The sequence below is a fragment of the Musa acuminata genome, chromosome BXJ2-11 (genome assembly GCF_036884655.1).
Source record: "Musa acuminata AAA Group cultivar baxijiao chromosome BXJ2-11, Cavendish_Baxijiao_AAA, whole genome shotgun sequence".
NCBI lineage: Eukaryota > Viridiplantae > Streptophyta > Magnoliopsida > Zingiberales > Musaceae > Musa > Musa acuminata.
The window spans coordinates 11039296-11110751 of record NC_088348.1 but is presented as its reverse complement, the minus strand read 5'-3'; the positions used below and the strand labels follow the sequence as shown (position 1 = coordinate 11110751).

Sequence of the window (71456 nt, the reverse complement as noted above, 5' to 3'; positions counted from 1 at the left end):
AAGGTTGGTATTACACATGATTTTTTTTTTTTTGGTGAAGAATTGTAGATTCACAAATTCACCTTCTCATGTTGAATAAAAGATGTTCCAATATGTTGAATCTGGACACCATGATGTTTAGGTAAAAGTCTTATTTTGAATGAGATTTGATTTGAGTCAAATTCTAGTCAGTTCAGGTTGCTTGAAAAATTTTTGCCAGGTAAGAAACAACCAGAAGTTTATTGTGCAACCTGGAAATGGAGGGAGTAATTGGAATAAAAGCTGTTCCATTATGTTGAATCTGGAACATGATGTTCAGGTAAAAGTAGGATTTGATTTGTGTCAAATTCTAGTCACTTGGGTTTGGTGGGAAATTTTTGTTAGTGAAGAAACAAGGAGCAGTCTGTTGATCACCCTGGCGAAGGAGGGAATAAAAGATGTTCCAACATGTTGAATCTGAATACCATGATGTTTAGGTAAATGTCTTATTTGAGTGGGAATTGTTTCGAGTCAAATCCTGGTCAGTTCTCAGAAAATTTTGATAGGTAAGAAACAAGCAGCAGTTTGCTGTGCACACTGGAAAAGGAGGGAGGAATTGGGATAAAAGATGTTCCAATATTGCTGAATCTGGACACTGGCCTTTAGGAAAAGGTCTTAATTGATTAGGATTTGCTAATCGGTTCGTTGAAGTAGTTGAAAAGTTTGATTTGATTTGTCTTTGTGTTTCTTGACATAAAGAGTCCTATTCACAGGACCTCCTGTCCACCAATGTAATTTTCTTTTCTGGCCAAGGGTTCCTCCTTATCCCTCAATCCTTGTTGCTCAACTTTTCTTCTCTTTTTCCTTTCTGCTTCAGCAGCCAGTCATCCCTTTTTGTTTTGTTTTTTTTTTGCCTGTGATCTGTCATGTATTCAATCTGAGTAGCCAGCAGAGACCGGACTCTCGCTGGAATCTTCTGCGGTGATCAAACAAGTGCAGCAGTCCCAATCTGAAGCAAGGCATGTCTCTGTCTACCATCTGTTATTACTGTCCTAAGATCAATATCTGACATCTTTTAGTAGGATTGTGAACTTCCCTGGCACCCTCCTATTCATGTCAATCTGAAGAATTTGGCTGCTATCGTGAGGTCGAAACCAACTTATCAGCCTTCAACCATCAAGTCCCTCTATTTTCATCTAGAACTAAATTGGCAGTCTTTGTTTGATTGTCTGTGTTTAGGAATGATTGTGTACAGTAAGTTGTGGTGGCCAATATGGATTAAGTAGGGCTCAAAGGGTTCTAAATATGTACAGGATGAGGTTATTCAAAAAGAAAAGAAAAAGGAATCTTAGGAGATTAATTGTACCAATTTCCTCGCTTGACAGGAGTAGGTTTTTAGCTAATGAATGATATGTAGGATGATGGATCTTAAAAATTAGACTAACCATTGTTGGCAGGAAGATTTAGAGGAACACACTTTTGCAAAGAACCAGTGTTATTTTGTGAAGCATTTCCAACGAAACTGAGGTAACTGCAGAAAGATTCAAATCAACAGGAATAAGAAAGTCAGAGAACCAAGCTCTTATAATCATGTCTTTCTGTGGCTCACGCTTGAATTGGCTATCTTGTACAGAATCATTGAATGGGATTTGTTGGACTAGATTGGACGACTTCAGATTGCCAAAATAATTCTACTTGACCTTCAAAGAAGAAGGCTGTGCATTTTTTTTTCTGCCAAACAGATGCTAACCCAGTCTACATGTAGAAGAGGAAATTATTTGTGTATCATTGGAGTGTTCGACTAGATATAAGTTTTATCTAACACATTCTTCACACGATATATCACCTGATTTGACATGTGTCTGCTGACTTGATTCCATCATTAGCTCTTCTTCTTATATCATTGCCATGACCATTGCCATCTCCGCTTCAATCATGTGTGAAAAAGTATGTTTTTTTAAGTGAGATTTTTATATAAGATATTTAGATTTTTATGTGCACTTTTCAATGCATATTATTTAAGTGTAAATAGGTTTGTTAATTCTGTAAAATTTAAGTCATTTTTTCAAAAACTAATTATATATTATCTCAAGTGATCAAACTTTGTTAGCATTCTTAGGTTTAAAAAAATTATATTGAAATCTTTATAGTTATGAAAAATGAAATATATAGTTTCATTTATCTTAATTTATTCGATTTTACTTACGAAAGCATAAAAACGATGAGTAGAAAGATAATTTTAATGCTCTACATTTGTGTCGACATCGACGTAGATGCAGAGTGACGAAAGGGCTGCTTGACATCTACATCGGTATTGACACAAACGTAAAGTGTCGACATCTATGTCATATTCTTCCTCCACTCCATTTGTCTTCTTTTCTCATCCACAACAACCGCCTAAAGTGTCGTTGTCCGTCACCATCGAAAATATAACTAGGACGTTGACATTTAAGATAAAATCGATAGTGTCGTTGGTCTGCCACCACCTATAGTATCGTTGTTTTAAGATAAATATATAAATAAAATCGATGACATTTAAGATAAGTATATTTATATAAATATTATAATATAAATTAAATGTTCATCGTCTAGGCTGACCATTACTAGACGAACCATTTAACAACACTGTGAGAATATGATCGTTCCCCTTTTATTTAGATTTCAAAAAATTAATTAGCTTAACATAGGCGGCTTCTAAAGGGGTATAATGACACGAACATCCGTCGGATTCTATTTGGGACGGACTGCGGGACTCGCCAAACAACCATCGTTATCACCAATCATTAAGGCAGGTAGATTAGTGGGAACACTCTGAGTATCAAGCTTTTGCATTTTAATCGCCAAAGACCCGTGTACCTGACTGTTGATTAGATTACCTGTGGGCACCCACGTGCGATCGACCAAATAGCTGCCGTACCTCTCCAATAACAGGGCCGGTATTCGTGTTGGTGCGGTTTTGAGACTCCGATAATATTTATGCAAAGATATTTATATGATCTGTTTCATGGATTGGCTCTTCCCCCTCCCTCCCCTCAACCCGAGCATAATTGGGCGTCGCTGCCGCTGATGGCGTCCTCTGCCCTCTCTCCTTCTCCTCCGTTCTCCTCCCTTCATCACCGTCAACAGCGTCATCTTCGTACTTCCGCAAGCCCTTCATCCCTCCCCGCCGCCCTCTTTCCCCTCTTCGGCTTCCCCAATGCCGACCCTCACCGCCGCCGCACTTCCGTTCTCATCCTCTCCTCCTCCTCCAGTATGAATAATCTTCTTCCTTCACCACTCTCTACACGAATTACTCAACCGACTAACCCGGGCCTATTTGTTGGAATGTTTCGTGGCGTGGCGCAGATGCTAGGCCGGTCTACGGGCGTGAGTTGGAGCGGAAGCAAGAAATACTGGAGACCCACGGCCTCGACCCGTCGGACTGCATCTCCCTATCTGCCCACAAGGTTCGATTTATTCTTCCTCTTTTCTCATTAACTGTATCTACTCCCCTGTGTAATTCTTCAATCTTTGTTGTATTTGGTTGAATCATCAATGCACGCCGTAGCTGAGGAGGAGGAGGAGGGATGAAGAAAACAGGGCTGGGAAGGGGAAGCGCATGCCCCTGCCACTTGACGAGCCGAAGCCGCCGCCGCGGACTACCCATAGGCTGCTTCAGGTACTCCCCGCGGGAAGTTCTTACTGTGTTTTACATTGTGCACATGGGTACAAACTAGCTTTGAAGTGGCAGCTGTTTTCCCTAGCTTCAGGCTACTTTGTGCACCATTATCGAGAGATTTCATGCTTTTCGACAATAGTAGTCCCTACGCCAAGGATCAGTCCACAATATAATCTCAGCTATCTTGTCGCATGATTCTAACTTTTAAGGCTAATAACGAAGTTAGGGAAATAGTGGAAATACCTTCAGCTAATGTGCTACCCCATATTGATGATTGTCATATCTCCCAGACATTGATAAGCGAACATGAATGCTGTTAATATAGTTTCCTTTTTTCTGGAAAAAAAAGGTGAACATGAATGCTTCCGTGCTGGTCTTTTTGTGCAAAGGGGAAAGCAGCTCATGTTTGAGTGCATAACTTTTTTCTTGATGTTTCCATCCCCATATTTAATATAAATACATTTGCATTTTTTATAGAAGGCATTATACCTTTTTTTATTTATTTTCCCTTTTAGGTCATTCATCCTCCCAAATCTATTGAGATGTTCATCTTTCCTCTTGGAACATCTTCTTGATACTTGGATCCTTTAATGAGTCTCGTGGGGCGATGCACCTGCCTTTCTGGGGTGCATATATATATATATATATATATATATATATATATATATATGATGGTCTTCTTTCCTTGCTTTTTTCTATATTTCCAAAATTTCTGCAAATTATGGTGATTTTCCTTTTTTGGGAAATTAGTTATTTTGTGCGCTTCTAGTCTGTGAAAATGGAGGAAAACATGGGTTCATGATTCTAAAAGATAAAAGTGAGGGAAAATGGACCAATAAAAAATTCCTGTACACATTTGATTATAATAAAAGCATTATTAATTAAATGGGTTAAGGTCTAATTTACTATTGTTCTACTTATTTACTGGAACTAGGATACCCGGATTGTCATAATTGGTTTTGTGCAGCATCACGTAAGCAATGTTGTGATAAAACTACTTTTGAGGAGAACTTTTGTGAACTTTTTTACTGTTTAGGTGATTGTTTGCACACATCATTTTCAACTAAATGATTGATGCCATCCAAGTGTAGATTAGGATTCATTTAAGTTGGTTTGAGTTTTGAAATGTTTTAAAACTCTGTATAGGTCCAGGTTTATTAATCAGTTGGTCTAAGTAATAGCTAGGTAGTTCAGATCCAATCTTAACAGAGTGGCAATCCAGATCTCAACTCTGACCTAGATCCTGAAAATCTTGGCAAAAGTAGTATATAGCAATCACAAGACCATTGTATAACAACTACTGAATATACATGCCATTTTAACATAGCTGTGTTCCTTGCAAAGTGTAGCAACACTTAACCAATTAGATGGCTGGTTTAGGTATCAACCTCTACCATAGGGCTTGAGCAAATAGGGAACCATAAAGAGGTTTCCTGTTAAAATGATTAAAATGCATAAATTAATCATACTTGATAAGTAGAAGGAAAAATTCAGTTTGTGCATTCGTGAGAGCAACTTTTATTAACTGTATATCATTACAAAATCACATGCCTAAAAGAAAAAATCTTGACCAGGTAGAACCATTTTTTAATTAGTTCTTTAGGAACATCATGGTCTTGTGTCATTCATTCCCAGTTGTTAACTTTGAAGTTTGAATCATGGCCACATCAAGCATCTTACAGGATGAGGCCCTGGGATGACTCTATGGGTTTAATTTACTTGTAATTTGAAACTTCCAACTTGGGTACAACATTCGTTCAGTAATCCTTCCAGAAATTTGCCTCCTCACTTGTTTCTCATATTTGTATGATTTAGTTTATGACTACAGTTCCCTTTTCTGCAACTGCTATGTTTCAGGTAACTTCATAATTATTTATCATGAACCATATCCTTTTGATGCTTCTTCATTTTTGGAGATTGAGAAAATACAGGATGGTTTATTTGTTCGATTTCAAGTTTATTTCTCAGATTGTCATGGCTTTGTTAATTAAGAAATGGATTTTGTTTTTTTTTTTTTGCCTAGGTGTTAGGAGGAAAAGCTCGCAGGAAGAAGTTGCTTTCGCCTAAAGGTATGGATGTCCGACCTATGATGGAAGTTGTCAGAGGAGCAGCCTTTGATATTTTACTGGTATGGATGAGATCTGCAGAACTTAGTTGGTGTTATTTAAAATTGCAATTTATTTGTACTTGAAAATGTCACAATTATAATCTTCAGCATCCTTAGCATACCATAATATATATATATATATATATATATATATATATATATATATCTCCAATAATGAGATTGGTTTCAATAGTTTCTATGGCTTTTAGGTGGCTGGTGGCTGTCCTGCTTCGCTAAGGCCAGGACGCTGGTTGGACTTGTATAGTGGAACTGGATCTGTTGGAATTGAAGCTATAAGCCGTGGATGTTCAGAGGTGTTTTCTAAGTTAGAAACTTTATTTGTATATTAGTTTCAAGTATTTCTGTCCGTCTCATTTCATACCTGCTTCAGCTTCTGAGTTTCACAACTGATCTTGCTGGCAACCCTTATGATCTGGTAGACAAAATAGTCGGTTTCTGTTTGTTTGGATTTACCAAGTTGGTTATCCTTGATTGGTGGCTCATTGTTTAATGAAAATTAATATCTTGCCAATATAAGCCGTCTCCTTGTTCTATTCTTCTTCATCGTTTTATGTGTTATTTATTGTAAACCGCCAATTTGCTTCTTTTCCCAGGTACACTTCGTTGAGATGGATCCTTGGGTTGTCTCTGAAGTGCTGCAACCCAATTTAGAATGGACAGGATTTTCTAATGTTTCAGTTATACATACAATTCGTGTTGAAAGATTCTTGGAGCAAGCTGAACAATCTTCAGGTACTCATGTTGCTTTACCTGCCATTAGTTCATTGCAATCCTTGTCAACCTTAACTAGGACCATAAATTTGTCCAAAGGACTGGCTTTACTGATAACTATTCCTTTTTCTTATAATCGGCAATAACTGTGGTCATAATTTTGTTTGCATCTCTAGATTATTGGTAGCTTGCTCACTTATTAATTAAATATTAGAGTCAAACTAAGTGCTCCATGCATGCTTAGTGGCTTGTGGCTGCCACAGAATGGAGTTGGTACATTTTTTCAAACGCATATGTGCTACTAACAAAAAGCACCAAATAATGTTCACTGTAACACTTGTGAACGTTTTCACATTTTTCTATGATTAAAGCACTTTGTTGTGCCCATCGAGGCATGACGTGCACTTCATGGGCATGCATCCATGGCCTATGTCTGTATATTGTTGACAAAGTAAGATGTGATTAGTAGGCGGTATACTCATGAACCATTTTGTTCCGTTGAGTGTTTTGAGTCTACTGATTATACTGTTCTGAAGAGAAATTATCCATTTTTTTAAGAAGTAATATCTTTTACCCTCTATTTTTGGGAATGTTAGAAATCATTTCTGGGTTCCTAAGTTGTATGATCATGTTTTATATTTTGGTAAATCATGGAAGTCTTTGATGTTTTTATAGAAGCTCAGTTGCTGGTTTTATTGAGTCAAATAGGGTACTAAGTTATTTTGCCTTAAGGGTCATCAAGTGGTGTTTAACACTGCTTATATGTTTATATTTGTTGATAGGATTTTGAAGATTAGAAGTTTATTGTACCTGGCATGCTTTATTTGTATCAGTGTGAGGTTAAATTTTAGTCCTCTCATATTTAGTATCCTTCCATTGAAGTAAAATAATGCCTACAATAGTTAATTGGAAAGTATATATTTTATTTGCAAATTCTTTACAATTTGGTTTAAAGTGGAATAAAATCCCAAGAAGCTAACATATTAGTTAATCATTTGCTCTCACATGAAGGGCATGCCTTTGCCAATCCCTTCTTGTCCTTGGTAAAGTTGTATTGGGTATAGAGTATCATAGAATTAAACACCAAATCACTGAGTACAGTGGGTGGTTGACTAATGGATTTGAGGTTCTTGTGATAGAGACCATGCTTGACTTTCGTATGTACTTGCGTCAGGATTGGTGTGCTTCAAGGAGGCTTTGGATGCATTATCTTTATACATAATGAGTTCATGACAGTCAATAATTAAAATTAGAGGAATTGGTCAACCTTGCCTACAATATAGGAAAGTTAAGCTATACTAGTGTTGATTTATGGGTTAATAATATAGATATACTTATTACAAGTTCTATTGCTAATGCATAATATTCGAGATAGTGATGTTTTATGTTAATTTTGGCATGGATTTTAATATTGATTCACAAAATAGTTCTGTATTTAGGCAACAAAAGGGTATCCAATTTTACCTTCACATTGAATGAAGATATAAGATCTGCGATATTTCTTATTTTCCTTTTTATAGTTATGGGTGCTTTAATATTTTTGATATAGTACACTATTATTTGTTCTTTTATTTTTCTAAAAAATGTAACTCTCAAAAATTTAGATTGTTTGGATGTATGATAGATTGCATCACAGTTAGCCCTTTTTATTTTCTTACAATTTAATCAAGCTAAGACACAAAGTGGACTTGGATGCACACAATTGAAATATTATTTAGATTATGAAACTCATGGTTCGGTTTACCGATCCGTGCTGATGTACTGATCGGTCATCAGTACAGTACATACCGATATACCGACACACAATACAATGAGGTATGTCGATAGACTGATATGTACCACCTATATCGGTCCCTTGTCAAACTGGTATATATCGGGCGGTACACCGTGGTATGACGAACCTTGATGAAACTTATGATATATATATATATATATATATATATATATATATATATATATATATATATAATTTAAAAAATTTTATTAATAAGTTGCACTTCTTGAAAAAGTAGACTGACATTAAAAATATTAGGTGGAGTTTCAAACGTTGATGCCCATACAATAATAACAACAACAAAGTCATAAATTCCTAACTATTTGATATCAGTTGCATGGATTTTTTTGTATCGTTGAGTTATGTGAAAGTCATATCCTTAGCTAAGAGTATCTAAATCTTCAATTATATTTTTTTTGTAATTTCTTTTCAGGTCACCCTCTACCTCTCCTCGTATTAATCATTTCACCACTCATTAATAGCACTTTAAAAAATTTTGTGAATGTCTCAAGTACATTAAGTTTGGGCCTTTCTTACAAAATTTGTTTGCCACCTCTAACCAAATGTTGGCTTGCCAAAGCAAAACAGAATTGGCAGAGATTCAGAATACATCTTCCATGAGAAGCTTTTTCTTTTTCAAATGCACTGTTGTTAGGCAAGGATTTTCATACCATGGTGTAGGGGTGTGCCTATATCTTCTTGGCACTGTATAGGGTAGCACATATCAAAGGTCAACATTGGCATCTTTGTTGTAGATTGACATGATGCATGTTGGTATTGTTTCTGCATGGTATTTTTCAACCTGTCTTGTAGGTTGAGTGATGACCATTTTTACATTCTATAAATGATCTTCCTATCAGAGTATTTCCAATTCAAGAATTAACCTTTACAAAGATGAAAGGGAGAGAGTGAGAGACGAGAATAAACCACTAAGGTATGATAATTATGCTGTAATTGTAGCAAAACGATTACCAAGACTTGCAGTATGGTACACAATCCCATCTAAAGACACGTTTATCCCTTCTTTTCCTTCTCTCCCTCCTCTCCTCTTCCTCTTTTGCTTTTCCCTCCTCTTTTTCTCCTTCTACTTCCCCTTCTCTGTATTATGGTACATACTAGTCTACCATGTTTCAGTACATCATTATTAACGAATCCATGTAAATCTGGTCATCCACCAGTGTGGATCTATACTCAAGATGTAAAACCCTCCTTAGGAGGGTGATTCTTAGGAGACAAGAGTATAACTAAAATAATAGACAAATAGAAAATCTAGCTGCCAGTGGAGGTGGGACCCTTAGGAGGGTGATTCGGTGTCTAATGGCTTCATAACATTGTGCCGATATGCATCCATCGACACAACATTGTTAGGTAAACAAGAACTTCTTTCCTTCACCCACTTAAGAAGAGTGGAAGACCCAAAAGTGGTAAAGGATCCAATTGGGTCAGCCACTTATCAATATAAGAGTATAGATATAAAATAAAATTGTTCTGGATGTATCCATTATGTATTTGGTTGGGATTTCATGTAAATACTTATCACAATCTAATATGGATGGACTAGGTGGCACATTCCCAACTTTCAAAGATGTTGTACATCTTGTTGAAATTGTACTAGCATGACATTTTGTTGTCTATGTTGTCTCTTTTGGAAAGCTGCATCAGGTTGTAAATTGATTATTGGGATATGAGTCCACATGTTTGTCTACTAAGCATCTCAAATTGAATGTATTAACAATAAGTTGAGCCTAGATTGCTTGGTACTCCTTGTAGAGGAGAGATCTGTTTTTTAAAATAATCCCATGGTCAAAGCTAAAAAACAAAGATCTCACAAATGGACAAATTAAAATTTCATTTGTAGAAAACTTTTATCTGAAGAAATGATGCTTCATGTTGAGGGATACCTTTCCTACAACCCTTCTGCCGGATGTACTTTTAGCTATTATATTGCTCTTTTGACTATTATCTATTTCCTTGAGACACTAAGATGTTATATTTATGAAATTTTTGCAATTTTCTCGCTGGAGATGTTTTCTAGTTCAAGTTGATACCCATCATAGGATGCCAATATGATACATTTAGGATGAGTGCTTATTTTAGCGAAACTTGGACATATTTTAGTGTGCTTATGCATACAGTGATTGGTTGGTGTGTTGGTTCCACTGTTATGTAAGAATATATGGTATCATTTTCAGTGATTGAAAAAGGCGCTCGGGCGCTCGGGCGAGGCGAGGCGAGGCCCGAGCGCCTCACTAATCTCCCAGGTGGCGCGCTTCAAACAGGTGCCACTTGGGCGCTTCGGGTGAGCGCCTGGGTAAACCAAGGCGACCGAACCAGGATTTTAGGTCTGGTTCGGTCCTGGTTCGGTTGCTAGTTAGTTCAATCGAACCAACTAAACCGATATAACCTTTACCCAACCCTAACCCTTACCCAACCCTAACCCGCTGCCACTGCCACCGCCACCGCCGCTCCCGATCCCGATCCTGATCCCGATCCCGATCCCAATCTCGCTGCTCGCCACTGTCGCTGCTCGCAAACGTTGTCGTTGTCGCCGCTCGCCACTGTCGCTGGTCGCAAACGCTGCCTCTGTCGCTGCTCGCGCCTCCTGCTACTCGTCGCTCCTGCTCCTGCTCCCGCTGCCGCTACTTGCCGCTGTCGCTGCTCGCCGCTCCCGCTCCCTTTCCCGCTGCCGCTGCTGCTTGCCGCTGTCGCCACTCGCCGCTGCTTCATCGTTTCTTCGTCAGCAGGCTTATATTGTTAATATTAAGTTTATTTGAATTTTGAAATGATTAATTTTCAACACTGTTAATAAAATTTTATTGTTTTGAATTTTGAAACTTTTTGTTAATGTGACATTGTGATTTTGTATCTTAGATTTTTTTAATTTAATAGCATATTTTTATTTAAAATTTTAAATAATTATATTTATTAATTATATTATATATTTTTATATTTTAGCGCCTCGCTTCGTTCGGGCGAGCGCTTAGCGCCTTGGGCATTTTTGGACCTTGGCGCCTTTTGGCGCCTCGCGCTTTTTAAATCACTGATCATTTTCACTTTTGGTGGCCATACCATATTAGAATTTGTAAATTGATTTTAGTTATTGAATGACTAATATTGCCTATAATAACAACATATTTAAACTGTATCCAAAAAAATAATTTATGGCCTTGTTTCAATATTAATTCTTATCTAGCTGAGTCATTCTTTATGTTTTCAAGTTGCTAGCTCTTCAGTCTAAAGACTTGCCATAGCTGATAAATTTGAAAATTTTCTTCTGTTGCAGATAAGAACATATCATTTGACTATATAAGTGTCACACCACCCTACATGGCCGTCGATTATACCGTGCTCATGGATCATCTTGGAAAATCACCTTTGGTTGGAGAAGACTGTTTCATCGTGAGTCATGCTTTGGCATAATTTTTTTCTTTTTTCTTAATGCTGCTCTGGTCAGATTTAACTGTAATACTTGTCTTTTTTTGCTAGCTGGTGGAGTATCCCCTTAAGACTTTGTTGGCTGACTCTTGTGGTCATCTCATAAAAGTACTTTCTATCAACTTTTTATTTTTGTATTCTTATCTTAATATCTTTAATAGTATGATAATTTTTTATTTCGTTATGTTGGCACTTGTCAGACAGTAAAATACTTTTGTTTTAGGTTGATAAGGGATTAAATTAGAACAATAGTTTGTTACAAAAAATTTGTTTTTTTTAAATGTTTTAATATTAGGGATATAATACCCTGCTTTAGTCTCACATTAGAATTGATTATGGGTTTATAAGGGTTTGATGGGTAGAATGTTGTAAGTTAGATTTAGGCATTTTGGACTGGTGGTTCAGGTTTAATAAGTTAAAGTTATCTTATTGGAAGTAGTCATGATAAATGGTATTAGAAGTAATCTAGTATTGAGGAGGGTGAAGGACTCGACTAAGAAAGGACTACTTGTGGACGGGACTAAAGGGCACGCCATAGTGTGAAGCCATCACTAGGCTAGGCCTCACATGCATTAAGGTTTATGACCTATTTTGGTTCCTAATCAAATCTTCAAGCGAGAAATATTTCAATATTTTGATTTAGTTTGACATTGGAAGTGGCTATAGATTTTGATTAACTTATAAGGGTCTAATGAATATAGTACTATTAACTTGGGCTTAAGTTATTCCATTGGGATGGATCATGACTTGGGACATTTTGTTTATTTGTTCTAGTTCTTTGGTGAAAGGAACTCATAGTGTGGACTATAACATTTTGTTTGTCATCATACAAGATGTTTTTTTCGTGTGGATTATCATAGCTTGTCCCTTGCTGTATATTAGTCTATAATAATAAATCTATGCTTGTTAAACTTATCCCTCTTGTTTATTAATGTCATGCTTATGTTTATTTTACTACCCTGATTATTAAATTATGTCACAAATCGCTGTTGCTGTCATAGGACCAAGGCTCAAATGTGCAAGTCACACTATTTTGTGTGTTAAAGCTTTTCTCTATGATTCCTGTCACCCATTCTTTTACCGGCATTTAATATTCGATTTCTTTGTTTTATTTTGTGTTACCACTGAATAAACTAGTTCTTGTACATTTTTTTGGCACAATCTGTACACAAAATGATTATGGTTCTATAACTTATTAGTGTTTAATTCAACTAGAATGTACTGGCAATGATATTCTTTTCATGATTTATCTTTTCCATATGGCATTATGGTAATTTTTCATGTAGATGTAGGCCTATACGGATACTTGATGTCCTGGATACCTATGAATATTAGGCCTTAAGGTTATCAGCACAGGTGGTGTGTGAACTAGAATGTGCCTGTTGGAACGGAATTGTTTTGCAGCATTTCCTGTGGCACTTCTGCTCTGGCAAGACATTTTTTGTCATTAAGAATACTTTCTTCAAATATACAAAGGTTAATCAACAAATTTACTACAGGGAGAGTGGGCAGAATAATATATTAAAATAAATGGTGTCACTGAATTGTTGGTCCATATTTTTTATGATGATCTTTAGCGAATAGATGCAAATTGAACCAAAATTGTTTGCAAGTTTCTTTGAGTGCACTGAGGCCTCTGTTTGTATTACCTCTTTTTCTTGAAGAGGTTCTAGGTTCAAGTGTCTGTGGAGATGATGACATGGTACTCGCCTAGGTATTTCCCTAGGTGGAGGCCCTCCCCTCTATCATTTGCAAGAAAAAAAAAAAAGAGGGGGGGCGGGGGGCGGTCACGGTCAGAGTTAAGGAATTAATTATATCATCTATTAATTGTATGAAGCAGATATTTTTGCTTATGATTCTGAACTCAATTGTTTAATTTATCAGTTCCTCATTTTCTTCTCTACCTAACACCTCATATCCCAGACACCATTTCAGCATAAAGATAGATGAAATGTAATATACTATAGATGGACATATTGTATAAACCAAGGACCGTTGTGCCGTGTTGATTGGTGGTATCCGTCCCTTGGTGGACTGGCATTGACTGGTTAGTACTGTGAGATGGTATGCTGGTATGTATCAGTTTTCGGAAAACAGGCTGGAAAATGGTCAGAAAATAGGAAAAAATCATTTGTAAAGATTTTTTCTATTTAGATAAGAATAAAGTGTATCTAAGCCATAAATGAATAGTTTGGATCTAAGGAGTAAAAATTGAATTTATCTTTTTGGATCTGTTGGGAGGAAGTTTCTTCCATTGATCTTGAGCCATTTAAGAACTTTTAGTCGCAAGTAAGAGTTCACAAATGACAGTGAGAAAGAGCGAGAATGAGAGAGTGAGTGAAGGAGGAGAGGGAGAGGGATTTAAAGCCTCAATAAAGGCCCCAACGGTCAATTTCTATTTTTCCTCATTCAGGTAGCATGTTGAATTTTCCTGTATATCATTGTTTCTATTTATTCTGTTGCACAAACACTTTAGGCCTTCAAATAAAATGTTTGACAAGCCTATCAGTTAAGCAGTAATACTCACCCATTAAGTATCTTACTGCAGATAGCTGATAGGAGATTTGGCAGGACGAATCTGGTAATATATGGCCCATCTTGGGCTGAAAAGAAGAGGAAAAGCAGGAAGGATTTACTGACATTGGAGTAAACTTATGCTCAGAAGTAGTTCAAAGGACGAATTTTGATCTGGATCCTGTAATAACTAGAAAGATGATTTTATCTGCTGTAGCAATTGCAAAAGCCATGTTTTTGAATTGAGATGGAAGCATTACAGTTCTCCAACAGATTCAGGTAGCTCCCACTGGTAGTTGTTTTTTCTTCTTGTAGAATGGTCCTTAATATATCTTATCAATTGTCATTATTTTTGTTCACCGTTTATTTCACATTGAAGGATGTCTTTCACATATTTTCATACTCTTGGAAACTAAACTTTTATCAACCTTGATTACTGTGGCTTGTATGACTCAATTTTCAGGACTGCGGTTCTGTTTGGTTACTTTGGTATTGGCTTTAGTATCCAAGTTCGAGATCATCAGATTGGTTACTGTATAGTCCTTATCAGATCATGCAATAGGATTTCTTTATTTTTGAAACAAAGTGGATTGGCCAAGACCAATTCTTAAACTAAGCTGAAATTTGGACAGAACTGGCCAGAATTCACTGAAACTTGTTGGGATTGGTCGGAACGGGAACCAGTTGTGAATTGACTGATTCTCATCAATGGTTGTCCAATATGGTTGGCATCAGAAAATTCAGACGAATTTCCTGTCAAGTCTTTGCAGATTCTTAAAGTTCTAATTGATCCTAAAGAGTCCAGACAATCATCCAGGGGCAGTCCTTCGAAGTTCAAACCATGTATGTGTTCTAGTTTTGCATGTTTTTGGTGATTGGTTCATCTGAAACACAGGCATCAAAGAATACACAAAAATACATAGAGCCTTCTGAAGAGATTTTCTCATTGGATGATGTCATGGTTTGGTTTTATGAATGAACTCTGCAATCAATTTTGATTTACAGGTGTCGATACAGTTTATGGTCAAACAGTGAAACAAAATCAACATAATATGATCATTCCATAAGGATTTCAGATTAGATGTTTCTTCTGGTATCTTCAGGGAGATAAGTTTCTAGCCATTTTCATCTGCATTTATTTCTGAAATTATATTTATATGTGTAATAAGTTTTCTTTTCTGATATGGTTGATGACATGAATGGGTTCTATGCATCCAGGCAATTATTAATTTGTTGTGTCAACTTCAACATTTCTAAGGTCTAATATCACATTTTTTGCTGACTGGACAGACAAACGACTCCTCTTTCTTAAGAATGTCCTGAAGTAGCTGAAATGTTTTTGCAAAGGGGGTGCTGAAGAAGGTGATGCTGTATTGCCATTGTGTTAATGCAAATGATCCTGAGAAGGCAACAATGTCACTGCAACACTCCAATTGCTGTACCAGCAGGCAGATCCATCATCTTAATTGATATGCCTAAAATCAGATTATATTATATTTATAAACACGAGTTTCTCTTGGTATATTGAGATGGATGCTTGAACTTGGATTGTTTATGAAGGATATATGTTGCTAAGAGCCTTAAGAAGGGGCATTCATCTTTGCGGTACCCTTGGGTAAATAATTTTTGAGTAAGAATCCGCTGCAATTAGAACCAGTACATTCAAATGAATTATTCTACTTTCTCTGTTATTATTTGAATTAGTGAACTTCTTAAAGAACTCAATTTTTTGTGATATTTATTAAATAGGAATTTCCAATTCTTCAGAATTATTTGTAGAAATATTTAAATACATGTATCCATATCAAAATGTATAGCTTGTAATTGATAGTTATGATGATGATTATTATTATTATTGTTATTATTGTTATTATTATATTGACTGATGGATTTATGTTAGTATTCAAGGGTCTAATAGGTTAATGAAATCTGACAAGTATTTAAATTCTTGATCTCCATATTATAATATTTATTGTTAAAATCGGATCTTTTTTTAAAGTTTTTTAATAATGTTTATTGAGTCTGTTTAGTCCAGTTGTTTATTGAGTCGGTTTGATTTAGTTAGAGTCAAGTAGAGATTTATTTAATATTTATTTATTATTAGAGTTCAAGTCCTGATGAACTTTGGGTGGAACTCTATAAACAGGGATGTAATTACTTCTTTTCAATAATTTATGAAAAATATTATTCTGTCTTTTGATAAAACCTAAGAGGCCGATCCCCTCGAAGTGATCAAGGAGGGTCGATCCCCTTGAAGTGATCAAGGAGGGTCGATCCTTTCGAAACGATCAAGGAGGTCGATCCCCTTGAAGTGATCATCCCCTTTCTCTTCTTCTTTTTTACAATAAGACTTTAGGGTCTTATTATTTAGTATCAGAGCTACGATAAGATTTTAAGATCTTATCAAATCCTTATCTTCAACTTATGTCCATCCCTGAAAATACCTCATCAATGTTGGACAACCATTATAAAATATAAGTGTGTTTTTATTTTTTGGGTTAAAGTACTATTGCCATCTCTTGGATCCATAAAAAAAAAATATATTTTTTTTTCATGCTCAATTAAGTAATGTATTTATAGCTACTGTTAATAGTAGCTAATAAGAATTTATTATATATAATTATATGTATATATATATTTATTAAATTTAGGTTAATTATTTTGGATTAGTGATTCATAATAAATAGGTTAATGAGTAAATGATTCTATTGAGGATAAATGATCTAGTATTAGATATGATGATAGAGGTCAAAGAGATTAAATAAGGTGTACAAAAATTTAATGGATATATTATCATCCAAATAGAGTTATGTATTTTGGGCTAGTAATTCAAACCCAAGTTAATGACTAAATTATGCTATAGAGATTGATTGTGATAATTCATATCAGAATTAACCTAATATTAAATTAAGTTATTTTATTAATGATTAAATTTAGTCATGTTGGGAAGTGGAAGAATAACTAAGTCTATAAAGGTTTCTTATTAAGAATTTGACTTTAACTATTTTAAATTAGTAATTATATCAAATAAATGGTATTAAGATCGAACTAATCATATGCGGTAAGAGGGGGTGATGAAGCTGTTTATATATATATATATATATATATATATATATATATATAGAACTTGTCAAGCTTCTTATAAAACTGCGGCAAAACAGTGTCTTGAATCAGAGCAGAAAGCGGCCTCTCATAACCCTAACCTTCGTTTGGCCTTCGCTGGAGGAGCGCCCTGTGAGCCATGGATAGATACCAGAAGGTCGAGAGGCCGCGGCCGGAATCGGTCATCAACGAGAACGAGATCCGAATCACTAGTCAGGGCGTCGTACGGAACTACGTCAGCTATGCGACGAGCCTTCTCCAGGTGTGGATTCCTCTTTCTCGGAGATGCTTTCGTTGTTCAATCTAGTCGATTTCACATAGCTACTCAGTCGATTCTGTAACTGTCGATCGAAGATTAATGGCTAGTTGGCATTGCTGTGTCGTATAAATGACCTCATTTTATTTCTTCTCGTGTTCTACCTATGGGGGTGCTTCTTGTATTTGGTCTGACGGCGTGTGGCCCTTAGATCAGAGTCATCCTAGTTTCTGATGTTTACCGAAGAAAGCTCGAATCTTAAGAATGATCTCGTAATGTCACGAACTTGAAGTTGTTTTAACCATGTAAGTGATGACGAGAATATATATATATACATAAGTGATTCACTTTAGAAACGAAAGGTTAATGCACACGGTCGTAGTCAACCATTCGTTGCGGAATAAGTAGTGCTTTCTTCATGTGATTCTGTTAACTTGCAGAATATCTATTCTTTTACTTTTAGGTCTTAAATATTTAGTCTTAGGTCTTAAATATTTAGTCTTACATCGAAAGTGGACAAAAACTAAGATTAACCTATAAATGTTTGGAGAGTATATTATTGGTAATTTGGGTTTAAGCATTTTGGTTCAGTGGTTTAGGCTTTCAATGAAATTAGGCTGGTTATCCTATTAAGTTAAGATGTGATATTAAATTTGTATGTTATGAGTGGATCCCAATTCCCATGAATAGGTTGAACAAACATGCGATAGTTTCTTTTTGAAATGGAATGCAAGTTTTATGCTACAAAGTTGCCTACATTGACTGGATTCTAGCCGAAAGAAATTGCTTGCTTTCTCCCCTTTCATCATTGACTTCCATATTTGGAGCCTTTTATTATTTACCTTTTTGAACTTGTAATACTCCTTCAACTAATGTTTTGTCTGTCAGATGACATGTGTAACATCATTCTCAAAAAAAAAAAAAAAACCACAGTGCCATCATTTATTTAATGAGAACTAGTAAATGTATAAGATATCTAATCTAGTAGTGTCTAACAAGTATCTAACTTCCTACAACACATCTCATGCCAAATGGTGTCGTGACATGGTGCATGCTTAAGCACATGTCTTTTTTATGTTTTGCTGACACATGCATGATGGTGGGATAAACATCTTCTAGACCTATTGATGAAATGTTGAAAAAAAAAATCCTCTCTCTTTATATGTGATCATTTGTGTAGCTTGATGGATGAATGAAATACAAATTATTTTGTTGCAAGAGGCTGTATTTGTTGAAATAAAATCATTATATTGTGGGGGATATGATTAATAAATTATTCCTTTACTAATTGGTTTATAGGTTTTCTTCCCCCATCCCCACCCAAACATCTGGTAATTAGAATCAATCAAATTTAAACAAACATAATATCATAAAACTAAGGGTGCTAAATGCATGCATTCTCAATGCCAATTTTGTGTCAGCTTGAGAACCTTGCTCCATGAGAGGGTGGGCCTTGGTCTCACGGTACGATTGCTTCTTTATGATTTACATGAATAAAAATTCGGGTCACGAAAACAACTTTTTTCTCACAAGGGTAAGACTGCACAATTGATGGTCCCCACACTCTGTTTTGGCTGTAGGTTTGAACAATGCACCACCCTTTCTATGTGAATGCCAATATGTGCTAGTAGGCATAGGTCTTAACTCATTCTTTGTGTGACATCTAAGTCCATCATTATATCTTGGTATCCCATGAGTTTCAATCATGTGTGTATATGTAATTCTTTGTTTATTTGCAATATAAGCATCATTATTATCCATGGCATGAATGATCTCTGGATCTTAATACAAATTTTGAGAGGGTTATGTGAAAAAATGCAGTATATTATGAATAAATATCAATTTAACATTGTTCCCTCAAGCTGGTGTGGATACAGTCAATAAATGTAGTGACTTGAAATTTAAAAGGCTACCCAACAATTAGGAATGCGTACCTTTAAGGTTGCACTTTAAGCTTATGAGTGGTACTGAATTTTCTTCAGAAATGTCAAAGAAAATATAGGAGGCAGAATGACAATTTCTCTATTTAAGTTGTGAAGATTTGTTAAACCTTTAGTTGATTAGTCTTGCTGCCATGCAGCAGAGAAATGCTTTCGTGGAGAATCTTTATAATGAGGGTACTAAGTAACAGCAATGGAACTTACAATTAAGATTGCAACTACTTTGTTATTTTTAGTAGTGTTATTTAACTTCAGTAAGGTTGGTATTACACATGATTTTTTTTTTTTTGGTGAAGAATTGTAGATTCACAAATTCACCTTCTCATGTTGAATAAAAGATGTTCCAATATGTTGAATCTGGACACCATGATGTTTAGGTAAAAGTCTTATTTTGAATGAGATTTGATTTGAGTCAAATTCTAGTCAGTTCAGGTTGCTTGAAAAATTTTTGCCAGGTAAGAAACAACCAGAAGTTTATTGTGCAACCTGGAAATGGAGGGAGTAATTGGAATAAAAGCTGTTCCATTATGTTGAATCTGGAACATGATGTTCAGGTAAAAGTAGGATTTGATTTGTGTCAAATTCTAGTCACTTGGGTTTGGTGGGAAATTTTTGTTAGTGAAGAAACAAGGAGCAGTCTGTTGATCACCCTGGCGAAGGAGGGAATAAAAGATGTTCCAACATGTTGAATCTGAATACCATGATGTTTAGGTAAATGTCTTATTTGAGTGGGAATTGTTTCGAGTCAAATCCTGGTCAGTTCTCAGAAAATTTTGATAGGTAAGAAACAAGCAGCAGTTTGCTGTGCACACTGGAAAAGGAGGGAGGAATTGGGATAAAAGATGTTCCAATATTGCTGAATCTGGACACTGGCCTTTAGGAAAAGGTCTTAATTGATTAGGATTTGCTAATCGGTTCGTTGAAGTAGTTGAAAAGTTTGATTTGATTTGTCTTTGTGTTTCTTGACATAAAGAGTCCTATTCACAGGACCTCCTGTCCACCAATGTAATTTTCTTTTCTGGCCAAGGGTTCCTCCTTATCCCTCAATCCTTGTTGCTCAACTTTTCTTCTCTTTTTCCTTTCTGCTTCAGCAGCCAGTCATCCCTTTTTGTTTTGTTTTTTTTTTGCCTGTGATCTGTCATGTATTCAATCTGAGTAGCCAGCAGAGACCGGACTCTCGCTGGAATCTTCTGCGGTGATCAAACAAGTGCAGCAGTCCCAATCTGAAGCAAGGCATGTCTCTGTCTACCATCTGTTATTACTGTCCTAAGATCAATATCTGACATCTTTTAGTAGGATTGTGAACTTCCCTGGCACCCTCCTATTCATGTCAATCTGAAGAATTTGGCTGCTATCGTGAGGTCGAAACCAACTTATCAGCCTTCAACCATCAAGTCCCTCTATTTTCATCTAGAACTAAATTGGCAGTCTTTGTTTGATTGTCTGTGTTTAGGAATGATTGTGTACAGTAAGTTGTGGTGGCCAATATGGATTAAGTAGGGCTCAAAGGGTTCTAAATATGTACAGGATGAGGTTATTCAAAAAGAAAAGAAAAAGGAATCTTAGGAGATTAATTGTACCAATTTCCTCGCTTGACAGGAGTAGGTTTTTAGCTAATGAATGATATGTAGGATGATGGATCTTAAAAATTAGACTAACCATTGTTGGCAGGAAGATTTAGAGGAACACACTTTTGCAAAGAACCAGTGTTATTTTGTGAAGCATTTCCAACGAAACTGAGGTAACTGCAGAAAGATTCAAATCAACAGGAATAAGAAAGTCAGAGAACCAAGCTCTTATAATCATGTCTTTCTGTGGCTCACGCTTGAATTGGCTATCTTGTACAGAATCATTGAATGGGATTTGTTGGACTAGATTGGACGACTTCAGATTGCCAAAATAATTCTACTTGACCTTCAAAGAAGAAGGCTGTGCATTTTTTTTTCTGCCAAACAGATGCTAACCCAGTCTACATGTAGAAGAGGAAATTATTTGTGTATCATTGGAGTGTTCGACTAGATATAAGTTTTATCTAACACATTCTTCACACGATATATCACCTGATTTGACATGTGTCTGCTGACTTGATTCCATCATTAGCTCTTCTTCTTATATCATTGCCATGACCATTGCCATCTCCGCTTCAATCATGTGTGAAAAAGTATGTTTTTTTAAGTGAGATTTTTATATAAGATATTTAGATTTTTATGTGCACTTTTCAATGCATATTATTTAAGTGTAAATAGGTTTGTTAATTCTGTAAAATTTAAGTCATTTTTTCAAAAACTAATTATATATTATCTCAAGTGATCAAACTTTGTTAGCATTCTTAGGTTTAAAAAAATTATATTGAAATCTTTATAGTTATGAAAAATGAAATATATAGTTTCATTTATCTTAATTTATTCGATTTTACTTACGAAAGCATAAAAACGATGAGTAGAAAGATAATTTTAATGCTCTACATTTGTGTCGACATCGACGTAGATGCAGAGTGACGAAAGGGCTGCTTGACATCTACATCGGTATTGACACAAACGTAAAGTGTCGACATCTATGTCATATTCTTCCTCCACTCCATTTGTCTTCTTTTCTCATCCACAACAACCGCCTAAAGTGTCGTTGTCCGTCACCATCGAAAATATAACTAGGACGTTGACATTTAAGATAAAATCGATAGTGTCGTTGGTCTGCCACCACCTATAGTATCGTTGTTTTAAGATAAATATATAAATAAAATCGATGACATTTAAGATAAGTATATTTATATAAATATTATAATATAAATTAAATGTTCATCGTCTAGGCTGACCATTACTAGACGAACCATTTAACAACACTGTGAGAATATGATCGTTCCCCTTTTATTTAGATTTCAAAAAATTAATTAGCTTAACATAGGCGGCTTCTAAAGGGGTATAATGACACGAACATCCGTCGGATTCTATTTGGGACGGACTGCGGGACTCGCCAAACAACCATCGTTATCACCAATCATTAAGGCAGGTAGATTAGTGGGAACACTCTGAGTATCAAGCTTTTGCATTTTAATCGCCAAAGACCCGTGTACCTGACTGTTGATTAGATTACCTGTGGGCACCCACGTGCGATCGACCAAATAGCTGCCGTACCTCTCCAATAACAGGGCCGGTATTCGTGTTGGTGCGGTTTTGAGACTCCGATAATATTTATGCAAAGATATTTATATGATCTGTTTCATGGATTGGCTCTTCCCCCTCCCTCCCCTCAACCCGAGCATAATTGGGCGTCGCTGCCGCTGATGGCGTCCTCTGCCCTCTCTCCTTCTCCTCCGTTCTCCTCCCTTCATCACCGTCAACAGCGTCATCTTCGTACTTCCGCAAGCCCTTCATCCCTCCCCGCCGCCCTCTTTCCCCTCTTCGGCTTCCCCAATGCCGACCCTCACCGCCGCCGCACTTCCGTTCTCATCCTCTCCTCCTCCTCCAGTATGAATAATCTTCTTCCTTCACCACTCTCTACACGAATTACTCAACCGACTAACCCGGGCCTATTTGTTGGAATGTTTCGTGGCGTGGCGCAGATGCTAGGCCGGTCTACGGGCGTGAGTTGGAGCGGAAGCAAGAAATACTGGAGACCCACGGCCTCGACCCGTCGGACTGCATCTCCCTATCTGCCCACAAGGTTCGATTTATTCTTCCTCTTTTCTCATTAACTGTATCTACTCCCCTGTGTAATTCTTCAATCTTTGTTGTATTTGGTTGAATCATCAATGCACGCCGTAGCTGAGGAGGAGGAGGAGGGATGAAGAAAACAGGGCTGGGAAGGGGAAGCGCATGCCCCTGCCACTTGACGAGCCGAAGCCGCCGCCGCGGACTACCCATAGGCTGCTTCAGGTACTCCCCGCGGGAAGTTCTTACTGTGTTTTACATTGTGCACATGGGTACAAACTAGCTTTGAAGTGGCAGCTGTTTTCCCTAGCTTCAGGCTACTTTGTGCACCATTATCGAGAGATTTCATGCTTTTCGACAATAGTAGTCCCTACGCCAAGGATCAGTCCACAATATAATCTCAGCTATCTTGTCGCATGATTCTAACTTTTAAGGCTAATAACGAAGTTAGGGAAATAGTGGAAATACCTTCAGCTAATGTGCTACCCCATATTGATGATTGTCATATCTCCCAGACATTGATAAGCGAACATGAATGCTGTTAATATAGTTTCCTTTTTTCTGGAAAAAAAAGGTGAACATGAATGCTTCCGTGCTGGTCTTTTTGTGCAAAGGGGAAAGCAGCTCATGTTTGAGTGCATAACTTTTTTCTTGATGTTTCCATCCCCATATTTAATATAAATACATTTGCATTTTTTATAGAAGGCATTATACCTTTTTTTATTTATTTTCCCTTTTAGGTCATTCATCCTCCCAAATCTATTGAGATGTTCATCTTTCCTCTTGGAACATCTTCTTGATACTTGGATCCTTTAATGAGTCTCGTGGGGCGATGCACCTGCCTTTCTGGGGTGCATATATATATATATATATATATATATATATATATGATGGTCTTCTTTCCTTGCTTTTTTCTATATTTCCAAAATTTCTGCAAATTATGGTGATTTTCCTTTTTTGGGAAATTAGTTATTTTGTGCGCTTCTAGTCTGTGAAAATGGAGGAAAACATGGGTTCATGATTCTAAAAGATAAAAGTGAGGGAAAATGGACCAATAAAAAATTCCTGTACACATTTGATTATAATAAAAGCATTATTAATTAAATGGGTTAAGGTCTAATTTACTATTGTTCTACTTATTTACTGGAACTAGGATACCCGGATTGTCATAATTGGTTTTGTGCAGCATCACGTAAGCAATGTTGTGATAAAACTACTTTTGAGGAGAACTTTTGTGAACTTTTTTACTGTTTAGGTGATTGTTTGCACACATCATTTTCAACTAAATGATTGATGCCATCCAAGTGTAGATTAGGATTCATTTAAGTTGGTTTGAGTTTTGAAATGTTTTAAAACTCTGTATAGGTCCAGGTTTATTAATCAGTTGGTCTAAGTAATAGCTAGGTAGTTCAGATCCAATCTTAACAGAGTGGCAATCCAGATCTCAACTCTGACCTAGATCCTGAAAATCTTGGCAAAAGTAGTATATAGCAATCACAAGACCATTGTATAACAACTACTGAATATACATGCCATTTTAACATAGCTGTGTTCCTTGCAAAGTGTAGCAACACTTAACCAATTAGATGGCTGGTTTAGGTATCAACCTCTACCATAGGGCTTGAGCAAATAGGGAACCATAAAGAGGTTTCCTGTTAAAATGATTAAAATGCATAAATTAATCATACTTGATAAGTAGAAGGAAAAATTCAGTTTGTGCATTCGTGAGAGCAACTTTTATTAACTGTATATCATTACAAAATCACATGCCTAAAAGAAAAAATCTTGACCAGGTAGAACCATTTTTTAATTAGTTCTTTAGGAACATCATGGTCTTGTGTCATTCATTCCCAGTTGTTAACTTTGAAGTTTGAATCATGGCCACATCAAGCATCTTACAGGATGAGGCCCTGGGATGACTCTATGGGTTTAATTTACTTGTAATTTGAAACTTCCAACTTGGGTACAACATTCGTTCAGTAATCCTTCCAGAAATTTGCCTCCTCACTTGTTTCTCATATTTGTATGATTTAGTTTATGACTACAGTTCCCTTTTCTGCAACTGCTATGTTTCAGGTAACTTCATAATTATTTATCATGAACCATATCCTTTTGATGCTTCTTCATTTTTGGAGATTGAGAAAATACAGGATGGTTTATTTGTTCAATTTCAAGTTTATTTCTCAGATTGTCATGGCTTTGTTAATTAAGAAATGGATTTTGTTTTTTTTTTTTTGCCTAGGTGTTAGGAGGAAAAGCTCGCAGGAAGAAGTTGCTTTCGCCTAAAGGTATGGATGTCCGACCTATGATGGAAGTTGTCAGAGGAGCAGCCTTTGATATTTTACTGGTATGGATGAGATCTGCAGAACTTAGTTGGTGTTATTTAAAATTGCAATTTATTTGTACTTGAAAATGTCACAATTATAATCTTCAGCATCCTTAGCATACCATAATATATATATATATATATATATATATATATATATATATCTCCAATAATGAGATTGGTTTCAATAGTTTCTATGGCTTTTAGGTGGCTGGTGGCTGTCCTGCTTCGCTAAGGCCAGGACGCTGGTTGGACTTGTATAGTGGAACTGGATCTGTTGGAATTGAAGCTATAAGCCGTGGATGTTCAGAGGTGTTTTCTAAGTTAGAAACTTTATTTGTATATTAGTTTCAAGTATTTCTGTCCGTCTCATTTCATACCTGCTTCAGCTTCTGAGTTTCACAACTGATCTTGCTGGCAACCCTTATGATCTGGTAGACAAAATAGTCGGTTTCTGTTTGTTTGGATTTACCAAGTTGGTTATCCTTGATTGGTGGCTCATTGTTTAATGAAAATTAATATCTTGCCAATATAAGCCGTCTCCTTGTTCTATTCTTCTTCATCGTTTTATGTGTTATTTATTGTAAACCGCCAATTTGCTTCTTTTCCCAGGTACACTTCGTTGAGATGGATCCTTGGGTTGTCTCTGAAGTGCTGCAACCCAATTTAGAATGGACAGGATTTTCTAATGTTTCAGTTATACATACAATTCGTGTTGAAAGATTCTTGGAGCAAGCTGAACAATCTTCAGGTACTCATGTTGCTTTACCTGCCATTAGTTCATTGCAATCCTTGTCAACCTTAACTAGGACCATAAATTTGTCCAAAGGACTGGCTTTACTGATAACTATTCCTTTTTCTTATAATCGGCAATAACTGTGGTCATAATTTTGTTTGCATCTCTAGATTATTGGTAGCTTGCTCACTTATTAATTAAATATTAGAGTCAAACTAAGTGCTCCATGCATGCTTAGTGGCTTGTGGCTGCCACAGAATGGAGTTGGTACATTTTTTCAAACGCATATGTGCTACTAACAAAAAGCACCAAATAATGTTCACTGTAACACTTGTGAACGTTTTCACATTTTTCTATGATTAAAGCACTTTGTTGTGCCCATCGAGGCATGACGTGCACTTCATGGGCATGCATCCATGGCCTATGTCTGTATATTGTTGACAAAGTAAGATGTGATTAGTAGGCGGTATACTCATGAACCATTTTGTTCCGTTGAGTGTTTTGAGTCTACTGATTATACTGTTCTGAAGAGAAATTATCCATTTTTTTAAGAAGTAATATCTTTTACCCTCTATTTTTGGGAATGTTAGAAATCATTTCTGGGTTCCTAAGTTGTATGATCATGTTTTATATTTTGGTAAATCATGGAAGTCTTTGATGTTTTTATAGAAGCTCAGTTGCTGGTTTTATTGAGTCAAATAGGGTACTAAGTTATTTTGCCTTAAGGGTCATCAAGTGGTGTTTAACACTGCTTATATGTTTATATTTGTTGATAGGATTTTGAAGATTAGAAGTTTATTGTACCTGGCATGCTTTATTTGTATCAGTGTGAGGTTAAATTTTAGTCCTCTCATATTTAGTATCCTTCCATTGAAGTAAAATAATGCCTACAATAGTTAATTGGAAAGTATATATTTTATTTGCAAATTCTTTACAATTTGGTTTAAAGTGGAATAAAATCCCAAGAAGCTAACATATTAGTTAATCATTTGCTCTCACATGAAGGGCATGCCTTTGCCAATCCCTTCTTGTCCTTGGTAAAGTTGTATTGGGTATAGAGTATCATAGAATTAAACACCAAATCACTGAGTACAGTGGGTGGTTGACTAATGGATTTGAGGTTCTTGTGATAGAGACCATGCTTGACTTTCGTATGTACTTGCGTCAGGATTGGTGTGCTTCAAGGAGGCTTTGGATGCATTATCTTTATACATAATGAGTTCATGACAGTCAATAATTAAAATTAGAGGAATTGGTCAACCTTGCCTACAATATAGGAAAGTTAAGCTATACTAGTGTTGATTTATGGGTTAATAATATAGATATACTTATTACAAGTTCTATTGCTAATGCATAATATTCGAGATAGTGATGTTTTATGTTAATTTTGGCATGGATTTTAATATTGATTCACAAAATAGTTCTGTATTTAGGCAACAAAAGGGTATCCAATTTTACCTTCACATTGAATGAAGATATAAGATCTGCGATATTTCTTATTTTCCTTTTTATAGTTATGGGTGCTTTAATATTTTTGATATAGTACACTATTATTTGTTCTTTTATTTTTCTAAAAAATGTAACTCTCAAAAATTTAGATTGTTTGGATGTATGATAGATTGCATCACAGTTAGCCCTTTTTATTTTCTTACAATTTAATCAAGCTAAGACACAAAGTGGACTTGGATGCACACAATTGAAATATTATTTAGATTATGAAACTCATGGTTCGGTTTACCGATCCGTGCTGATGTACTGATCGGTCATCAGTACAGTACATACCGATATACCGACACACAATACAATGAGGTATGTCGATAGACTGATATGTACCACCTATATCGGTCCCTTGTCAAACTGGTATATATCGGGCGGTACACCGTGGTATGACGAACCTTGATGAAACTTATGATATATATATATATATATATATATATATATATATATATATATATAATTTAAAAAATTTTATTAATAAGTTGCACTTCTTGAAAAAGTAGACTGACATTAAAAATATTAGGTGGAGTTTCAAACGTTGATGCCCATACAATAATAACAACAACAAAGTCATAAATTCCTAACTATTTGATATCAGTTGCATGGATTTTTTTGTATCGTTGAGTTATGTGAAAGTCATATCCTTAGCTAAGAGTATCTAAATCTTCAATTATATTTTTTTTGTAATTTCTTTTCAGGTCACCCTCTACCTCTCCTCGTATTAATCATTTCACCACTCATTAATAGCACTTTAAAAAATTTTGTGAATGTCTCAAGTACATTAAGTTTGGGCCTTTCTTACAAAATTTGTTTGCCACCTCTAACCAAATGTTGGCTTGCCAAAGCAAAACAGAATTGGCAGAGATTCAGAATACATCTTCCATGAGAAGCTTTTTCTTTTTCAAATGCACTGTTGTTAGGCAAGGATTTTCATACCATGGTGTAGGGGTGTGCCTATATCTTCTTGGCACTGTATAGGGTAGCACATATCAAAGGTCAACATTGGCATCTTTGTTGTAGATTGACATGATGCATGTTGGTATTGTTTCTGCATGGTATTTTTCAACCTGTCTTGTAGGTTGAGTGATGACCATTTTTACATTCTATAAATGATCTTCCTATCAGAGTATTTCCAATTCAAGAATTAACCTTTACAAAGATGAAAGGGAGAGAGTGAGAGACGAGAATAAACCACTAAGGTATGATAATTATGCTGTAATTGTAGCAAAACGATTACCAAGACTTGCAGTATGGTACACAATCCCATCTAAAGACACGTTTATCCCTTCTTTTCCTTCTCTCCCTCCTCTCCTCTTCCTCTTTTGCTTTTCCCTCCTCTTTTTCTCCTTCTACTTCCCCTTCTCTGTATTATGGTACATACTAGTCTACCATGTTTCAGTACATCATTATTAACGAATCCATGTAAATCTGGTCATCCACCAGTGTGGATCTATACTCAAGATGTAAAACCCTCCTTAGGAGGGTGATTCTTAGGAGACAAGAGTATAACTAAAATAATAGACAAATAGAAAATCTAGCTGCCAGTGGAGGTGGGACCCTTAGGAGGGTGATTCGGTGTCTAATGGCTTCATAACATTGTGCCGATATGCATCCATCGACACAACATTGTTAGGTAAACAAGAACTTCTTTCCTTCACCCACTTAAGAAGAGTGGAAGACCCAAAAGTGGTAAAGGATCCAATTGGGTCAGCCACTTATCAATATAAGAGTATAGATATAAAATAAAATTGTTCTGGATGTATCCATTATGTATTTGGTTGGGATTTCATGTAAATACTTATCACAATCTAATATGGATGGACTAGGTGGCACATTCCCAACTTTCAAAGATGTTGTACATCTTGTTGAAATTGTACTAGCATGACATTTTGTTGTCTATGTTGTCTCTTTTGGAAAGCTGCATCAGGTTGTAAATTGATTATTGGGATATGAGTCCACATGTTTGTCTACTAAGCATCTCAAATTGAATGTATTAACAATAAGTTGAGCCTAGATTGCTTGGTACTCCTTGTAGAGGAGAGATCTGTTTTTTAAAATAATCCCATGGTCAAAGCTAAAAAACAAAGATCTCACAAATGGACAAATTAAAATTTCATTTGTAGAAAACTTTTATCTGAAGAAATGATGCTTCATGTTGAGGGATACCTTTCCTACAACCCTTCTGCCGGATGTACTTTTAGCTATTATATTGCTCTTTTGACTATTATCTATTTCCTTGAGACACTAAGATGTTATATTTATGAAATTTTTGCAATTTTCTCGCTGGAGATGTTTTCTAGTTCAAGTTGATACCCATCATAGGATGCCAATATGATACATTTAGGATGAGTGCTTATTTTAGCGAAACTTGGACATATTTTAGTGTGCTTATGCATACAGTGATTGGTTGGTGTGTTGGTTCCACTGTTATGTAAGATTATATGGTATCATTTTCAGTGATTGAAAAAGGCGCTCGGGCGAGGCGAGGCGAGGCCCGAGCGCCTCGCTAATCTCCCAGGTGGCGCGCTTCAAACAGGTGCCACTTGGGCGCTTCGGGTGAGCGCCTGGGTAAACCAAGGCGACCGAACCAGGATTTTAGGTCTGGTTCGGTCCTGGTTCGGTTGCTAGTTAGTTCAATCGAACCAACTAAACCGATATAACCTTTACCCAACCCTAACCCTTACCCAACCCTAACCCGCTGCCACTGCCACCGCCACCGCCGCTCCCGATCCCGATCCTGATCCCGATCCCGATCCCAATCTCGCTGCTCGCCACTGTCGCTGCTCGCAAACGTTGTCGTTGTCGCCGCTCGCCACTGTCGCTGGTCGCAAACGCTGCCTCTGTCGCTGCTCGCGCCTCCTGCTACTCGTCGCTCCTGCTCCTGCTCCCGCTGCCGCTACTTGCCGCTGTCGCTGCTCGCCGCTCCCGCTCCCTTTCCCGCTGCCGCTGCTGCTTGCCGCTGTCGCCACTCGCCGCTGCTTCATCGTTTCTTCGTCAGCAGGCTTATATTGTTAATATTAAGTTTATTTGAATTTTGAAATGATTAATTTTCAACACTGTTAATAAAATTTTATTGTTTTGAATTTTGAAACTTTTTGTTAATGTGACATTGTGATTTTGTATCTTAGATTTTTTTAATTTAATAGCATATTTTTATTTAAAATTTTAAATAATTATATTTATTAATTATATTATATATTTTTATATTTTAGCGCCTCGCTTCGTTCGGGCGAGCGCTTAGCGCCTTGGGCATTTTTGGACCTTGGCGCCTTTTGGCGCCTCGCGCTTTTTAAATCACTGATCATTTTCACTTTTGGTGGCCATACCATATTAGAATTTGTAAATTGATTTTAGTTATTGAATGACTAATATTGCCTATAATAACAACATATTTAAACTGTATCCAAAAAAATAATTTATGGCCTTGTTTCAATATTAATTCTTATCTAGCTGAGTCATTCTTTATGTTTTCAAGTTGCTAGCTCTTCAGTCTAAAGACTTGCCATAGCTGATAAATTTGAAAATTTTCTTCTGTTGCAGATAAGAACATATCATTTGACTATATAAGTGTCACACCACCCTACATGGCCGTCGATTATACCGTGCTCATGGATCATCTTGGAAAATCACCTTTGGTTGGAGAAGACTGTTTCATCGTGAGTCATGCTTTGGCATAATTTTTTTCTTTTTTCTTAATGCTGCTCTGGTCAGATTTAACTGTAATACTTGTCTTTTTTTGCTAGCTGGTGGAGTATCCCCTTAAGACTTTGTTGGCTGACTCTTGTGGTCATCTCATAAAAGTACTTTCTATCAACTTTTTATTTTTGTATTCTTATCTTAATATCTTTAATAGTATGATAATTTTTTATTTCGTTATGTTGGCACTTGTCAGACAGTAAAATACTTTTGTTTTAGGTTGATAAGGGATTAAATTAGAACAATAGTTTGTTACAAAAAATTTGTTTTTTTTAAATGTTTTAATATTAGGGATATAATACCCTGCTTTAGTCTCACATTAGAATTGATTATGGGTTTATAAGGGTTTGATGGGTAGAATGTTGTAAGTTAGATTTAGGCATTTTGGACTGGTGGTTCAGGTTTAATAAGTTAAAGTTATCTTATTGGAAGTAGTCATGATAAATGGTATTAGAAGTAATCTAGTATTGAGGAGGGTGAAGGACTCGACTAAGAAAGGACTACTTGTGGACGGGACTAAAGGGCACGCCATAGTGTGAAGCCATCACTAGGCTAGGCCTCACATGCATTAAGGTTTATGACCTATTTTGGTTCCTAATCAAATCTTCAAGCGAGAAATATTTCAATATTTTGATTTAGTTTGACATTGGAAGTGGCTATAGATTTTGATTAACTTATAAGGGTCTAATGAATATAGTACTATTAACTTGGGCTTAAGTTATTCCATTGGGATGGATCATGACTTGGGACATTTTGTTTATTTGTTCTAGTTCTTTGGTGAAAGGAACTCATAGTGTGGACTATAACATTTTGTTTGTCATCATACAAGATGTTTTTTTCGTGTGGATTATCATAGCTTGTCCCTTGCTGTATATTAGTCTATAATAATAAATCTATGCTTGTTAAACTTATCCCTCTTGTTTATTAATGTCATGCTTATGTTTATTTTACTACCCTGATTATTAAATTATGTCACAAATCGCTGTTGCTGTCATAGGACCAAGGCTCAAATGTGCAAGTCACACTATTTTGTGTGTTAAAGCTTTTCTCTATGATTCCTGTCACCCATTCTTTTACCGGCATTTAATATTCGATTTCTTTGTTTTATTTTGTGTTACCACTGAATAAACTAGTTCTTGTACATTTTTTTGGCACAATCTGTACACAAAATGATTATGGTTCTATAACTTATTAGTGTTTAATTCAACTAGAATGTACTGGCAATGATATTCTTTTCATGATTTATCTTTTCCATATGGCATTATGGTAATTTTTCATGTAGATGTAGGCCTATACGGATACTTGATGTCCTGGATACCTATGAATATTAGGCCTTAAGGTTATCAGCACAGGTGGTGTGTGAACTAGAATGTGCCTGTTGGAACGGAATTGTTTTGCAGCATTTCCTGTGGCACTTCTGCTCTGGCAAGACATTTTTTGTCATTAAGAATACTTTCTTCAAATATACAAAGGTTAATCAACAAATTTACTACAGGGAGAGTGGGCAGAATAATATATTAAAATAAATGGTGTCACTGAATTGTTGGTCCATATTTTTTATGATGATCTTTAGCGAATAGATGCAAATTGAACCAAAATTGTTTGCAAGTTTCTTTGAGTGCACTGAGGCCTCTGTTTGTATTACCTCTTTTTCTTGAAGAGGTTCTAGGTTCAAGTGTCTGTGGAGATGATGACATGGTACTCGCCTAGGTATTTCCCTAGGTGGAGGCCCTCCCCTCTATCATTTGCAAGAAAAAAAAAAAAGAGGGGGGGCGGGGGGCGGTCACGGTCAGAGTTAAGGAATTAATTATATCATCTATTAATTGTATGAAGCAGATATTTTTGCTTATGATTCTGAACTCAATTGTTTAATTTATCAGTTCCTCATTTTCTTCTCTACCTAACACCTCATATCCCAGACACCATTTCAGCATAAAGATAGATGAAATGTAATATACTATAGATGGACATATTGTATAAACCAAGGACCGTTGTGCCTTGTTGATTGGTGGTATCCGTCCCTTGGTGGACTGGCATTGACTGGTTAGTACTGTGAGATGGTATGCTGGTATGTATCAGTTTTCGGAAAACAGGCTGGAAAATGGTCAGAAAATAGGAAAAAATCATTTGTAAAGATTTTTTCTATTTAGATAAGAATAAAGTGTATCTAAGCCATAAATGAATAGTTTGGATCTAAGGAGTAAAAATTGAATTTATCTTTTTGGATCTGTTGGGAGGAAGTTTCTTCCATTGATCTTGAGCCATTTAAGAACTTTTAGTCGCAAGTAAGAGTTCACAAATGACAGTGAGAAAGAGCGAGAATGAGAGAGTGAGTGAAGGAGGAGAGGGAGAGGGATTTAAAGCCTCAATAAAGGCCCCAACGGTCAATTTCTATTTTTCCTCATTCAGGTAGCATGTTGAATTTTCCTGTATATCATTGTTTCTATTTATTCTGTTGCACAAACACTTTAGGCCTTCAAATAAAATGTTTGACAAGCCTATCAGTTAAGCAGTAATACTCACCCATTAAGTATCTTACTGCAGATAGCTGATAGGAGATTTGGCAGGACGAATCTGGTAATATATGGCCCATCTTGGGCTGAAAAGAAGAGGAAAAGCAGGAAGGATTTACTGACATTGGAGTAAACTTATGCTCAGAAGTAGTTCAAAGGACGAATTTTGATCTGGATCCTGTAATAACTAGAAAGATGATTTTATCTGCTGTAGCAATTGCAAAAGCCATGTTTTTGAATTGAGATGGAAGCATTACAGTTCTCCAACAGATTCAGGTAGCTCCCACTGGTAGTTGTTTTTTCTTCTTGTAGAATGGTCCTTAATATATCTTATCAATTGTCATTATTTTTGTTCACCGTTTATTTCACATTGAAGGATGTCTTTCACATATTTTCATACTCTTGGAAACTAAACTTTTATCAACCTTGATTACTGTGGCTTGTATGACTCAATTTTCAGGACTGCGGTTCTGTTTGGTTACTTTGGTATTGGCTTTAGTATCCAAGTTCGAGATCATCAGATTGGTTACTGTATAGTCCTTATCAGATCATGCAATAGGATTTCTTTATTTTTGAAACAAAGTGGATTGGCCAAGACCAATTCTTAAACTAAGCTGAAATTTGGACAGAACTGGCCAGAATTCACTGAAACTTGTTGGGATTGGTCGGAACGGGAACCAGTTGTGAATTGACTGATTCTCATCAATGGTTGTCCAATATGGTTGGCATCAGAAAATTCAGACGAATTTCCTGTCAAGTCTTTGCAGATTCTTAAAGTTCTAATTGATCCTAAAGAGTCCAGACAATCATCCAGGGGCAGTCCTTCGAAGTTCAAACCATGTATGTGTTCTAGTTTTGCATGTTTTTGGTGATTGGTTCATCTGAAACACAGGCATCAAAGAATACACAAAAATACATAGAGCCTTCTGAAGAGATTTTCTCATTGGATGATGTCATGGTTTGGTTTTATGAATGAACTCTGCAATCAATTTTGATTTACAGGTGTCGATACAGTTTATGGTCAAACAGTGAAACAAAATCAACATAATATGATCATTCCATAAGGATTTCAGATTAGATGTTTCTTCTGGTATCTTCAGGGAGATAAGTTTCTAGCCATTTTCATCTGCATTTATTTCTGAAATTATATTTATATGTGTAATAAGTTTTCTTTTCTGATATGGTTGATGACATGAATGGGTTCTATGCATCCAGGCAATTATTAATTTGTTGTGTCAACTTCAACATTTCTAAGGTCTAATATCACATTTTTTGCTGACTGGACAGACAAACGACTCCTCTTTCTTAAGAATGTCCTGAAGTAGCTGAAATGTTTTTGCAAAGGGGGTGCTGAAGAAGGTGATGCTGTATTGCCATTGTGTTAATGCAAATGATCCTGAGAAGGCAACAATGTCACTGCAACACTCCAATTGCTGTACCAGCAGGCAGATCCATCATCTTAATTGATATGCCTAAAATCAGATTATATTATATTTATAAACACGAGTTTCTCTTGGTATATTGAGATGGATGCTTGAACTTGGATTGTTTATGAAGGATATATGTTGCTAAGAGCCTTAAGAAGGGGCATTCATCTTTGCGGTACCCTTGGGTAAATAATTTTTGAGTAAGAATCCGCTGCAATTAGAACCAGTACATTCAAATGAATTATTCTACTTTCTCTGTTATTATTTGAATTAGTGAACTTCTTAAAGAACTCAATTTTTTGTGATATTTATTAAATAGGAATTTCCAATTCTTCAGAATTATTTGTAGAAATATTTAAATACATGTATCCATATCAAAATGTATAGCTTGTAATTGATAGTTATGATGATGATTATTATTATTATTGTTATTATTGTTATTATTATATTGACTGATGGATTTATGTTAGTATTCAAGGGTCTAATAGGTTAATGAAATCTGACAAGTATTTAAATTCTTGATCTCCATATTATAATATTTATTGTTAAAATCGGATCTTTTTTTAAAGTTTTTTAATAATGTTTATTGAGTCTGTTTAGTCCAGTTGTTTATTGAGTCGGTTTGATTTAGTTAGAGTCAAGTAGAGATTTATTTAATATTTATTTATTATTAGAGTTCAAGTCCTGATGAACTTTGGGTGGAACTCTATAAACAGGGATGTAATTACTTCTTTTCAATAATTTATGAAAAATATTATTCTGTCTTTTGATAAAACCTAAGAGGCCGATCCCCTCGAAGTGATCAAGGAGGGTCGATCCCCTTGAAGTGATCAAGGAGGGTCGATCCTTTCGAAACGATCAAGGAGGTCGATCCCCTTGAAGTGATCATCCCCTTTCTCTTCTTCTTTTTTACAATAAGACTTTAGGGTCTTATTATTTAGTATCAGAGCTACGATAAGATTTTAAGATCTTATCAAATCCTTATCTTCAACTTATGTCCATCCCTGAAAATACCTCATCAATGTTGGACAACCATTATAAAATATAAGTGTGTTTTTATTTTTTGGGTTAAAGTACTATTGCCATCTCTTGGATCCATAAAAAAAAAATATATTTTTTTTTCATGCTCAATTAAGTAATGTATTTATAGCTACTGTTAATAGTAGCTAATAAGAATTTATTATATATAATTATATGTATATATATATTTATTAAATTTAGGTTAATTATTTTGGATTAGTGATTCATAATAAATAGGTTAATGAGTAAATGATTCTATTGAGGATAAATGATCTAGTATTAGATATGATGATAGAGGTCAAAGAGATTAAATAAGGTGTACAAAAATTTAATGGATATATTATCATCCAAATAGAGTTATGTATTTTGGGCTAGTAATTCAAACCCAAGTTAATGACTAAATTATGCTATAGAGATTGATTGTGATAATTCATATCAGAATTAACCTAATATTAAATTAAGTTATTTTATTAATGATTAAATTTAGTCATGTTGGGAAGTGGAAGAATAACTAAGTCTATAAAGGTTTCTTATTAAGAATTTGACTTTAACTATTTTAAATTAGTAATTATATCAAATAAATGGTATTAAGATCGAACTAATCATATGCGGTAAGAGGGGGTGATGAAGCTGTTTATATATATATATATATATATATATATATATATAGAACTTGTCAAGCTTCTTATAAAACTGCGGCAAAACAGTGTCTTGAATCAGAGCAGAAAGCGGCCTCTCATAACCCTAACCTTCGTTTGGCCTTCGCTGGAGGAGCGCCCTGTGAGCCATGGATAGATACCAGAAGGTCGAGAGGCCGCGGCCGGAATCGGTCATCAACGAGAACGAGATCCGAATCACTAGTCAGGGCGTCGTACGGAACTACGTCAGCTATGCGACGAGCCTTCTCCAGGTGTGGATTCCTCTTTCTCGGAGATGCTTTCGTTGTTCAATCTAGTCGATTTCACATAGCTACTCAGTCGATTCTGTAACTGTCGATCGAAGATTAATGGCTAGTTGGCATTGCTGTGTCGTATAAATGACCTCATTTTATTTCTTCTCGTGTTCTACCTATGGGGGTGCTTCTTGTATTTGGTCTGACGGCGTGTGGCCCTTAGATCAGAGTCATCCTAGTTTCTGATGTTTACCGAAGAAAGCTCGAATCTTAAGAATGATCTCGTAATGTCACGAACTTGAAGTTGTTTTAACCATGTAAGTGATGACGAGAATATATATATATACATAAGTGATTCACTTTAGAAACGAAAGGTTAATGCACACGGTCGTAGTCAACCATTCGTTGCGGAATAAGTAGTGCTTTCTTCATGTGATTCTGTTAACTTGCAGAATATCTATTCTTTTACTTTTAGGTCTTAAATATTTAGTCTTAGGTCTTAAATATTTAGTCTTACATCGAAAGTGGACAAAAACTAAGATTAACCTATAAATGTTTGGAGAGTATATTATTGGTAATTTGGGTTTAAGCATTTTGGTTCAGTGGTTTAGGCTTTCAATGAAATTAGGCTGGTTATCCTATTAAGTTAAGATGTGATATTAAATTTGTATGTTATGAGTGGATCCCAATTCCCATGAATAGGTTGAACAAACATGCGATAGTTTCTTTTTGAAATGGAATGCAAGTTTTATGCTACAAAGTTGCCTACATTGACTGGATTCTAGCCGAAAGAAATTGCTTGCTTTCTCCCCTTTCATCATTGACTTCCATATTTGGAGCCTTTTATTATTTACCTTTTTGAACTTGTAATACTCCTTCAACTAATGTTTTGTCTGTCAGATGACATGTGTAACATCATTCTCAAAAAAAAAAAAAAAACCACAGTGCCATCATTTATTTAATGAGAACTAGTAAATGTATAAGATATCTAATCTAGTAGTGTCTAACAAGTATCTAACTTCCTACAACACATCTCATGCCAAATGGTGTCGTGACATGGTGCATGCTTAAGCACATGTCTTTTTTATGTTTTGCTGACACATGCATGATGGTGGGATAAACATCTTCTAGACCTATTGATGAAATGTTGAAAAAAAAAATCCTCTCTCTTTATATGTGATCATTTGTGTAGCTTGATGGATGAATGAAATACAAATTATTTTGTTGCAAGAGGCTGTATTTGTTGAAATAAAATCATTATATTGTGGGGGATATGATTAATAAATTATTCCTTTACTAATTGGTTTATAGGTTTTCTTCCCCCATCCCCACCCAAACATCTGGTAATTAGAATCAATCAAATTTAAACAAACATAATATCATAAAACTAAGGGTGCTAAATGCATGCATTCTCAATGCCAATTTTGTGTCAGCTTGAGAACCTTGCTCCATGAGAGGGTGGGCCTTGGTCTCACGGTACGATTGCTTCTTTATGATTTACATGAATAAAAATTCGGGTCACGAAAACAACTTTTTTCTCACAAGGGTAAGACTGCACAATTGATGGTCCCCACACTCTGTTTTGGCTGTAGGTTTGAACAATGCACCACCCTTTCTATGTGAATGCCAATATGTGCTAGTAGGCATAGGTCTTAACTCATTCTTTGTGTGACATCTAAGTCCATCATTATATCTTGGTATCCCATGAGTTTCAATCATGTGTGTATATGTAATTCTTTGTTTATTTGCAATATAAGCATCATTATTATCCATGGCATGAATGATCTCTGGATCTTAATACAAATTTTGAGAGGGTTATGTGAAAAAATGCAGTATATTATGAATAAATATCAATTTAACATTGTTCCCTCAAGCTGGTGTGGATACAGTCAATAAATGTAGTGACTTGAAATTTAAAAGGCTACCCAACAATTAGGAATGCGTACCTTTAAGGTTGCACTTTAAGCTTATGAGTGGTACTGAATTTTCTTCAGAAATGTCAAAGAAAATATAGGAGGCAGAATGACAATTTCTCTATTTAAGTTGTGAAGATTTGTTAAACCTTTAGTTGATTAGTCTTGCTGCCATGCAGCAGAGAAATGCTTTCGTGGAGAATCTTTATAATGAGGGTACTAAGTAACAGCAATGGAACTTACAATTAAGATTGCAACTACTTTGTTATTTTTAGTAGTGTTATTTAACTTCAGTAAGGTTGGTATTACACATGATTTTTTTTTTTTTGGTGAAGAATTGTAGATTCACAAATTCACCTTCTCATGTTGAATAAAAGATGTTCCAATATGTTGAATCTGGACACCATGATGTTTAGGTAAAAGTCTTATTTTGAATGAGATTTGATTTGAGTCAAATTCTAGTCAGTTCAGGTTGCTTGAAAAATTTTTGCCAGGTAAGAAACAACCAGAAGTTTATTGTGCAACCTGGAAATGGAGGGAGTAATTGGAATAAAAGCTGTTCCATTATGTTGAATCTGGAACATGATGTTCAGGTAAAAGTAGGATTTGATTTGTGTCAAATTCTAGTCACTTGGGTTTGGTGGGAAATTTTTGTTAGTGAAGAAACAAGGAGCAGTCTGTTGATCACCCTGGCGAAGGAGGGAATAAAAGATGTTCCAACATGTTGAATCTGAATACCATGATGTTTAGGTAAATGTCTTATTTGAGTGGGAATTGTTTCGAGTCAAATCCTGGTCAGTTCTCAGAAAATTTTGATAGGTAAGAAACAAGCAGCAGTTTGCTGTGCACACTGGAAAAGGAGGGAGGAATTGGGATAAAAGATGTTCCAATATTGCTGAATCTGGACACTGGCCTTTAGGAAAAGGTCTTAATTGATTAGGATTTGCTAATCGGTTCGTTGAAGTAGTTGAAAAGTTTGATTTGATTTGTCTTTGTGTTTCTTGACATAAAGAGTCCTATTCACAGGACCTCCTGTCCACCAATGTAATTTTCTTTTCTGGCCAAGGGTTCCTCCTTATCCCTCAATCCTTGTTGCTCAACTTTTCTTCTCTTTTTCCTTTCTGCTTCAGCAGCCAGTCATCCCTTTTTGTTTTGTTTTTTTTTTGCCTGTGATCTGTCATGTATTCAATCTGAGTAGCCAGCAGAGACCGGACTCTCGCTGGAATCTTCTGCGGTGATCAAACAAGTGCAGCAGTCCCAATCTGAAGCAAGGCATGTCTCTGTCTACCATCTGTTATTACTGTCCTAAGATCAATATCTGACATCTTTTAGTAGGATTGTGAACTTCCCTGGCACCCTCCTATTCATGTCAATCTGAAGAATTTGGCTGCTATCGTGAGGTCGAAACCAACTTATCAGCCTTCAACCATCAAGTCCCTCTATTTTCATCTAGAACTAAATTGGCAGTCTTTGTTTGATTGTCTGTGTTTAGGAATGATTGTGTACAGTAAGTTGTGGTGGCCAATATGGATTAAGTAGGGCTCAAAGGGTTCTAAATATGTACAGGATGAGGTTATTCAAAAAGAAAAGAAAAAGGAATCTTAGGAGATTAATTGTACCAATTTCCTCGCTTGACAGGAGTAGGTTTTTAGCTAATGAATGATATGTAGGATGATGGATCTTAAAAATTAGACTAACCATTGTTGGCAGGAAGATTTAGAGGAACACACTTTTGCAAAGAACCAGTGTTATTTTGTGAAGCATTTCCAACGAAACTGAGGTAACTGCAGAAAGATTCAAATCAACAGGAATAAGAAAGTCAGAGAACCAAGCTCTTATAATCATGTCTTTCTGTGGCTCACGCTTGAATTGGCTATCTTGTACAGAATCATTGAATGGGATTTGTTGGACTAGATTGGACGACTTCAGATTGCCAAAATAATTCTACTTGACCTTCAAAGAAGAAGGCTGTGCATTTTTTTTTCTGCCAAACAGATGCTAACCCAGTCTACATGTAGAAGAGGAAATTATTTGTGTATCATTGGAGTGTTCGACTAGATATAAGTTTTATCTAACACATTCTTCACACGATATATCACCTGATTTGACATGTGTCTGCTGACTTGATTCCATCATTAGCTCTTCTTCTTATATCATTGCCATGACCATTGCCATCTCCGCTTCAATCATGTGTGAAAAAGTATGTTTTTTTAAGTGAGATTTTTATATAAGATATTTAGATTTTTATGTGCACTTTTCAATGCATATTATTTAAGTGTAAATAGGTTTGTTAATTCTGTAAAATTTAAGTCATTTTTTCAAAAACTAATTATATATTATCTCAAGTGATCAAACTTTGTTAGCATTCTTAGGTTTAAAAAAATTATATTGAAATCTTTATAGTTATGAAAAATGAAATATATAGTTTCATTTATCTTAATTTATTCGATTTTACTTACGAAAGCATAAAAACGATGAGTAGAAAGATAATTTTAATGCTCTACATTTGTGTCGACATCGACGTAGATGCAGAGTGACGAAAGGGCTGCTTGACATCTACATCGGTATTGACACAAACGTAAAGTGTCGACATCTATGTCATATTCTTCCTCCACTCCATTTGTCTTCTTTTCTCATCCACAACAACCGCCTAAAGTGTCGTTGTCCGTCACCATCGAAAATATAACTAGGACGTTGACATTTAAGATAAAATCGATAGTGTCGTTGGTCTGCCACCACCTATAGTATCGTTGTTTTAAGATAAATATATAAATAAAATCGATGACATTTAAGATAAGTATATTTATATAAATATTATAATATAAATTAAATGTTCATCGTCTAGGCTGACCATTACTAGACGAACCATTTAACAACACTGTGAGAATATGATCGTTCCCCTTTTATTTAGATTTCAAAAAATTAATTAGCTTAACATAGGCGGCTTCTAAAGGGGTATAATGACACGAACATCCGTCGGATTCTATTTGGGACGGACTGCGGGACTCGCCAAACAACCATCGTTATCACCAATCATTAAGGCAGGTAGATTAGTGGGAACACTCTGAGTATCAAGCTTTTGCATTTTAATCGCCAAAGACCCGTGTACCTGACTGTTGATTAGATTACCTGTGGGCACCCACGTGCGATCGACCAAATAGCTGCCGTACCTCTCCAATAACAGGGCCGGTATTCGTGTTGGTGCGGTTTTGAGACTCCGATAATATTTATGCAAAGATATTTATATGATCTGTTTCATGGATTGGCTCTTCCCCCTCCCTCCCCTCAACCCGAGCATAATTGGGCGTCGCTGCCGCTGATGGCGTCCTCTGCCCTCTCTCCTTCTCCTCCGTTCTCCTCCCTTCATCACCGTCAACAGCGTCATCTTCGTACTTCCGCAAGCCCTTCATCCCTCCCCGCCGCCCTCTTTCCCCTCTTCGGCTTCCCCAATGCCGACCCTCACCGCCGCCGCACTTCCGTTCTCATCCTCTCCTCCTCCTCCAGTATGAATAATCTTCTTCCTTCACCACTCTCTACACGAATTACTCAACCGACTAACCCGGGCCTATTTGTTGGAATGTTTCGTGGCGTGGCGCAGATGCTAGGCCGGTCTACGGGCGTGAGTTGGAGCGGAAGCAAGAAATACTGGAGACCCACGGCCTCGACCCGTCGGACTGCATCTCCCTATCTGCCCACAAGGTTCGATTTATTCTTCCTCTTTTCTCATTAACTGTATCTACTCCCCTGTGTAATTCTTCAATCTTTGTTGTATTTGGTTGAATCATCAATGCACGCCGTAGCTGAGGAGGAGGAGGAGGGATGAAGAAAACAGGGCTGGGAAGGGGAAGCGCATGCCCCTGCCACTTGACGAGCCGAAGCCGCCGCCGCGGACTACCCATAGGCTGCTTCAGGTACTCCCCGCGGGAAGTTCTTACTGTGTTTTACATTGTGCACATGGGTACAAACTAGCTTTGAAGTGGCAGCTGTTTTCCCTAGCTTCAGGCTACTTTGTGCACCATTATCGAGAGATTTCATGCTTTTCGACAATAGTAGTCCCTACGCCAAGGATCAGTCCACAATATAATCTCAGCTATCTTGTCGCATGATTCTAACTTTTAAGGCTAATAACGAAGTTAGGGAAATAGTGGAAATACCTTCAGCTAATGTGCTACCCCATATTGATGATTGTCATATCTCCCAGACATTGATAAGCGAACATGAATGCTGTTAATATAGTTTCCTTTTTTCTGGAAAAAAAAGGTGAACATGAATGCTTCCGTGCTGGTCTTTTTGTGCAAAGGGGAAAGCAGCTCATGTTTGAGTGCATAACTTTTTTCTTGATGTTTCCATCCCCATATTTAATATAAATACATTTGCATTTTTTATAGAAGGCATTATACCTTTTTTTATTTATTTTCCCTTTTAGGTCATTCATCCTCCCAAATCTATTGAGATGTTCATCTTTCCTCTTGGAACATCTTCTTGATACTTGGATCCTTTAATGAGTCTCGTGGGGCGATGCACCTGCCTTTCTGGGGTGCATATATATATATATATATATATATATATATATATATATGATGGTCTTCTTTCCTTGCTTTTTTCTATATTTCCAAAATTTCTGCAAATTATGGTGATTTTCCTTTTTTGGGAAATTAGTTATTTTGTGCGCTTCTAGTCTGTGAAAATGGAGGAAAACATGGGTTCATGATTCTAAAAGATAAAAGTGAGGGAAAATGGACCAATAAAAAATTCCTGTACACATTTGATTATAATAAAAGCATTATTAATTAAATGGGTTAAGGTCTAATTTACTATTGTTCTACTTATTTACTGGAACTAGGATACCCGGATTGTCATAATTGGTTTTGTGCAGCATCACGTAAGCAATGTTGTGATAAAACTACTTTTGAGGAGAACTTTTGTGAACTTTTTTACTGTTTAGGTGATTGTTTGCACACATCATTTTCAACTAAATGATTGATGCCATCCAAGTGTAGATTAGGATTCATTTAAGTTGGTTTGAGTTTTGAAATGTTTTAAAACTCTGTATAGGTCCAGGTTTATTAATCAGTTGGTCTAAGTAATAGCTAGGTAGTTCAGATCCAATCTTAACAGAGTGGCAATCCAGATCTCAACTCTGACCTAGATCCTGAAAATCTTGGCAAAAGTAGTATATAGCAATCACAAGACCATTGTATAACAACTACTGAATATACATGCCATTTTAACATAGCTGTGTTCCTTGCAAAGTGTAGCAACACTTAACCAATTAGATGGCTGGTTTAGGTATCAACCTCTACCATAGGGCTTGAGCAAATAGGGAACCATAAAGAGGTTTCCTGTTAAAATGATTAAAATGCATAAATTAATCATACTTGATAAGTAGAAGGAAAAATTCAGTTTGTGCATTCGTGAGAGCAACTTTTATTAACTGTATATCATTACAAAATCACATGCCTAAAAGAAAAAATCTTGACCAGGTAGAACCATTTTTTAATTAGTTCTTTAGGAACATCATGGTCTTGTGTCATTCATTCCCAGTTGTTAACTTTGAAGTTTGAATCATGGCCACATCAAGCATCTTACAGGATGAGGCCCTGGGATGACTCTATGGGTTTAATTTACTTGTAATTTGAAACTTCCAACTTGGGTACAACATTCGTTCAGTAATCCTTCCAGAAATTTGCCTCCTCACTTGTTTCTCATATTTGTATGATTTAGTTTATGACTACAGTTCCCTTTTCTGCAACTGCTATGTTTCAGGTAACTTCATAATTATTTATCATGAACCATATCCTTTTGATGCTTCTTCATTTTTGGAGATTGAGAAAATACAGGATGGTTTATTTGTTCAATTTCAAGTTTATTTCTCAGATTGTCATGGCTTTGTTAATTAAGAAATGGATTTTGTTTTTTTTTTTTTGCCTAGGTGTTAGGAGGAAAAGCTCGCAGGAAGAAGTTGCTTTCGCCTAAAGGTATGGATGTCCGACCTATGATGGAAGTTGTCAGAGGAGCAGCCTTTGATATTTTACTGGTATGGATGAGATCTGCAGAACTTAGTTGGTGTTATTTAAAATTGCAATTTATTTGTACTTGAAAATGTCACAATTATAATCTTCAGCATCCTTAGCATACCATAATATATATATATATACATATATATATATATATATATATATATATATATATATATCTCCAATAATGAGATTGGTTTCAATAGTTTCTATGGCTTTTAGGTGGCTGGTGGCTGTCCTGCTTCGCTAAGGCCAGGACGCTGGTTGGACTTGTATAGTGGAACTGGATCTGTTGGAATTGAAGCTATAAGCCGTGGATGTTCAGAGGTGTTTTCTAAGTTAGAAACTTTATTTGTATATTAGTTTCAAGTATTTCTGTCCGTCTCATTTCATACCTGCTTCAGCTTCTGAGTTTCACAACTGATCTTGCTGGCAACCCTTATGATCTGGTAGACAAAATAGTCGGTTTCTGTTTGTTTGGATTTACCAAGTTGGTTATCCTTGATTGGTGGCTCATTGTTTAATGAAAATTAATATCTTGCCAATATAAGCCGTCTCCTTGTTCTATTCTTCTTCATCGTTTTATGTGTTATTTATTGTAAACCGCCAATTTGCTTCTTTTCCCAGGTACACTTCGTTGAGATGGATCCTTGGGTTGTCTCTGAAGTGCTGCAACCCAATTTAGAATGGACAGGATTTTCTAATGTTTCAGTTATACATACAATTCGTGTTGAAAGATTCTTGGAGCAAGCTGAACAATCTTCAGGTACTCATGTTGCTTTACCTGCCATTAGTTCATTGCAATCCTTGTCAACCTTAACTAGGACCATAAATTTGTCCAAAGGACTGGCTTTACTGATAACTATTCCTTTTTCTTATAATCGGCAATAACTGTGGTCATAATTTTGTTTGCATCTCTAGATTATTGGTAGCTTGCTCACTTATTAATTAAATATTAGAGTCAAACTAAGTGCTCCATGCATGCTTAGTGGCTTGTGGCTGCCACAGAATGGAGTTGGTACATTTTTTCAAACGCATATGTGCTACCAACAAAAAGCACCAAATAATGTTCACTGTAACACTTGTGAACGTTTTCACATTTTTCTATGATTAAAGCACTTTGTTGTGCCCATCGAGGCATGACGTGCACTTCATGGGCATGCATCCATGGCCTATGTCTGTATATTGTTGACAAAGTAAGATGTGATTAGTAGGCGGTATACTCATGAACCATTTTGTTCCGTTGAGTGTTTTGAGTCTACTGATTATACTGTTCTGAAGAGAAATTATCCATTTTTTTAAGAAGTAATATCTTTTACCCTCTATTTTTGGGAATGTTAGAAATCATTTCTGGGTTCCTAAGTTGTATGATCATGTTTTATATTTTGGTAAATCATGGAAGTCTTTGATGTTTTTATAGAAGCTCAGTTGCTGGTTTTATTGAGTCAAATAGGGTACTAAGTTATTTTGCCTTAAGGGTCATCAAGTGGTGTTTAACACTGCTTATATGTTTATATTTGTTGATAGGATTTTGAAGATTAGAAGTTTATTGTACCTGGCATGCTTTATTTGTATCAGTGTGAGGTTAAATTTTAGTCCTCTCATATTTAGTATCCTTCCATTGAAGTAAAATAATGCCTACAATAGTTAATTGGAAAGTATATATTTTATTTGCAAATTCTTTACAATTTGGTTTAAAGTGGAATAAAATCCCAAGAAGCTAACATATTAGTTAATCATTTGCTCTCACATGAAGGGCATGCCTTTGCCAATCCCTTCTTGTCCTTGGTAAAGTTGTATTGGGTATAGAGTATCATAGAATTAAACACCAAATCACTGAGTACAGTGGGTGGTTGACTAATGGATTTGAGGTTCTTGTGATAGAGACCATGCTTGACTTTCGTATGTACTTGCGTCAGGATTGGTGTGCTTCAAGGAGGCTTTGGATGCATTATCTTTATACATAATGAGTTCATGACAGTCAATAATTAAAATTAGAGGAATTGGTCAACCTTGCCTACAATATAGGAAAGTTAAGCTATACTAGTGTTGATTTATGGGTTAATAATATAGATATACTTATTACAAGTTCTATTGCTAATGCATAATATTCGAGATAGTGATGTTTTATGTTAATTTTGGCATGGATTTTAATATTGATTCACAAAATAGTTCTGTATTTAGGCAACAAAAGGGTATCCAATTTTACCTTCACATTGAATGAAGATATAAGATCTGCGATATTTCTTATTTTCCTTTTTATAGTTATGGGTGCTTTAATATTTTTGATATAGTACACTATTATTTGTTCTTTTATTTTTCTAAAAAATGTAACTCTCAAAAATTTAGATTGTTTGGATGTATGATAGATTGCATCACAGTTAGCCCTTTTTATTTTCTTACAATTTAATCAAGCTAAGACACAAAGTGGACTTGGATGCACACAATTGAAATATTATTTAGATTATGAAACTCATGGTTCGGTTTACCGATCCGTGCTGATGTACTGATCGGTCATCAGTACAGTACATACCGATATACCGACACACAATACAATGAGGTATGTCGATAGACTGATATGTACCACCTATATCGGTCCCTTGTCAAACTGGTATATATCGGGCGGTACACCGTGGTATGACGAACCTTGATGAAACTTATGATATATATATATATATATATATATATATATATATATAATTTAAAAAATTTTATTAATAAGTTGCACTTCTTGAAAAAGTAGACTGACATTAAAAATATTAGGTGGAGTTTCAAACGTTGATGCCCATACAATAATAACAACAACAAAGTCATAAATTCCTAACTATTTGATATCAGTTGCATGGATTTTTTTGTATCGTTGAGTTATGTGAAAGTCATATCCTTAGCTAAGAGTATCTAAATCTTCAATTATATTTTTTTTGTAATTTCTTTTCAGGTCACCCTCTACCTCTCCTCGTATTAATCATTTCACCACTCATTAATAGCACTTTAAAAAATTTTGTGAATGTCTCAAGTACATTAAGTTTGGGCCTTTCTTACAAAATTTGTTTGCCACCTCTAACCAAATGTTGGCTTGCCAAAGCAAAACAGAATTGGCAGAGATTCAGAATACATCTTCCATGAGAAGCTTTTTCTTTTTCAAATGCACTGTTGTTAGGCAAGGATTTTCATACCATGGTGTAGGGGTGTGCCTATATCTTCTTGGCACTGTATAGGGTAGCACATATCAAAGGTCAACATTGGCATCTTTGTTGTAGATTGACATGATGCATGTTGGTATTGTTTCTGCATGGTATTTTTCAACCTGTCTTGTAGGTTGAGTGATGACCATTTTTACATTCTATAAATGATCTTCCTATCAGAGTATTTCCAATTCAAGAATTAACCTTTACAAAGATGAAAGGGAGAGAGTGAGAGACGAGAATAAACCACTAAGGTATGATAATTATGCTGTAATTGTAGCAAAACGATTACCAAGACTTGCAGTATGGTACACAATCCCATCTAAAGACACGTTTATCCCTTCTTTTCCTTCTCTCCCTCCTCTCCTCTTCCTCTTTTGCTTTTCCCTCCTCTTTTTCTCCTTCTACTTCCCCTTCTCTGTATTATGGTACATACTAGTCTACCATGTTTCAGTACATCATTATTAACGAATCCATGTAAATCTGGTCATCCACCAGTGTGGATCTATACTCAAGATGTAAAACCCTCCTTAGGAGGGTGATTCTTAGGAGACAAGAGTATAACTAAAATAATAGACAAATAGAAAATCTAGCTGCCAGTGGAGGTGGGACCCTTAGGAGGGTGATTCGGTGTCTAATGGCTTCATAACATTGTGCCGATATGCATCCATCGACACAACATTGTTAGGTAAACAAGAACTTCTTTCCTTCACCCACTTAAGAAGAGTGGAAGACCCAAAAGTGGTAAAGGATCCAATTGGGTCAGCCACTTATCAATATAAGAGTATAGATATAAAATAAAATTGTTCTGGATGTATCCATTATGTATTTGGTTGGGATTTCATGTAAATACTTATCACAATCTAATATGGATGGACTAGGTGGCACATTCCCAACTTTCAAAGATGTTGTACATCTTGTTGAAATTGTACTAGCATGACATTTTGTTGTCTATGTTGTCTCTTTTGGAAAGCTGCATCAGGTTGTAAATTGATTATTGGGATATGAGTCCACATGTTTGTCTACTAAGCATCTCAAATTGAATGTATTAACAATAAGTTGAGCCTAGATTGCTTGGTACTCCTTGTAGAGGAGAGATCTGTTTTTTAAAATAATCCCATGGTCAAAGCTAAAAAACAAAGATCTCACAAATGGACAAATTAAAATTTCATTTGTAGAAAACTTTTATCTGAAGAAATGATGCTTCATGTTGAGGGATACCTTTCCTACAACCCTTCTGCCGGATGTACTTTTAGCTATTATATTGCTCTTTTGACTATTATCTATTTCCTTGAGACACTAAGATGTTATATTTATGAAATTTTTGCAATTTTCTCGCTGGAGATGTTTTCTAGTTCAAGTTGATACCCATCATAGGATGCCAATATGATACATTTAGGATGAGTGCTTATTTTAGCGAAACTTGGACATATTTTAGTGTGCTTATGCATACAGTGATTGGTTGGTGTGTTGGTTCCACTGTTATGTAAGATTATATGGTATCATTTTCAGTGATTGAAAAAGGCGCTCGGGCGAGGCGAGGCGAGGCCCGAGCGCCTCGCTAATCTCCCAGGTGGCGCGCTTCAAACAGGTGCCACTTGGGCGCTTCGGGTGAGCGCCTGGGTAAACCAAGGCGACCGAACCAGGATTTTAGGTCTGGTTCGGTCCTGGTTCGGTTGCTAGTTAGTTCAATCGAACCAACTAAACCGATATAACCTTTACCCAACCCTAACCCTTACCCAACCCTAACCCGCTGCCACTGCCACCGCCACCGCCACCGCCGCTCCCGATCCCGATCCTGATCCCGATCCCGATCCCAATCTCGCTGCTCGCCACTGTCGCTGCTCGCGCCTCCTGCTACTCGTCGCTCCTGCTCCTGCTCCCGCTGCCGCTACTTGCCGCTGTCGCTGCTCGCCGCTCTCGCTCCCTTTCCCGCTGCCGCTGCTGCTTGCCGCTGTCGCCACTCGCCGCTGCTTCATCGTTTCTCCGTCAGCAGGCTTATATTGTTAATATTAAGTTTATTTGAATTTTGAAATGATTAATTTTCAACACTGTTAATAAAATTTTATTGTTTTGAATTTTGAAACTTTTTGTTAATGTGACATTGTGATTTTGTATCTTAGATTTTTTTAATTTAATAGCATATTTTTATTTAAAATTTTAAATAATTATATTTATTAATTATATTATATATTTTTATATTTTAGCGCCTCGCTTCGTTCGGGCGAGCGCTTAGCGCCTTGGGCATTTTTGGACCTTGGCGCCTTTTGGCGCCTCGCGCTTTTTAAATCACTGATCATTTTCACTTTTGGTGGCCATACCATATTAGAATTTGTAAATTGATTTTAGTTATTGAATGACTAATATTGCCTATAATAACAACATATTTAAACTGTATCCAAAAAAATAATTTATGGCCTTGTTTCAATATTAATTCTTATCTAGCTGAGTCATTCTTTATGTTTTCAAGTTGCTAGCTCTTCAGTCTAAAGACTTGCCATAGCTGATAAATTTGAAAATTTTCTTCTGTTGCAGATAAGAACATATCATTTGACTATATAAGTGTCACACCACCCTACATGGCCGTCGATTATACCGTGCTCATGGATCATCTTGGAAAATCACCTTTGGTTGGAGAAGACTGTTTCATCGTGAGTCATGCTTTGGCATAATTTTTTTCTTTTTTCTTAATGCTGCTCTGGTCAGATTTAACTGTAATACTTGTCTTTTTTTGCTAGCTGGTGGAGTATCCCCTTAAGACTTTGTTGGCTGACTCTTGTGGTCATCTCATAAAAGTACTTTCTATCAACTTTTTATTTTTGTATTCTTATCTTAATATCTTTAATAGTATGATAATTTTTTATTTCGTTATGTTGGCACTTGTCAGACAGTAAAATACTTTTGTTTTAGGTTGATAAGGGATTAAATTAGAACAATAGTTTGTTACAAAAAATTTGTTTTTTTTAAATGTTTTAATATTAGGGATATAATACCCTGCTTTAGTCTCACATTAGAATTGATTATGGGTTTATAAGGGTTTGATGGGTAGAATGTTGTAAGTTAGATTTAGGCATTTTGGACTGGTGGTTCAGGTTTAATAAGTTAAAGTTATCTTATTGGAAGTAGTCATGATAAATGGTATTAGAAGTAATCTAGTATTGAGGAGGGTGAAGGACTCGACTAAGAAAGGACTATTTGTGGACGGGACTAAAGGGCACGCCATAGTGTGAAGCCATCACTAGGCTAGGCCTCACATGCATTAAGGTTTATGACCTATTTTGGTTCCTAATCAAATCTTCAAGCGAGAAATATTTCAATATTTTGATTTAGTTTGACATTGGAAGTGGCTATAGATTTTGATTAACTTATAAGGGTCTAATGAATATAGTACTATTAACTTGGGCTTAAGTTATTCCATTGGGATGGATCATGACTTGGGACATTTTGTTTATTTGTTCTAGTTCTTTGGTGAAAGGAACTCATAGTGTGGACTATAACATTTTGTTTGTCATCATACAAGATGTTTTTTTCGTGTGGATTATCATAGCTTGTCCCTTGCTGTATATTAGTCTATAATAATAAATCTATGCTTGTTAAACTTATCCCTCTTGTTTATTAATGTCATGCTTATGTTTATTTTACTACCCTGATTATTAAATTATGTCACAAATCGCTGTTGCTGTCATAGGACCAAGGCTCAAATGTGCAAGTCACACTATTTTGTGTGTTAAAGCTTTTCTCTATGATTCCTGTCACCCATTCTTTTACCGGCATTTAATATTCGATTTCTTTGTTTTATTTTGTGTTACCACTGAATAAACTAGTTCTTGTACATTTTTTTGGCACAATCTGTACACAAAATGATTATGGTTCTATAACTTATTAGTGTTTAATTCAACTAGAATGTACTGGCAATGATATTCTTTTCATGATTTATCTTTTCCATATGGCATTATGGTAATTTTTCATGTAGATGTAGGCCTATACGGATACTTGATGTCCTGGATACCTATGAATATTAGGCCTTAAGGTTATCAGCACAGGTGGTGTGTGAACTAGAATGTGCCTGTTGGAACGGAATTGTTTTGCAGCATTTCCTGTGGCACTTCTGCTCTGGCAAGACATTTTTTGTCATTAAGAATACTTTCTTCAAATATACAAAGGTTAATCAACAAATTTACTACAGGGAGAGTGGGCAGAATAATATATTAAAATAAATGGTGTCACTGAATTGTTGGTCCATATTTTTTATGATGATCTTTAGCGAATAGATGCAAATTGAACCAAAATTGTTTGCAAGTTTCTTTGAGTGCACTGAGGCCTCTGTTTGTATTACCTCTTTTTCTTGAAGAGGTTCTAGGTTCAAGTGTCTGTGGAGATGATGACATGGTACTCGCCTAGGTATTTCCCTAGGTGGAGGCCCTCCCCTCTATCATTTGCAAGAAAAAAAAAAAAGAGGGGGGGCGGGGGGCGGTCACGGTCAGAGTTAAGGAATTAATTATATCATCTATTAATTGTATGAAGCAGATATTTTTGCTTATGATTCTGAACTCAATTGTTTAATTTATCAGTTCCTCATTTTCTTCTCTACCTAACACCTCATATCCCAGACACCATTTCAGCATAAAGATAGATGAAATGTAATATACTATAGATGGACATATTGTATAAACCAAGGACCGTTGTGCCGTGTTGATTGGTGGTATCCGTCCCTTGGTGGACTGGCATTGACTGGTTAGTACTGTGAGATGGTATGCTGGTATGTATCAGTTTTCGGAAAACAGGCTGGAAAATGGTCAGAAAATAGGAAAAAATCATTTGTAAAGATTTTTTCTATTTAGATAAGAATAAAGTGTATCTAAGCCATAAATGAATAGTTTGGATCTAAGGAGTAAAAATTGAATTTATCTTTTTGGATCTGTTGGGAGGAAGTTTCTTCCATTGATCTTGAGCCATTTAAGAACTTTTAGTCGCAAGTAAGAGTTCACAAATGACAGTGAGAAAGAGCGAGAATGAGAGAGTGAGTGAAGGAGGAGAGGGAGAGGGATTTAAAGCCTCAATAAAGGCCCCAACGGTCAATTTCTATTTTTCCTCATTCAGGTAGCATGTTGAATTTTCCTGTATATCATTGTTTCTATTTATTCTGTTGCACAAACACTTTAGGCCTTCAAATAAAATGTTTGACAAGCCTATCAGTTAAGCAGTAATACTCACCCATTAAGTATCTTACTGCAGATAGCTGATAGGAGATTTGGCAGGACGAATCTGGTAATATATGGCCCATCTTGGGCTGAAAAGAAGAGGAAAAGCAGGAAGGATTTACTGACATTGGAGTAAACTTATGCTCAGAAGTAGTTCAAAGGACGAATTTTGATCTGGATCCTGTAATAACTAGAAAGATGATTTTATCTGCTGTAGCAATTGCAAAAGCCATGTTTTTGAATTGAGATGGAAGCATTACAGTTCTCCAACAGATTCAGGTAGCTCCCACTGGTAGTTGTTTTTTCTTCTTGTAGAATGGTCCTTAATATATCTTATCAATTGTCATTATTTTTGTTCACCGTTTATTTCACATTGAAGGATGTCTTTCACATATTTTCATACTCTTGGAAACTAAACTTTTATCAACCTTGATTACTGTGGCTTGTATGACTCAATTTTCAGGACTGCGGTTCTGTTTGGTTACTTTGGTATTGGCTTTAGTATCCAAGTTCGAGATCATCAGATTGGTTACTGTATAGTCCTTATCAGATCATGCAATAGGATTTCTTTATTTTTGAAACAAAGTGGATTGGCCAAGACCAATTCTTAAACTAAGCTGAAATTTGGACAGAACTGGCCAGAATTCACTGAAACTTGTTGGGATTGGTCGGAACGGGAACCAGTTGTGAATTGACTGATTCTCATCAATGGTTGTCCAATATGGTTGGCATCAGAAAATTCAGACGAATTTCCTGTCAAGTCTTTGCAGATTCTTAAAGTTCTAATTGATCCTAAAGAGTCCAGACAATCATCCAGGGGCAGTCCTTCGAAGTTCAAACCATGTATGTGTTCTAGTTTTGCATGTTTTTGGTGATTGGTTCATCTGAAACACAGGCATCAAAGAATACACAAAAATACATAGAGCCTTCTGAAGAGATTTTCTCATTGGATGATGTCATGGTTTGGTTTTATGAATGAACTCTGCAATCAATTTTGATTTACAGGTGTCGATACAGTTTATGGTCAAACAGTGAAACAAAATCAACATAATATGATCATTCCATAAGGATTTCAGATTAGATGTTTCTTCTGGTATCTTCAGGGAGATAAGTTTCTAGCCATTTTCATCTGCATTTATTTCTGAAATTATATTTATATGTGTAATAAGTTTTCTTTTCTGATATGGTTGATGACATGAATGGGTTCTATGCATCCAGGCAATTATTAATTTGTTGTGTCAACTTCAACATTTCTAAGGTCTAATATCACATTTTTTGCTGACTGGACAGACAAACGACTCCTCTTTCTTAAGAATGTCCTGAAGTAGCTGAAATGTTTTTGCAAAGGGGGTGCTGAAGAAGGTGATGCTGTATTGCCATTGTGTTAATGCAAATGATCCTGAGAAGGCAACAATGTCACTGCAACACTCCAATTGCTGTACCAGCAGGCAGATCCATCATCTTAATTGATATGCCTAAAATCAGATTATATTATATTTATAAACACGAGTTTCTCTTGGTATATTGAGATGGATGCTTGAACTTGGATTGTTTATGAAGGATATATGTTGCTAAGAGCCTTAAGAAGGGGCATTCATCTTTGCGGTACCCTTGGGTAAATAATTTTTGAGTAAGAATCCGCTGCAATTAGAACCAGTACATTCAAATGAATTATTCTACTTTCTCTGTTATTATTTGAATTAGTGAACTTCTTAAAGAACTCAATTTTTTGTGATATTTATTAAATAGGAATTTCCAATTCTTCAGAATTATTTGTAGAAATATTTAAATACATGTATCCATATCAAAATGTATAGCTTGTAATTGATAGTTATGATGATGATTATTATTATTATTGTTATTATTGTTATTATTATATTGACTGATGGATTTATGTTAGTATTCAAGGGTCTAATAGGTTAATGAAATCTGACAAGTATTTAAATTCTTGATCTCCATATTATAATATTTATTGTTAAAATCGGATCTTTTTTTAAAGTTTTTTAATAATGTTTATTGAGTCTGTTTAGTCCAGTTGTTTATTGAGTCGGTTTGATTTAGTTAGAGTCAAGTAGAGATTTATTTAATATTTATTTATTATTAGAGTTCAAGTCCTGATGAACTTTGGGTGGAACTCTATAAACAGGGATGTAATTACTTCTTTTCAATAATTTATGAAAAATATTATTCTGTCTTTTGATAAAACCTAAGAGGCCGATCCCCTCGAAGTGATCAAGGAGGGTCGATCCCCTTGAAGTGATCAAGGAGGGTCGATCCTTTCGAAACGATCAAGGAGGTCGATCCCCTTGAAGTGATCATCCCCTTTCTCTTCTTCTTTTTTACAATAAGACTTTAGGGTCTTATTATTTAGTATCAGAGCTACGATAAGATTTTAAGATCTTATCAAATCCTTATCTTCAACTTATGTCCATCCCTGAAAATACCTCATCAATGTTGGACAACCATTATAAAATATAAGTGTGTTTTTATTTTTTGGGTTAAAGTACTATTGCCATCTCTTGGATCCATAAAAAAAAAATATATTTTTTTTTCATGCTCAATTAAGTAATGTATTTATAGCTACTGTTAATAGTAGCTAATAAGAATTTATTATATATAATTATATGTATATATATATTTATTAAATTTAGGTTAATTATTTTGGATTAGTGATTCATAATAAATAGGTTAATGAGTAAATGATTCTATTGAGGATAAATGATCTAGTATTAGATATGATGATAGAGGTCAAAGAGATTAAATAAGGTGTACAAAAATTTAATGGATATATTATCATCCAAATAGAGTTATGTATTTTGGGCTAGTAATTCAAACCCAAGTTAATGACTAAATTATGCTATAGAGATTGATTGTGATAATTCATATCAGAATTAACCTAATATTAAATTAAGTTATTTTATTAATGATTAAATTTAGTCATGTTGGGAAGTGGAAGAATAACTAAGTCTATAAAGGTTTCTTATTAAGAATTTGACTTTAACTATTTTAAATTAGTAATTATATCAAATAAATGGTATTAAGATCGAACTAATCATATGCGGTAAGAGGGGGTGATGAAGCTGTTTATATATATATATATATATATATATAGAACTTGTCAAGCTTCTTATAAAACTGCGGCAAAACAGTGTCTTGAATCAGAGCAGAAAGCGGCCTCTCATAACCCTAACCTTCGTTTGGCCTTCGCTGGAGGAGCGCCCTGTGAGCCATGGATAGATACCAGAAGGTCGAGAGGCCGCGGCCGGAATCGGTCATCAACGAGAACGAGATCCGAATCACTAGTCAGGGCGTCGTACGGAACTACGTCAGCTATGCGACGAGCCTTCTCCAGGTGTGGATTCCTCTTTCTCGGAGATGCTTTCGTTGTTCAATCTAGTCGATTTCACATAGCTACTCAGTCGATTCTGTAACTGTCGATCGAAGATTAATGGCTAGTTGGCATTGCTGTGTCGTATAAATGACCTCATTTTATTTCTTCTCGTGTTCTACCTATGGGGGTGCTTCTTGTATTTGGTCTGACGGCGTGTGGCCCTTAGATCAGAGTCATCCTAGTTTCTGATGTTTACCGAAGAAAGCTCGAATCTTAAGAATGATCTCGTAATGTCACGAACTTGAAGTTGTTTTAACCATGTAAGTGATGACGAGAATATATATATATACATAAGTGATTCACTTTAGAAACGAAAGGTTAATGCACACGGTCGTAGTCAACCATTCGTTGCGGAATAAGTAGTGCTTTCTTCATGTGATTCTGTTAACTTGCAGAATATCTATTCTTTTACTTTTAGGTCTTAAATATTTAGTCTTAGGTCTTAAATATTTAGTCTTACATCGAAAGTGGACAAAAACTAAGATTAACCTATAAATGTTTGGAGAGTATATTATTGGTAATTTGGGTTTAAGCATTTTGGTTCAGTGGTTTAGGCTTTCAATGAAATTAGGCTGGTTATCCTATTAAGTTAAGATGTGATATTAAATTTGTATGTTATGAGTGGATCCCAATTCCCATGAATAGGTTGAACAAACATGCGATAGTTTCTTTTTGAAATGGAATGCAAGTTTTATGCTACAAAGTTGCCTACATTGACTGGATTCTAGCCGAAAGAAATTGCTTGCTTTCTCCCCTTTCATCATTGACTTCCATATTTGGAGCCTTTTATTATTTACCTTTTTGAACTTGTAATACTCCTTCAACTAATGTTTTGTCTGTCAGATGACATGTGTAACATCATTCTCAAAAAAAAAAAAAAAACCACAGTGCCATCATTTATTTAATGAGAACTAGTAAATGTATAAGATATCTAATCTAGTAGTGTCTAACAAGTATCTAACTTCCTACAACACATCTCATGCCAAATGGTGTCGTGACATGGTGCATGCTTAAGCACATGTCTTTTTTATGTTTTGCTGACACATGCATGATGGTGGGATAAACATCTTCTAGACCTATTGATGAAATGTTGAAAAAAAAAATCCTCTCTCTTTATATGTGATCATTTGTGTAGCTTGATGGATGAATGAAATACAAATTATTTTGTTGCAAGAGGCTGTATTTGTTGAAATAAAATCATTATATTGTGGGGGATATGATTAATAAATTATTCCTTTACTAATTGGTTTATAGGTTTTCTTCCCCCATCCCCACCCAAACATCTGGTAATTAGAATCAATCAAATTTAAACAAACATAATATCATAAAACTAAGGGTGCTAAATGCATGCATTCTCAATGCCAATTTTGTGTCAGCTTGAGAACCTTGCTCCATGAGAGGGTGGGCCTTGGTCTCACGGTACGATTGCTTCTTTATGATTTACATGAATAAAAATTCGGGTCACGAAAACAACTTTTTTCTCACAAGGGTAAGACTGCACAATTGATGGTCCCCACACTCTGTTTTGGCTGTAGGTTTGAACAATGCACCACCCTTTCTATGTGAATGCCAATATGTGCTAGTAGGCATAGGTCTTAACTCATTCTTTGTGTGACATCTAAGTCCATCATTATATCTTGGTATCCCATGAGTTTCAATCATGTGTGTATATGTAATTCTTTGTTTATTTGCAATATAAGCATCATTATTATCCATGGCATGAATGATCTCTGGATCTTAATACAAATTTTGAGAGGGTTATGTGAAAAAATGCAGTATATTATGAATAAATATCAATTTAACATTGTTCCCTCAAGCTGGTGTGGATACAGTCAATAAATGTAGTGACTTGAAATTTAAAAGGCTACCCAACAATTAGGAATGCGTACCTTTAAGGTTGCACTTTAAGCTTATGAGTGGTACTAAATTTTCTTCAGAAATGTCAAAGAAAATATAGGAGGCAGAATGACAATTTCTCTATTTAAGTTGTGAAGATTTGTTAAACCTTTAGTTGATTAGTCTTGCTGCCATGCAGCAGAGAAATGCTTTCGTGGAGAATCTTTATAATGAGGGTACTAAGTAACAGCAATGGAACTTACAATTAAGATTGCAACTACTTTGTTATTTTTAGTAGTGTTATTTAACTTCAGTAAGGTTGGTATTACACATGATTTTTTTTTTTTTGGTGAAGAATTGTAGATTCACAAATTCACCTTCTCATGCTTGGTGTTGAATGTATGATGATAGGGATGAACGGCTTGTGATTTTACTTAGCTTTGTCTATTGCTTACAATGTATTTCCACCTTCAATTATGACTTTGAAATTTCAGTGAAAGAGCAATTTTAAGTTGGAGGATTATGAAATCTCAGCTTGGAGTCTTGTTGAAGGTCTCTCTCCCTTGGTCATTGTACTAATAATGGTGTTACTATTTATCTTCTAGACAATTCGTCATCAATGACTTTGACTGTTTTCATAGGTCCGGAGGGCTGTCTTTGAGTTGTTTGAAAATCTGATATATATATCTAATTATTCAAACATGAGATATGTATTCAAAGAGGAGTATATTTGTCAAGGATAAGATAAAGGATGCTGTAGTTGAAGATTTGCATTTTTCATAAGATGAGGTTATACATACTTAAGATGTGAATGTCGTATATGTTGTTTTAGCACAATCATCTCAAAGAGGAAAGGAAGGAAAAACATAGAAGTAGGGAAAGCAAAAATAACACTGATAATAACCAAAGAATTATATGTGGCACATCATAATAATGCTCAAGGAAATTGTTCAATCCTTTTTAAGGGTAGGTCATTTACATCATTTATAAGCAATACCTACAGATGTAATCGAGGTTTGCAAGAATGAGATGGGGATCAGATTTGGATTTGAGCATAGAATTTGGATTTGGATTGATCCTGTAAGCTGCCTCAGATCATGAGTTTGGACTTGAATATCATTTATATGATTACGATGGATATCAGCAATTGGTTAAAGATCGATTGAGATTGTAATAGCATGTGATCCTTCTTCCAAGGTTATTTTTCCAATTTATGGAGTAAAATAGTTCCCCAAGAGAGAAAAAGAAAGGTGTGTAACTAAACCATTGTTTTAAAAATTGGTCAAATCAGGCCATATACATTAATTTTTACCCATCTGATAAAAAATCAAGACATGGACTTGAACTATTCCACTCTGTCCGGTCTGAAACATGGTTTATTGCCCCATAACCCTACCAAATTGGGCACTCTAGGTGGTAAGCCTACTGTTCGGTAAGCCTCTTGTCCGATACTCATGTACTTTTTAATATTTTTCTTAGACAACGATCATTTTTTCCCTTTTTTCATCAACCATTGCTCTCCTTTCTTACCCTTGCTCTTCTCTCTTCTCTGTCATTGCTTTGTTGTCTTGCTGTGGTCTCTTCACTGTCTCACCATAGTGGCTCCACTGCCTCGTCGTAACTTCTTTGCTGCCTTGTCGCAGCCACTGTCACTCGCCACAATTGCTCTGCCTCATTGCTCGTCTTGTTTCTTGCTGCTTTTTCTCGTACTTTCTTTCCTCCTAGTCATCCTCCTAATCTTCTCTTCCCCTCTTCTCTCCCACTCCCTGAATAATCCATAGTGATCAGTATGCTGATGTACCATGTGTTTTGGTACAATATGTACCAGACTTATACTAGTCCGATCATTGGATAGCACTGATCCAATACTGAACTTTCAATCATTCTATAATATGTTTATTTTATATAATAAAGTAGACAATACTCAAGTAGGTCTGTCAGGGCTGCTAGTACCCTGAACTCCTAATCTAATTTGGATTTAAACTAGGAGTAATCCATAATAAATATAAACTGAAAATATGATAGAAATCCTTCCTAAACTAGATTGTGTTTGTTATTCCTGTTGCTTCAGCTCCAAACCTGTATAAACCTTAGTTAGGCCTCATTGGCAATGAAAACAACTACCAAACTAGTTTTTATTACCGTAAAAAATTTTCAAGTCCAATTTAACTTGTTTTTTCTTTTCTTCTGGGGTTTGGTTGGATTCTTGTCAGAGTTTTCTTGAAAATTTTGTCAGAGTAGAATTTGTAGAATTCTAGTGCTTTCTTGATGAGAATTCCTTAAAAATCAAATTCCAGAGCTTTTGTCCTCATCAGGTAGGTCTCAAACATGCATCTTGAGTCTCTAAAACTCTTCTTGGGTCCTATCACCTAAAGCCAACTGGATTTTTGGTCGATTGCATATGTTTAAGGTTCAAATGTGCTCCATAATAGATTGGGCCAAGTAGTCTTAGGCCAACTAATTGCAAGTGACTGTCAGCTGATCCAGCCCTGAGGATGTGGGTTTCAGGTGGTCCTATTTTGAATCAGCTAGATGTAAAATCAACTGTTCTAAGAGTTAGTTTAGACATGAGTGTTTTTCTAAATCCATTTGGTATTGAATGGAGGATCAATTTCAGGTAAATTTTTTTTTTTTTGTGATAAATGGAATAATTAAGGGAAAGGAAAAAGGCTTTCATGTGGTTTTCATTGACCTATAAAATCTTATGAGATAATTCTCTAGAAATTCTTTTATTGAGCTTTATTATTTTTGTAAAATAAATTAACATTAGATAAAGTTTATTAGATTGGGATATCTAAAAAACAGTCAATATTCTTCATCAGTTCCCTATGTTCATATGGCTGCATGAAGGGTTAGCTTGAGCACTCAGTATTTTTTCTAGTACTCAGATAAACTAATTAGGTATATTTGTGTTTTACTTGCATAATTTATTGTGTTTTATTCTCAACATTGTTTTGTTTGATGATAATAGAGTGGGGTTAAACTCTGAGATAGGGCTGTGCACACAAACTTTATGGTTAAGATTCACAAGTTATATATGATAAACGATCAAATATATGATGCACAAGTTTCAGAATATGAAAAGGACCAGATCCCTTTGAAATGTATGGTTTGAATGCTTTGTAAATTTGCTTTCATATTTTGATCTATCATTGGTAGGAAAATCAAAGAAGATATTTCTCATACAACTGAAGTGTGATGTTTAAAAACTTAAATAGAGAGGGGAATTTAGTGTTCTGTGACTACCCAGTATCCTTTAGGAAAGGATTATAATATTGCAAGGTAGTTATAACTATAAGGTTGACAAACAAGACTTTATGTTTCAGCTTGAGGGAACAAAGATGAGGACTGAGGAGTTGAGATGGATGTGTTGTTACCAAGAGTGATCAAATAGGAAAAAGGATTGCATTCATTGAAAAAATTATTATAATTTTAGTTGAGAATCAAATGGGAGAAAATTGTTTAAGGGCGTTTCATCACATCCAAGTGATCTGCTTGGAATATCTTCCTTCGGAGGGATAGGAATTTTACAAAGGTTCTTATCTATGAACATGATGACTCTTGGATTATTTAGTGACATTGCCCTCGATAAGGCTAAATGACAGGAAAGGATTCACTTAGCTGAACCAGGAAGCCAAAAGTCAAGGCCTTTCATGTTGTCGTTAGAGGTTCCCAGCACTTACTAGGAGAAGACTTAAGATATTACACATGTCAGAAAATAAAACAGAACAGCCAATCTAATATAAACTGGGAACATATTACACTTGAGTGTTACTGTGATGGGAAACATCATTAGCAGTTAAGCCCATTTAATGTCTTAGAATTAGGAAGATGCATCGTTCATCAATGAATCTGTAATGGATTACAAGAACTTAATAACCAATATTATGCATAAAATGCAATATTGTTGAGGTGTTACGTTGTTACTAAAAGACGGATTGTAAATTTTGTTAGCCTTTGAGAGAGGACTCCACTGCTTGGATCTACTAGGTGACTCTTATCGTTTGTAATGGCATGTTGCCTATAAACTCTTCGTTTTACAGCTGCAATTTTTTTGGTTGATTCTTATTGTGGTCTTCCTGGTTACTCATAATGTAGATCATTGTGAAACATTAATGACATGATGACTTAAAGTTTGGGATTGGATATCATTTATTTTTGCTTTAGCATTAAATGTGAAATCTTCTATTCAGAATGAATATATACTCTAAATTCTACATAAATGAATATCATTTATGCTTTTATTCAGAATGAATATCATTAATGTTGCTGGATATTGTTTAAAGAAGTTAACTTCTCTTTGATGCCACTTGTTATGTTACTTCCATGCAGGAAAAACGTGGTAGAGAGATCGTCTTAAAGGCAATGGGACAGGCAATCAGCAAAGCAGTGGCAATTGCTGAGATTATAAAGGTGGTCTCTATAACTTCTGTTGCTATCCTTTTCCCTAAAATAACTGCTCAAAGTGGTATTAGTATTTTGGGTGCAGAAAAGGTTTTCTGGGTTATATCAAGATACTACAATCAGTTCGGTCAGTATCACTGATGTGTGGGAACCTATTGAAGAGGGCCTCGTACCGTAAGTCTCTTGCCTTTTTTGGTGTTCATTTTATTACTTTTTTGCATGTGTTTTGGAGGTTTTGGATGAGTCTCCTTAAACTTCTTTCCAATTGTTTGTGTAGTTTGGAGATGACACGGCATGTGTCAATGATTTCAGTATCTTTGTCAACCAGAGAGCTAAACAAGAATTCCCCTGGGTATGCCATTTGTTGTTTCTCATGCTGTGTTTTAAATAATATATTTTTTTACCCTTAGGAAGGTCTCTTGCATGTTGGAGAACTGTCTATTCTGTCATGATAGATTTCGTTGTTTTTTCTGGTAGATATCAAGCTCCCTTGCAAGTAGAGCAGCCAAAACGCCAGCAAAGATATCAACAGTTCCAGCAGTCTCAACAGCAGCAGCAGTTTCGACCGAAGCAAACGCAAGGTCAACATAATGAAGGTATGTGACTTTGTTTTAATACTTGTAAGATGTCTGTCTGATTGATTTTTAAATGCTTGGTAAAGATTCATATGCACAAGGACATGGTAGAGGTAGAGGAGGAAGAGGAAGGGGTTGGGGAAGAGGCTGCAGTGGGTTTGCTGGATATGAGAATAATCAGGGAGGCTATGGCAACTATCAGGGGGGATATGGCTATAACCAAGGTGGATATGGCTATAATCAAGCCAGATATGGTGGATATGGCCATGATCAAGGTAATTTATTTTATTGTAAATCTCTTCTTGAAATAAAATGTGTTTGCCCTCTTCAACTGAGAATTTTTTTTGGATGGCAGAAAATGGTGGATGGAACTCTAACTGGGGTCGAGGTGGTGGACGTAGTAGAGGCAATTGGAATTATCATGGTAAGTTTGCCTAGCCATCTCGCTCTTTCTTCTGTTGTTGCTTTACCAAGTACCTTGTTCACATTTAAAGTGGACTCAATAAATCCATGTGTATTTAGTTATTACTTATTCTAGCTTGGGTGGTCTAAGATCATCTATGGAACTTGTAAATCTTGTTTTTTATATTAAAACTGTCATGTTACATGATTTAAGTTTTGTTCAAACCTTAGGTCTAGTGGTGAAAGTATGAATAGACAGTATCCACCCAAATTTGTTTCCAGCAAGTGGATCGAAATTTCATTTGTGTCTATTACATGCTGCAGTAGAGAAAGATAACTTTTGCTCCATTATGAGTCACTTACCGGATGGTTCTTGTACTCTTTAACAGTCGAGATGACAGTCTACCTTATCGAAATGAGACTTGCAATGTGCTTGCATTGAACATGTATTCTTTTAAGAGGCAAAAAAAGTCTAAATATGCATAGTAACTTCTCTTTTTGTGTGCTTGGGCTAAATCAATTCTCAAATATGACAGGTGGTGGATATGGAGGGGGAAGAGGAGGTGGTAGCGGAAGGTCTGGTGGCAGAGGTTACGGCCGTGGACGAGGAAGGATGGGTGGCCGTGGCAGAGGGAACCAATTCTAGTGCTGGCCGTGGCATACTTCCATGCTTGGGTATTTAATCGAAAAACTTAATTGGGGCATCAACTATGACTTGTGGTTATGCAAGATGAAGCTCTGATGGTAACACAAGGGTTCGTCTTTCATCGGCTATATGTTCCTGTTGGCTTCCCAGGTTGGATTTTGGTTTTCCCATAATTCTGGAGTTACTTGAGAATGCTGTAATCTGCTCCATTTCTCTTTGTTCATACACTTTGATCAATTCATGCCAATGCATATCAATTCTGCTTAAAGAATAGCCGTCAGTTTTTGCTTTCAACTCTGATCTAATTTAATCTGTCAAGGTGCAGTTGAAGAATGGAGTGTGGAATTCATGGTGTTTAAAAACTGGTTGATTGAGTTAAAAATTGTTCAAGACTATTAGGGGAAGCTACTTTTTTACTCTATGGAGTTAGCCAAGTTTTTGGTTGGTTAATACTATGACAACAGATGCCAATTTGGTTAATTGAAATCTTAAAATGTTGTTGGGAATTGAATCCAATTATAAAATAAGTACAACCTAACAAGAATCAGCGATATATATGGAGTGGTATGTATTGGTCTAAACATGAATTCAAACATGACAAAAAATGTTATTAAATTTATGTATATTATTTAGAAAAGCTTTGTGCTTCTTTGCTTTTTAGCTTTGTGCTCTGTGCTTTTTAATTTTGATGCTATCATGACAAATAGTTCGTTCATATACAATACAATAATGTATATGTAGTGTGGGTATGGTTTAGTTGTAAAAGTGTGATTCGATCTATTAGTTTAGGGTATGATTTTAACAACTTAAAGTCAGAACTTACCCGATAAGAAATTTTGTTACATACAGTTACCATCATTGTTCATCGAGGCTTCACAATCGGTTACTGTCCTATCATCAGCCCTCATACATGATCATCTGATTTTATATAGACTTGTGTTGTTTTTTGGTAAACTGTAGCAGTCCACAGGTGGTATATTGTACCAATTTCTTTCTTGCTCAATCGTCCCTTCTCTTGTCCCTCACTTTTTGTTCGACTCTCTCGTGCCATTTTATTTAGATATCTCCCAATTGGATTTTAGATTAATTTTAGTTGAAAAAACAAGAAACAAAAACCTAATTCGTATACTTGTTTCTAAATTGTATAAAGATCTTGCAGTGCTAAAAAAAGAAAAAGAATGTTAATGGCAAATGTTTGAAGAAGTTTTTAAATTTGAGAAATTTTGGTAAACTATTCTCATTTTTTAAAATTTTCATAGAATATTTTTTTAAAAAAATAATTTTATCCTTGGCCTCTATCCTAAAAAATGATTTTATCCCTAGTCTTCGTCCTATTGGGCGTCACATTCGCCTCGGTCCCCCGCCACCCTTGTTCTTCCTTAGTCGCTTGTGCCTCCACCTCCGCTCCCACCTCGGGTCGCCTTTGCACACAAGCCCCCCACCCTATTATCAGAGTAAATTGGTTTTGTGTAAGATGTGTGATATTTTTGCATGTCTATCTGCAAAGGGTTAATCTTCCCAAAACCTCTTATGATCCCTTAAAGACATACAAAAGAGAAGATGAGTTAGAGGAATCGTTTAACTCAGAATTCTACAAGTTATCATTTTAGCAAATACTTGATAGATAATATAAATTACAAACATAAACTTCGCAAACTTTAAATGGTCACGCGACAAAGAATCCAAGGTGGTTTGCCATGGCCAAAAGTCCACACAAGTGTCCACATAATACTATTGCGGAACAAGATAGTGAACTATGTCTAGAAAATCTCTTGGTTTGCCATGCCCGAGTAGCTCTTGGGAGTTGTGTTGGTGACACTTTGCATCACTCTATGGAGTTAGAAAATCTCCAAAATGATTGCCTGGATGACTTGTTTTTACGTAATTTTGTCTCTATGAGATAACTGCACATAACTTGCATTTACAAGCCTGAAATGATCATAAAAGCCAATCAAAATGAGGCTGTCAAGTCTATAAGTGGGCTAATTACATGTTACCCTTATAGTCAGACCTTCTTAGCCTCTGAGTTCCTAGGCTTAAAAAATTTATATAGAAATCCCTATGGTTATGAAAGTAAAACATTGAGTATGAGATTTGTTTTACCAATGAAAACATAAAACCAAAGAGCAAAAAGATAATTTGAAAATTCCAATTGGTGGTGACGGACGACGGCACCGTTGAGGCCGTGGGTGGCCGTTGTGAATGAAGAGAGCGACGATGAGATGTGAGGTTCACTTTGTATTTGTGTTGACGTTGCGAGGAAAGAGCTGCTTGACATTGGCATCAACGCTGATGCAGATATAGAATAGTGTTGCTCTACATTTGTGTCGGCATTGATGTAGAAGCCGAGTTTATGGGTGACATCACATGCGCAGCGGAAGAATAGAAAATAAAAAACCCTAAATTAAAAAAAAGGGTGTTCATTGTCATACGAAGATTGATATACAAAAACCCATGAAACTTAAATCCACGTGTGAGATAGTTATGTTACATAGGGAGATCGTATATTCCTGAATCCCTGCAGATCTGTCGGAGATGATGAAGGAGGTCAAGCGTCCTCCTCTCTAGCGGTGATCCACACAATAAAGTTGCGACGACACTCCTCAAATCACTGCCTCCTCTCTAGCGGTGATCCACACAATAAAGTTGCGATGACACTCCTCAAATCGCTGCCTAAACCTCCACACCTGCTATATGAGGAGGAGAAGGAGAGAGGAGAATAGGAGGTGGCAACCAAGAAGCCTCTAGCATGTGAGTATTTGGTTTCCTCCTATTTATAGAGGCCCCATATCAACTTAACTCTAATGGATTCTACTATATTGGGTATTGGATCTCTATTTAACTACCCAAGCCTCTTATATTTGTGGATCTCTATTCAATAATCTCTCGTTGGATTTTTATTGGATCTCATCCATAGGATCCAATATTTCTGGGGTTTATTGGATATCCAATAAGATAGGGCTCTAACGAATATCTCATATCCAAACCTCTACTCGTCACAACACCTACCATATGTGTGTGACCCTTTAGGCCCAATATCGAGTTTGCCGTGTGTCATCACTCACGTGATTGGCTTGCAGAGTACCTATGACTAGCAATCTTCCACTTGACCTAAAGCCAATCACATGTATCTGATCCTCATCAGACCCTTGTGACGCTCAAAGATAATATGAGATAATGGCTTTGTTAGTGAATTCGCGATGTTATCTTTAGATGGAACTCTTTCCACTATTACATCTCCTCGGGCCGCGATCTCTCTAATCAAGTGGAATCTCTTCAGAACACTTCTGATGAGACTTGGGTTTCTTCGCTTGAGCAATCGCCTCGTTGTTGTCATAATATAAGGGAATTGAATCCTCGCTGCCCGACACGACTCCCAGATCTTTGATTAACTTCTTCATCCAAACTTCCTCATTTACTGCCTTTACTACAGCAATGTACTCCTCCTTTGTGGTCGAGTCAGTAGTAGTATCTTGTTTAGAACTCTTCCAGTATATTGCTCTTCCATTCAAGGTGAACTCATACCCCGAATTAGACTCTATCATCGACATCGGATTGGAAACTCGAGTCCATGTAGTCTTCAACCCTAAGGCTACTACCTCCATATACTAGTAAAAGATCCTTAGTCTTTCTTAAGTACTTAAGAATACACTTTATTGCTTTCTAGTGCTCTAAGCGTAGATCCGCTTGATGCCTGCTTGTGACACTCAGAACATATGCTATATCAGACCTAGTACATAACATGACATAAATGATAGACCTTATCGCTGAGGTATAGGGTAACATATCCATGTTCGCCCTTTTTTCAAGAGTATTTGAGGACATACTCTTAGAAAGCGTTATCCCATGTCTCATCGGTATGATACATCTCTTGAAATTTTTCATGCTAAACATTTTGACAATGGTGTCTATGTATTTGGACTGGGATAAGTCAAGCATCTACTTAAATCTATCTCTATAGATCCGAATCTCCAAGATATATGATGCTTCCCCTAAGTCCTCATGGAGAAGTGTCTAGATAACCAAGCCTTTATTGTGGATAGCATTCGTGCATCATTCCCAATAATCAGGATATCATCTACATATAATACCAAGAAGGTAATAGCGCTTCCACTTACCTTCCCGTACACATAAGGTTCATCTTTGTTCTTAACGAAGTCATAAGATCTGATCGCCTTATTAAATTTTATGTTCCAACTTCGGGAAGCTTGCTTTAGTTCATAAATGGACCTAAGCAACCTACACACCTAATCTGGGTAGTCCTTAGATATGAATCCCTCTGGTTGTATCATATACACCTCATCCTCGAGGTTGCCGTTGAGGAATGTAGTTTTCACGTCCATTTGCCATATCTTAGAATCATAATATGTTGCAATGGCTAATATAATCCAGATGGATTTCAGCATGGTCATGGGTGAGAAGGTTTCATCATAGTCAACACAATGCCGTTGATGATACCCCTTAGCCACTAGCCTTGCTTCATAGGTCTTTATCTTTCCATCTATTCTGATCTTCTTCTTGAAGATCCACTTGCAACCAATGAGTATAATACCTTTGGGTGCATCAACTAGGTTACAAACCTTATTGGAGTTCATGAAATCCATCTCAGAATTCATGACTTCTTGCCACTTCCCGAAGTCTATACTTGTAATAGCCTCATCGTAGGTCCGAGGATCAATATTTTCAATATTCTCTCCTCTAATATGTCTTACATATCTTTCAAGAGGATGAGATACTCTACCGGACCTACGTAAAGTTGAAACTTTTGTGCTAGGTGCTTGAATAAACTCGGGCTATGGAGTGGTGCTTGAGCTAGGTTCTCCAACTTTGCTCAACTCTTTCACTCTCCTACTGTTTCCGCCAAGAATGTGTTTCTTCTTAAGGAACACCGCTCTCTTGGCTATAAAGACCTTTTGGTCCTTAGGGTGATGGAAATAATACCCATAAGTTTTCTTGGGATATCCCACGAACTTGCACCGTTTTGTCTTGGATTCCAACTTATCGGAGTTGTATTTTTTAACGTGAGTAGGGCATCCCTAAATCTTAACAATATTAAGATCAGACTTCTTCCATTTCCATATCTCATATGGTGTAGACACCACCAACTTAGTTGAAACTTTATTCAAAAGATAAGCTGCGGTCTCTATGGCATATTCCCAGAATGAGACGGGTAGATCGGTGAAGCTCATTATAGACTGCACCATGTCTAACAGTGTACGATTCCTCCTTTTAGATACACCATTGAGTTAAGATGTATAAGGAGGTGTCCATTGTTATAGAATCTCATGATCCTCGAAGATTTGGGTGAACTATATACTCAAGTACTCACCTCCTCGATCTGATCAAAGTGTCTTGATACTCTTTCTAGTCTAGTTCTCCACTTCATTCTTATACTCTCTGGATTTCAAAGGCCTCGGATTTGTATTTTATCAAGTACATATATTCATACCTTAAGAAATCATTAGTAAAAGTAATAAAGTAGGAGTAATCACCTATGACATGAGTTGACATGAGTCTACATACATCACTATGTATAAGTTCTAATGGCTAAGTGGCTCTCTATTCAGTTCCACTAAATGGAGAGTTTGTTAGTTTTCGACGAAGGCAAACCTCGTAAGTTATATATGACTCATAGTCGAATGGATCTAGATATCCATCCTTTAGCAACTTTTGAATCATTCCTTCATGGATGTGACCTAGCCTACAATGCCATTGTTGAATCTCGGATTTTGATGATAAAATCAATTGATGGGTTAATTGATCTAATCCATATTATTGAGTTAAGTGTGCAGGATTAACTACGATAACCAGAAAACACAAAGCAAGAATACCGGAGTCAAGTTCGATGGACGTTTAAGAGTTAGAAGAATCGTCGGAGATGCTGCCGGAACCTGTCGGAATTTTCGGAAGTTCGCCAAAGAGATCGTCGGAGGTTCACGGAGATCACCGAGAAGGCTCGGCTACTCGTTAAAGTCATCACAAGATCGGGAGCTTGCTGGGAGTCCGTCGGAAGAAGTTCGTCGGAAAGCTCGTCGGAATAAGATTCGACGTTCGCGGTTGAAAACTTGCTTAGGATGTTTTTAGTTATGTAGTTCACTTGTAATTAGGATTAGGATTAAGAGATAATCTTATATTCTGGTTAGGGGCCAATTGGGCCCAAAAGTAGACTTGGTTTGGGCTAAATTTGAAGCCCAACCAGTGAACCGAAGGGTCTAGCGGTGGCACCGCCAGACTGGGCGGTTGCACCACCCAGCACCCGAGAGCTGGGCGGTGGCACCGCTTGGCTGGGCGGTGGCACCGCCAGTCCTCTGTCAGTGTCAGACACTGACAGGCGGTGGCATCGCCAGCATCGGAAACCAAAGAGAATTCAAATTTTGGAGCCAAAATTTGAATCCTCTTGAGGCCTATAAATACCCCTCAAATCTCAACTGAGATTACAACTTTTTGAGAAGCAATTGTTTGAGAGAAAGGCCTTAGAAAAGTCTTAGCTAGTCTTGTTTTCAATTTGCTAGTGGTCACCTCCTTCTTTCTTGCTGAAAATCTGTAAGAGAGTGAACCGTTTGTAAAAAGTTGTAAGAGGGGTATCTACCCTTCCCTTTCAAGAGATTTGCTAGTGGAAGGTGGGAGCCTCATCGAAGAGGGGCCTCGCAAGTGGA

At 36.1% G+C, this 71456-nt stretch overlaps 4 protein-coding genes across 7 annotated transcripts; all 4 read left to right on the top strand.

Annotated features, from left to right (window-relative positions):
• Window positions 1–2965: 2965 nt before the first annotated feature.
• Window positions 2966–15903, top strand: LOC135628016 (uncharacterized). 2 transcript variants are annotated; one of them, XM_065134539.1, is made up of 11 exons: window positions 2966–3208; window positions 3304–3404; window positions 3506–3616; window positions 5640–5744; window positions 5933–6037; window positions 6338–6476; window positions 11513–11628; window positions 11716–11772; window positions 14213–14457; window positions 14642–15021; window positions 15184–15903. In XM_065134539.1, the coding sequence occupies exons 1-9, from the start codon at window positions 3025–3027 to the stop codon at window positions 14312–14314; spliced, it is 1020 nt and encodes a 339-aa protein (XP_064990611.1). In that variant the 5' UTR covers window positions 2966–3024; the 3' UTR covers window positions 14315–14457; window positions 14642–15021; window positions 15184–15903. The 2 variants fall into 2 exon arrangements, with proteins under 2 accessions (XP_064990611.1, XP_064990612.1); XM_065134540.1 differs by lacking the exon at window positions 14642–15021 and having other exon boundaries at window positions 15469–15903.
• A 6794-nt stretch (window positions 15904–22697) lies between these two features.
• LOC135628015 (uncharacterized) lies at window positions 22698–35613 on the top strand. 2 transcript variants are annotated; one of them, XM_065134536.1, is made up of 11 exons: window positions 22698–22940; window positions 23036–23136; window positions 23238–23348; window positions 25366–25470; window positions 25657–25761; window positions 26062–26200; window positions 31223–31338; window positions 31426–31482; window positions 33923–34167; window positions 34352–34731; window positions 34894–35613. In XM_065134536.1, exons 1-9 carry the CDS (start codon window positions 22757–22759, stop codon window positions 34022–34024), a joined length of 1020 nt encoding a protein of 339 aa, XP_064990608.1. In that variant the 5' UTR covers window positions 22698–22756; the 3' UTR covers window positions 34025–34167; window positions 34352–34731; window positions 34894–35613. The 2 variants fall into 2 exon arrangements, with proteins under 2 accessions (XP_064990608.1, XP_064990609.1); XM_065134537.1 differs by lacking the exon at window positions 34352–34731 and having other exon boundaries at window positions 35179–35613.
• A 6791-nt stretch (window positions 35614–42404) lies between these two features.
• LOC135628013 (uncharacterized) lies at window positions 42405–59326 on the top strand. Of its 2 annotated transcripts, XM_065134534.1 has the most exons (13): window positions 42405–42646; window positions 42742–42842; window positions 42944–43054; window positions 45076–45180; window positions 45383–45487; window positions 45788–45926; window positions 50881–50996; window positions 51084–51140; window positions 53581–53825; window positions 54010–54389; window positions 54552–54994; window positions 55107–55176; window positions 59268–59326. In XM_065134534.1, exons 1-9 carry the CDS (start codon window positions 42463–42465, stop codon window positions 53680–53682), a joined length of 1020 nt encoding a protein of 339 aa, XP_064990606.1. In that variant the 5' UTR covers window positions 42405–42462; the 3' UTR covers window positions 53683–53825; window positions 54010–54389; window positions 54552–54994; window positions 55107–55176; window positions 59268–59326. The 2 variants fall into 2 exon arrangements, with proteins under 2 accessions (XP_064990606.1, XP_064990605.1); XM_065134533.1 differs by having other exon boundaries at window positions 54552–55176.
• Window positions 56412–65094, top strand: LOC135628014 (uncharacterized). Its single transcript, XM_065134535.1, has 8 exons — window positions 56412–56898; window positions 63106–63186; window positions 63263–63351; window positions 63455–63529; window positions 63655–63773; window positions 63839–64027; window positions 64108–64176; window positions 64691–65094. Exons 1-8 carry the CDS (start codon window positions 56776–56778, stop codon window positions 64798–64800), a joined length of 855 nt encoding a protein of 284 aa, XP_064990607.1. The 5' UTR covers window positions 56412–56775; the 3' UTR covers window positions 64801–65094.
• The last annotated feature ends 6362 nt before the right edge of the window (window positions 65095–71456 follow it).

What these genes read in the sequence shown, in the direction of transcription:
- LOC135628016 (XM_065134540.1), top strand. Translation starts at nt 3,025, where the DNA reads ATGGCGTCCTCTGCCCTCTCTCCTTCTCCTCCGTTCTCCTCCCTTCAT. An exon ending in CATCCTCTCCTCCTCCTCCA is followed by an intron (nt 3,209 to 3,303) that starts GTATGAATAATC and finishes GGCGTGGCGCAG; the next exon opens with ATGCTAGGCCGGTCTACGGG. An exon ending in CTTGTGGTCATCTCATAAAA is followed by an intron (nt 11,773 to 14,212) that starts GTACTTTCTATC and finishes ATCTTACTGCAG; the next exon opens with ATAGCTGATAGGAGATTTGG.
- LOC135628015 (XM_065134537.1), top strand. Translation starts at nt 22,757, where the DNA reads ATGGCGTCCTCTGCCCTCTCTCCTTCTCCTCCGTTCTCCTCCCTTCAT. An exon ending in TTGGAGAAGACTGTTTCATC is followed by an intron (nt 31,339 to 31,425) that starts GTGAGTCATGCT and finishes TTTTTTTGCTAG; the next exon opens with CTGGTGGAGTATCCCCTTAA. An exon ending in CTTGTGGTCATCTCATAAAA is followed by an intron (nt 31,483 to 33,922) that starts GTACTTTCTATC and finishes ATCTTACTGCAG; the next exon opens with ATAGCTGATAGGAGATTTGG.
- LOC135628013 (XM_065134534.1), top strand. Translation starts at nt 42,463, where the DNA reads ATGGCGTCCTCTGCCCTCTCTCCTTCTCCTCCGTTCTCCTCCCTTCAT. An exon ending in TCTCCCTATCTGCCCACAAG is followed by an intron (nt 42,843 to 42,943) that starts GTTCGATTTATT and finishes TGCACGCCGTAG; the next exon opens with CTGAGGAGGAGGAGGAGGGA. An exon ending in CTTGTGGTCATCTCATAAAA is followed by an intron (nt 51,141 to 53,580) that starts GTACTTTCTATC and finishes ATCTTACTGCAG; the next exon opens with ATAGCTGATAGGAGATTTGG.
- LOC135628014 (XM_065134535.1), top strand. Translation starts at nt 56,776, where the DNA reads ATGGATAGATACCAGAAGGTCGAGAGGCCGCGGCCGGAATCGGTCATC. An exon ending in CTAAACAAGAATTCCCCTGG is followed by an intron (nt 63,530 to 63,654) that starts GTATGCCATTTG and finishes TTTTTCTGGTAG; the next exon opens with ATATCAAGCTCCCTTGCAAG. An exon ending in TGGATATGGCCATGATCAAG is followed by an intron (nt 64,028 to 64,107) that starts GTAATTTATTTT and finishes TTTGGATGGCAG; the next exon opens with AAAATGGTGGATGGAACTCT.